At 35.3% G+C, this 57,561-nt stretch overlaps 4 protein-coding genes, 1 non-coding gene and 2 pseudogenes across 16 annotated transcripts; 4 read left to right on the forward strand and 3 right to left on the reverse strand.

Moving 5' to 3' along the window:
• Positions 1 to 7,949: 7,949 nt before the first annotated feature.
• RIK (RS2-interacting KH protein) lies at positions 7,950 to 13,325 on the forward strand. 7 transcript variants are annotated; one of them, XR_015211149.1, is made up of 12 exons: positions 7,950 to 8,255; positions 8,347 to 8,431; positions 8,501 to 8,599; positions 8,663 to 8,712; positions 8,807 to 8,882; positions 9,235 to 9,366; positions 9,451 to 9,546; positions 9,797 to 9,890; positions 9,988 to 10,105; positions 10,289 to 10,808; positions 11,738 to 12,605; positions 12,830 to 13,325. XR_015211149.1 is itself a non-coding variant. In XM_086589196.1 (12 exons), the coding sequence occupies exons 1-12, from the start codon at positions 8,188 to 8,190 to the stop codon at positions 12,940 to 12,942; spliced, it is 1,713 nt and encodes a 570-aa protein (XP_086445322.1). In that variant the 5' UTR covers positions 7,961 to 8,187; the 3' UTR covers positions 12,943 to 13,325. The 7 variants fall into 7 exon arrangements, 6 of the variants coding, with proteins under 6 accessions (XP_086445322.1, XP_086445314.1, XP_086445328.1 ...); XM_086589196.1 differs by having other exon boundaries at positions 7,961 to 8,255; positions 8,504 to 8,599; positions 12,341 to 12,605; XM_086589188.1 differs by having other exon boundaries at positions 7,962 to 8,255; positions 12,341 to 12,605.
• A 16,824-nt stretch (positions 13,326 to 30,149) lies between these two features.
• On the reverse strand, positions 30,150 to 31,972 carry LOC147521899 (uncharacterized; annotated as a pseudogene).
• A 1,547-nt stretch (positions 31,973 to 33,519) lies between these two features.
• LOC147521900 (malonyl-coenzyme A:anthocyanin 3-O-glucoside-6''-O-malonyltransferase pseudogene) lies at positions 33,520 to 35,307 on the forward strand (annotated as a pseudogene). The gene has a single exon (XR_015194655.1). The product of XR_015194655.1 is annotated as a malonyl-coenzyme A:anthocyanin 3-O-glucoside-6''-O-malonyltransferase pseudogene (transcript).
• A 995-nt stretch (positions 35,308 to 36,302) lies between these two features.
• Positions 36,303 to 38,970, reverse strand: GR-RBP3 (glycine-rich RNA-binding protein 3). 3 transcript variants are annotated; one of them, XM_086589277.1, is made up of 6 exons: positions 38,639 to 38,777; positions 38,238 to 38,384; positions 38,086 to 38,154; positions 37,641 to 37,747; positions 36,788 to 36,986; positions 36,303 to 36,709 (listed from the first exon to the last, which is right to left on the reverse strand). In XM_086589277.1, exons 2-6 carry the CDS (start codon positions 38,374 to 38,376, stop codon positions 36,489 to 36,491), a joined length of 735 nt encoding a protein of 244 aa, XP_086445403.1. In that variant the 5' UTR covers positions 38,377 to 38,384; positions 38,639 to 38,777; the 3' UTR covers positions 36,303 to 36,488. The 3 variants fall into 3 exon arrangements, with proteins under 3 accessions (XP_086445403.1, XP_086445397.1, XP_086445387.1); XM_086589271.1 differs by having other exon boundaries at positions 36,761 to 36,986; XM_086589261.1 differs by having other exon boundaries at positions 36,303 to 36,986; positions 38,639 to 38,970.
• Positions 38,971 to 39,646: 676 nt separating this feature from the next.
• Positions 39,647 to 39,720, forward strand: TRNAN-GUU (transfer RNA asparagine (anticodon GUU)). The gene has a single exon. It is a non-coding gene; the product is annotated as a tRNA-Asn (tRNA).
• Positions 39,721 to 39,766: 46 nt separating this feature from the next.
• Positions 39,767 to 41,138, forward strand: PS2 (Presenilin-2). The gene has a single exon (XM_086589245.1). The coding sequence runs from the start codon at positions 39,881 to 39,883 to the stop codon at positions 41,111 to 41,113; it is 1,233 nt and encodes a 410-aa protein (XP_086445371.1). The 5' UTR covers positions 39,767 to 39,880; the 3' UTR covers positions 41,114 to 41,138.
• A 176-nt stretch (positions 41,139 to 41,314) lies between these two features.
• On the reverse strand, positions 41,315 to 53,534 carry DCL2 (dicer-like 2). 3 transcript variants are annotated; one of them, XR_015211167.1, is made up of 22 exons: positions 53,294 to 53,534; positions 53,037 to 53,214; positions 52,577 to 52,690; positions 52,286 to 52,420; positions 52,005 to 52,089; positions 51,387 to 51,451; positions 51,042 to 51,182; positions 49,866 to 49,979; positions 49,610 to 49,742; positions 49,336 to 49,435; positions 48,648 to 48,840; positions 48,248 to 48,408; positions 47,717 to 47,935; positions 47,380 to 47,606; positions 46,536 to 46,804; positions 46,017 to 46,435; positions 45,418 to 45,521; positions 44,817 to 45,013; positions 44,483 to 44,692; positions 43,517 to 43,927; positions 42,196 to 42,493; positions 41,315 to 41,869 (listed from the first exon to the last, which is right to left on the reverse strand). XR_015211167.1 is itself a non-coding variant. In XM_086589227.1 (22 exons), exons 1-22 carry the CDS (start codon positions 53,410 to 53,412, stop codon positions 41,525 to 41,527), a joined length of 4,218 nt encoding a protein of 1,405 aa, XP_086445353.1. In that variant the 5' UTR covers positions 53,413 to 53,531; the 3' UTR covers positions 41,315 to 41,524. The 3 variants fall into 3 exon arrangements, 2 of the variants coding, with proteins under 2 accessions (XP_086445353.1, XP_086445362.1); XM_086589227.1 differs by having other exon boundaries at positions 42,196 to 42,474; positions 53,294 to 53,531; XM_086589236.1 differs by lacking the exons at positions 52,005 to 52,089; positions 53,037 to 53,214; positions 53,294 to 53,534 and having other exon boundaries at positions 42,196 to 42,474.
• Positions 53,535 to 57,561: the final 4,027 nt, after the last annotated feature.

Here is a 57,561-nt window from a genome sequence, read left to right on the forward strand (position 1 = left end):
TATAATTTTTAAATCTTAAATATTTTAAAAGAACAAAAAATGAAATATTTGCCATGACAAATTTGGACAATCAAACATCAGCAAATGGTTGCAAATCAAGGCAAATGATATTTACCATATTATCATAAATTTGCCACTAGTTATTTGCAATAGTCAGATAACAAATTTACCAGTGGCAAATGGTGACAAAATTTGCATTGTCTTTGCCACAACTCTTATCAAACATGGCCTTAATATTGGAAATGTGAAAATTTCAATTTTTTTGTTGTAAATTAATTGATTAATTGAAAAATGAATAAAGAGTAGATGAAATATATATTCTTCCTCTTCACAATTTTTTTCAGTTCTGAAAAAAAAAATATTTAACCCATCAAACTTCCACGGCACATGTACATTTCCATTGAAATAATCATTTCGTGTAGGGATGTCCAAACGAGTACTTGATCCGGCCCGAAAATGACTTTTCAGGTTTTGAATGGATATCGAGTTATCCAAACCGGTTCTCAGTAGAGTCGGGTTCGGAGTCGGGTATTTTGTTGAGAAGTGTGACCAAACCCTGTCCTAACATTATATTTCGAGTACCCATCCGGCTCGGATTTTGGGTAGGATAAAACTCGGTATAAATGAAGAAAAAAGACAATAAAAAACCATATTTAAAATATATATAACTATATTTTATTTCTTTTTCGGCTATCCACTAATCCTTCAAACAAAATAAAACTTCTAATGAACTTGGAAATAATTATTACTTATACTCAAACATAATTCTTTCACATGCTTTAAAAATAGATGGACTCGGAAAAAACTATAAACATATGAACACACATTAGATCAGATGGAATTGCCAAAAAATTTGGAAATCCCAACATAAATCTTTCCATAATCCAATATATTAAATAACTCATCATTGTAAACATGAATGAGATCATAACCCAAATATTTATCTAACTCATTCTTTTCTATGAGATTAGTAGTATACAATCTCTACACTATATGATAGCCGGGTATTTAGCAACCCTTCTCCACTGTTGAGTAGGCAATTTGTAATCTCCATAGTTGCTCAATTTCGAAACACCTCCTTCATAAAAATTAGAACAAACCCCCTATTTATTAATAATTTAGAAAAGCCTCCCTAATATCACTTAAATTATATAATTATCCCCAATTTCCCTCGCTAATATTAGAACAAGCTCTCTTTTATTAATAATTTAGAAAAACCTTTCTAATGTCACTTAAATAACATAATTATTCCCTATTAAAAAAAAAAAAGATGAGCCTTTCCTACATAATTACAATTACCAATTGCAATTAGAATCCAAAAAAATCATGTAATCTACTATTTATATACTAAAGCAGAGACTTCTAATGGAGGATTTTCTCTCTCCTATGTTGCACTCTAATATGAGAGTTAATTTTTTTTTTCTCATATGTGTCACTCTAATATGAAAGATAGTCTTTTTTAATAGCCTACAATCCCACGAACATGGAACATCTTTGAAGAATTTGAGTGTATTTATAATTCTTATATTGGAGAGTTTGAGTGCATTTTCAATTCTTATATATTTTATCAAATAAAAAAAATTACTAAAAAATAGGTGATTTGTAAAAGGTAATTTTCTATCTATTACGAATCAAACACTTTTAGTGTTCAAATTCTTATATATTTGATCAAATAAAAAAAAATACTAAAAAATAGGTGATTTGTAGGAACTAATTCCCTATTACAAATCATACAATTTTAGTGTCTATGATAAAACACTGACTTATTTCGAATATATTCTTAACACAACCTCAAAACATAGTTATAAACAATTATACAAAAAATAACATCACAAAATATATAATAGAAAATGAAAAAAAAATTGCAAAGCAATAATGACAAATTTTAATTTTATATATATATATATATATATATATATATATATATATATATATATATATATATATATATATATATAATACTACGGAATGAAACTAACGTCAAAAAACAATTAATGGAGAACCGAAAATTGGATGCAAATGCATCGAACTAACCTCAAATAATATTTAATGAGAAATTGGAAACTGGATGCAAATGCAAGAATTAAACTAATCTTAAAAATTAATTAATAAAAAATTAGAATATGGATACAATTGCATTAAACTAACCTCAAATAATAATTAATGAAAAATCAAAACTTGGATGCAAATACATCAAACTAACATAAAAAAAATAATTGTCGGAAAATCAGAAACTGGATGCAAATGCATTGAGCTAACCTTCAAAGATTAAATTAACGGAAAATAGAAAATTGGATGCAACTGCATTGAACTAACCTCAAAGAAAAATTAATTATAAATTAGAAACATGATGCAAATGCGTGGAACTAATCTTAAAAAATAATTAACGGGAAATTGAAAACCGGATGCAACTGCACTGAACTAATCTCAAAAAATAAATTGGATGCAAATACATTGAACTAACCTAAAGAAATAATTAACGAAAAATCGGAAATTGGATGCAAATTCATTGAACTAACCTCCCAACAATAATTAACGGGAAATCGGAAACTAGATGTAAATGCAACTTTATCAAATAATAAAAGATAAATCAGAAACTGGATGCAAATGCATTAAACTAATATCACAGAATAATTAATGATAAATCAAAAACTGGATGCAAATAATGTATTAAACTGACCTCAAAGAACAATAATTAGCAGAAAATTGGGAATTGGATGCAAATATATTGAACTAACCGAAAAGAATAATTAACGAGAAATCAGAAACTGAATGCAACTGCATTGAACTGATCTCAAAAAATAAATAACGGAAATTGGAAATTGGATGCAACTGCATTGAACTAATCTCAAAATATAAATAACGGAAAATCAGAAATTGGATGTAAATGCATTGTACTCACCTCAAAACATAGTTGGGTTATAAATTGTGAGAATGTCTCGATAAATATAATTTTGCATTTAAAATGGTGTTTATCTTATCTCTTTCCATATGATTGAGAACTCCTTGCTATTCAAGTAGTTTCAATATATATAAACTTCACCTTATTGGGCAATCTCACAAAACTTCAATCAAACTTCTTTTATTAAACAACAAAATGAAGTTGAAGGGTTTTATCAAAGACGAGTTATTTTTTTTTAATGAAGAGTGAGGTTTTCACGTTATAAGAAATTTGGTTGAGTGATCAATATAATATTAATATATAATAGTTATGCATATTTGCAAATATTTTTCAGAATAATTAATATAACAACACCCGTTTATAGATAATCTTTGAAGATTCCACATAGTGAGTCATGCATAATTTAAAGAATAATTAATGGAAAATCGGGAACTGGATAATCTTCGATGATCCCACATAGTAAATCAATCATAATTTACTTTTTATGTCATGTTTGCAAGAATACTACAAATGGATCAGTAGAAGTTGGTATTACACACCACATTGGATAATTAAAAGGAAATCGGAAACTGGATTCAAATATATAACTAAGCTCAAAGAGTAATTAACAGGAAATCGGAAACTTTATGCAAATACAATAAACTAAACTCAAAAAGTAATTAACTAGAAATCGGAAACTGGATGCAATTGAATTAAACTAACATCAGAATATAACTAACAGAAAATTAGAAATTGGATGCAAATCTTTGAAAAATATTTAACGGGAAATCGGAAATGGTATGCAAATACATCAAACAAACCTCATATAATAATTAATGGGAAACTGAAAACTGGATGCAAATGCATTTAACTAAACTCAAAAAATAATTAATAGAAAATCAAAAACCAAATGCAACTGCATTGAACTAACCTCATAGAATAATTGGTGGGAAATCGAAAACTAAATGCAAATGCATTGAAATAATATCAAAGAATAATTAACAGGAAATTAGAAACCATATATAATTGCATTGAACTTACCTCAAAGCATAAATAATCAGAAACTAGATGCAGATGTATTGAACTAACCTTAAAGAGATATTAAAAGAAAAATCGGAAACTGGATCCAAATGCACTGAACTAATCTCAAAGACTAATTAACGAAACATTGAAAAATGGATGAAACTGCATTGAACTAACCTAAATGAATAATTAATGGGAAATTATAAATTTGATGTAACTGCATTGAACTAACCTCAAAAAATAATTAACGGAAAATCGGAAACTTGATGCAAATGCATTGAACTAACCTTAAATAACAATTAACATAAAATCGGAAATTGGATGCAACTGCATTAAACTAACCTCAAATAATAATTAATGGGAAACCAAAAATTGGATGCAACTGCATTAAACTAAAATCAGAGATTAACTAACGGGAAATCAGAAATTGGATGCAAATGCATTGAAATAACATCAAAAAATAGTTAACTGAAAATCGAAAGTCGGATATAACTGCATCGCACTGACCTCAAAGCATAAATGTCCGTTTTTTTAGCTTTCTCATATGAGTAATTACGAGTAATTAGGAACCCGCCAAAACGAAAGCGAGTATAAAAATAGACTCTTACATGTATGCAAACTATATAGAAATTGTAAACTATCAAACTAACCTAGAAACACAATTAACAGGAAATCACAAACTGGATGCAGATGTATTGAACTAACCTCAAAGAGTAATTAATGGGAGATAGGAACTTTGATACAAATGCAATGAACTAATCTCAAATACTAATTAACGAAACATCAAAAACTGGATGCAAATGTACTGAATTAGCCTTAATGAATAACTAACGGGAAATTATAAAGTGGATGTAATTGCACTGAATTAACCTCAAATAATAATTAACGAAAAATTGAAAACTTGATGCAACTGCATTGAACTAACCTCAAAGAATAATTAATGAGAAATTGGAAACTAGATGCAACGTACTACATTAAACTAACCTCAAGTTTTGGACAACTCGAGTTTGACCTTGACCTTGCCACCAATACCAATTCGAGTTTGACCGGTACTCTCCGATGGTCAGTTGTCGTTGACTCCTACCCAAAAACATCATGGAAGATGGAGAGATTGTAGATTCACCTGACTTGCGGGATTCTCCTTTGATTGTAACAGATTTACCTTCTCATCATACTGATCAGAGTTTGAGCTCACCAAGCGCTGGAACTCGCTCATGGAGCTCATTATTCTCTTCCAGCAAGAACACGAAACTACAACCGAACCTGCATAAGGTATTTTCATCATTCTCAGATGGTATTGCTATTGTTCCACAAGAAATTAGTGATGAAGGAGTTGTTCTTTGGAGTGACTATGTGGTGGGTTACTTTGTTGGGAAGAGGCTTTCCTACCATTTTGTAAATGAATCTGTTACTAAACAGTGGAAGCTCAAAGGAAGTTTCACTCTTCTCGTTGATAGGAACTTATTCTACTTCAAGTTTTCCAATGTTGAGGATCGACAAATTGCCATAGAGCATGGTCCCCTCTTTCTTGCCGGCAAGATATTTGTAGTGCGACCTTGGTCGGAGTTGATTGAAACGCACAAAAACAAGATGAACTCGGTGCCTATTTGGGTTAAAGTTGACTTGCCCAAACAGCTATGGACAAAAAACGGTATCGACTTTATCTCTAGCATCCTAGGAGAGCCCATTTGTATAGATGAAGCTACTTCAAAGAGAGAGCGATTGAATTATGCATGCATCTGTGTGGTCATTGATTTGGAGTTCAAATTCCCATCTTTCATCCCGGTTGACATGGGTAAAGAGAACAAAGTGGATATTGGCTTAGAATATGATTGGATTCCTACAAAATGTAGCATATGCAAAACTTTCGGGCACTCGGATGATCGTTGCCAAATGAACAAGGATGCTCAACAACCCAACATACATCGCAACCAGTGAGACCCCAGAGACAGAATAAGAACAAATTAAACAAAAGCAACATTGGGCTCTTAAGCAAACTCCTCAACAGGGGCAAACCAGTGTTAGCTCTGTTCAACAAGCTGAGAATACTGGTACTGCTCCTGCAAACCATCCATCAGCTCCCATTAATCGTGAAGAGGTCTCTGTAGAAGCTTCACATGATCAGCAAGCAGGGAATCTTGGTACTGCTCCTACAAATCATCCATCAATTTGTACTTAGGAAATTAATCATGGAGATGGTCAGATGGGGATTGTGAGGTGACTCCAATTGTCGTAACAGATAGCCAACAACATGTGGAGGTACAAGTTGAGCAGCATGAAAATGAGCCACCTTATCAAGAAGTTGCTCTTGTACACATGAATTCTGAAATTTGTAGTGTAGACTTGGATGTTGTGGTTCAAGTGGATTCTGCTATAGTACAGGTGGATGTTGCTGTAGGTACAAATGATTCCCATAACCTCTTGATTAGTGAGCAGTCTTGTACTCCCATAGAACAGCAGACGAGATATAAAGCACAACCTATCTCTCAACATGGTACAAGGTCGAGAGTACAGAGGGAAACTCGAGCTGATGAGGAATGGACTACGGCAAAGTCAAAGAGAACTAGCAAGAAACCCTCTCTTTGTGCGGTAAGGGGGCGCTTAGCTGGTGAAATTAGTCCTACCTTAGCTATGATTAAGCAAGCTTCCAAGGTAAGATATAAAGGTAAAAACCTTAATGGATATATCAAGAAAATTTCGGATGATACTTTTGGTCTAACATACGCTTGTGGTGAATGTGGGACCTTTTTTTATGACTTCGAGCACGCACATAAACACATAAGGAATGATCATCCGGTCTTAAGGGATAAACTTTTGTTTGGCGGCAGACATTAGATGGTAGTATGTTGTTAATTAAGTTTTTGTGTATGTACCCGAGTGGGTTATTTTCATGAGTTTCTCATGATTGCAAGGCTTCGAGCCTATTATTGTTGTCGTCAGGATTCTCCCTCTAATGATCATACTCTTGGGGAGGTATGTAACTCTTTGAAGTTTAATCAACAGGTGGGCCTCAACTCCATAACCATTTCAAAAAAAAAAAAAAAACAAAACTAACTAACCTCAGAATAATTAATGGAAAATCAGAAATTTGATGCAAATGCATTGAACTAATAACCTTAAAACATATATTGTATTATATGTAGGGAGAATAAATGTCTCGACAAATATAGTTTTACATTTTAAGTAGTATTTATCATAATTCTTTTATTGTGATTGGGAATGCATTGTTATCCAAGTAGCTTCAATATTATCTTTGCCACATTGGACATTCTTACAAAATTTTAATCAAACTTCTATTGTTAAACCTAACAATAAAAAGAAGTCGATAAGTTTTATCAAGGTTTGACGCTTCCTTTTTATAAAGAGTGGTGCAAGAAATTTAAATGAGTAATTAATATAATTTTCATATCTCATAGCTATGCATAGTTACTAATATTTTTTAGAATAATTTAATATAATGACACCCGTTCGTAGGACACGTTCATGTGATAAATCTTTTCAAGTGGGAGTAGTATATTCTTTGAGGATATGTAAACAATCAATCTGTTTTAGTGATTTGTACACATTAGTACGTAAGTTGAGCGGTGATGATTTACCGCTAAATCACGATAAATCTAAGAAAAATAGTATACAAACTAGATCGAGTTTAAGATAATTTTATTTGAAAATTACGGATTAATATCTTAAACCACAAAGTGAGGAGGCTATCTCAATTTGATCTCTTAGTTTCCAATTACTTATGCACCATAATCGCTGCTCATTAATGTATTTCGTTTATTTTCAATAAAAATATATTCTGATTCGAAAATTTGTGTGAGATATTTTGTAAAGCCTTTTCAGCACACAAAATTTTAATTTCCTATTTGGGTCCAAAATCTAGTTATTCCCTATTAAAAAAATAGATGAGCTTTTACTACATAATTACAATTACCAATTACAATTAGAATCCAAAAAAATCATAATCATGTTAACTATCAAACTCGAGGTTCGGGTTTTAAGACTTTAAAGACTTTAGAAAAAAAAAACCTAATGCTCAGCATGGTTTGCATACTTGTTGAAACTAGATTTGGGGTTCGGTTTTGGGCAAGACGGACATCCCTAATTTCGGGCAACAAAAATTCCACCGTGCCTCGATATTTTGTTCTGTCACAGACACTGAAACGGCGCGAAGCAGATGATAAAATAATTGAGGGACTAAAATACCCTTAGAAAATTACACACGTATAAAAGTTGCTGAAGAAACTTTTCGTAACAGAACCCCCGAAAGAAGAAAAAAAAAAACAATGGCAGAAAACAGTCGCCCGAAAGTTTCTGAAGAGTTGACGGCAACAACAACATCTGCAAAACAAAGGTACTCTTGGATTTAGTTTTTATTTTTTATTTTTATTATACTACTTTAGTAGATCTAGGGTTTGAATTTGATTTCCCTTACACGTCAGCAGAAAAAGAAGAAAGTGGGACGAGCCTGCCGAATATTTTATATCAGCTGCTCCATTTACTGCAAATATCCCCCAAAAAATAAACCTGGTAATATATTTTTATTTTTTTACTTCAATTTTTATGGTTTACTTCAATTTTTACGGTTTGTTGTTGCAGCAGAAAATACAAGATGAGTTAATAGCTCGTGAGATTGTTATAAATGATGCGGAGTCTACAGTTCGATACAAGCTCACGAAACGCCAAACGCAAGACGAGGTTGTTTTAGTTTTTAATTAGAAAACTAATAGATAGTATTTTATATTGGTCTAATTATTTCAGAAAATGATTTTGCAGATTCAGAGATGTACTGGTGCTGTTGTTATAACGAGGTGAATAATGTCTTTCTAGATCAGTAGTTTTTAATTGTTTAATATTGTTCTTGTTCGGTCGTTTAATAATGTGTCGGTTTGGTTGCTTTTGTAGGGGTAAATACCGCCCTCCAAATGTGTTGCCTGATAGTGAGAAGCCACTTTATCTTCACATTTCTGCTGGGTCGCATGTAAGTCGTGATTTTCAGGGTTTTGAATTAAATGGATTAACTTCACGTTTTGAGGGGTTTTATTAGCTTCTAAGGGTGACACTAGAAAGTATGTGAGTTTGAAGCTTGGCATTGTATAAGATTGTTCAGGCAGTCTATTGATGCTATATGACTCAAATCACATATTGTTTTATCACATTAGAGCTATGCACTGCACAATGAAGCTCACACCCATCCCTTCCTCTGCATTCAGACTACTTGAGTCTCCCTATATTGTAACTAGCACAAAGCAAGAGAGACATTGGCATCCTGTCTGCATTTATATTATGGTTTTGGTTTAGTGTATCTTGAACCATTTGAATTGCTTGTGCAGTTAAAAGAGACAGCAGAACGGATCATTGCAGTGGATCATGCAGCGGCTATGGTTGAAGAAATGCTTAAACAAGGCCAGAATTCACATCCCACTTCTATCCCTTTTCATTCTACTACTAACGTTGGAGGACAGGTATTAGGTTACATATTGCACCAAATTTCACTAACATGTAAAAGAAGGGAATTATTATTGTAAATTGCTTGATGGGTTTATAAGTTTTTGCAGGTTTCTCATCCATTTAATGCTTGTGTGTTTTTGGGGTTCGATACTGATCCATCATTGAACATTGGCTCTCGCATTCGCGGACCAAATGTGAGATTTTCTACTGTTTGTTTTATTTTCTGCTCCTCATTCACTCTTCCAATTATCCCAGTTTTTAAGGAAACTTCTTTTGTTTGTTGGTCCTAGCTATATTAACTTCCAAATAACTCTTTGTGTAAGTAATTTCCATTGCATATGCTGAAGATAAGAGATTCTAATGTATTGAAGCTTTCTCTGACATCCCCATACAATTGGGAGAAATTGTTTTTGTGCTGGTGGTGGTTGGGATTTGTTCATGCAGGACCAGTATATAAATCACATTATGAATGAAACAGGAGCAACTGTCATACTGCGAGGACGTGGTTCAGGAAATTTAGAAAGTTTAGATTGCGAAGGTGAAATCACTTTTTTGGTCTAGGACTTCTGGAATATAAATTTCGACATTAAATTCCATTTATTAACCGCATGACATACTATATACCAACTTTGCAGACTTCCAGCAACCACTGCATTTGTTTTTATCGTGTAATAATCCAAAAAGTGTTGAAGATGCAAAGCTCCTCGCCGAAAATCTTTTGGATACAATAGCGGCTGAATGTGGTGCTTCCAGGTAACTACATGAAATTCATTGTCAGACCTATGAGTTAATTCTTTATTCTTTTTTTCTTTTTCCTTAGTATTTATGCAATTATTATTAAGTCCAATTACGTACAGTTGGTTTGTCCCCAATATGGAGTTTTCTGAGCAATATGAATATTAAAGATGATTTCTGTGCATACCTTCTCTGTTGTAGGGTATCATCCTCTAAGGTTTACAAAGCTGTTCCGCCCCCACCGCAATTGATGGCTGGGGTTCACAGCTCAGGAATTGATCAAAGAGTAAGTTCTGTCACGGTTCCTAGTATGGCATCACCAACCATAAGCTCTACATTAGTAACACCAGTTTCATCGGTTGTGCTCCCTGGGGTCAATGGTACTTTTCCTCAATCGGCAGTTTCACAATCTGGGGGGTTGCTCGGTTATGGACAGCCTCAACCAAACACGGTTAGCTATACCCAGCCTTCCGTAGGTGGTACAAGCTATAGTGGATATGGTGGGATATATCCCCAAGCTACACCACTACAACAAGTTGCATTTGTTCTGAAACAGTCTTCTCCTCCTGTCATGTCTGTCATTCCTCCAGCAACATCAGCAGGAAACACAACAACAAAGTTGAATTCGAGCTCTAGTTTTGGTTCAGAAAAACTGGCTCCTCAAAAGCGGAAGTTTCAGGAGCTACCCATCGCTTCAAAGATACCCGCAGAACGCCAACAGGTACTGCAAGCATCTTTCATGTTAGTGTGGGGTCATGAGAAGCTAATGGACGTAATTGTGTGTCATACAAATTATCCTAATGAGAATATGTAATGTGGCAAAATGAAGAGAAAAAATTTCCGAAGATTTTTTGGTGTTACGGTGTTAACTCATGCAATGATATTCTGTTTTGGTGGCCTTTGAAAATGAGGGGAAAAAAAATATTAAAATGAGGGAAAAAAAATATATTGATGATAATCAATATGTAGTAGTTGCAAGAAGATTTCAAAAGATAGAAAGCTGAATTAATTGCTAAAATGATGTAGAAACAAGATGTCTAAAGATAATTCATTTATTTGACTTTTTAATTATTTTTATATTGCTAAACTTGTTATATGGAGAAGTGTCACTTTTCGAAACTGAACTATCACAAGTAGTTGGGTTTTTCTTTTTCGTTTTTGTTTTTTTAATAGTATGAGCAGAAATGTGTGATTCACATTTTATTCATTTGATAATACACAAAAGTTTATTAAAATAAAATAGTAGCTACAAGTGGTGGGGAGAGCATTCTAAGTGCCAAATGAGAACTTGTGTTCTGAAATTGCACTGACTTGAGTTTGCCAGCACTAGTTGAGGTCTAGCAAGTTTTTTGTCCAAAGTCAACGTGACCATCTTTTAAAACAACAGCATTAGATTTTTTTTGGCTTTGTACTTCCAATATCCACGGTGTTCTAGTTTGCAAATACACGCTGAAACGGAGATAAAGCTGAACTCTCTCATGCAGTCACATGTTGATGCATGGGTTTGTGTGGTTACTTCTCTGTCGCTGTCTGTCTCTGTTTCTGTATAGAGATATAGAGATACTATATAAATACATATTTATTTGATTCCAGTATACCTATGATGTATTATGTTGTAGTCATACTGACTATCAGTACTCACTATTCCAGGTATTTTCTCTGACCTTCTCTGAAGCTGACAGGCATTTAAGGACCTGGATTAGTTTGTATGTTTGACAGGGTTTCTAAATTGGGAGCAATCTGAAGAGAGTATTTACTGCTCGAGAGACCTGTAAAAGATATATATTTCTCTTATATTAATCTATGGTCATTAGTTGTTGTACCCATTGGTATAGGGGCACATTTTCCATAAACCTGCCATGTCTTTTCAAATAAACTTCTGGCCGCTTGGTGCCTTGCTATGGTGATAATCAACCGCACCCCCCCCCCCCACCCAAAAAAAAATGAGAGAGAGAGAGAGAGACTGACTTTGAGCTGTGAAGAGTTATACCCAATTATCCCCTGACGCTTTGGTTGTATTCCTCAAATGTCCCATCACATTCTGTTAAGCCTCCAGCTGATTGACATCTGGTTTTCCAAATTGTATTGTTGTTTTCTCCAATTCTCCCACATCCAGATCAATGCACGAGGTGTTGCATTTATAGAGTTAGAATTGCCTCTGGTTCTGTACAGGGATGTTCTTATGTCATACGGCTCACCCCCTCTAACTGTAACTTATATTATTGTTTTTCAAATATTGGTTTTGTTTTTCAGAACTTACTGCAGAAATCAGAATTTGTTAAGCCAGGTCCACCTTTAGAGGATTCCAGCTTCAGAAACATTTCATACATACCGCCTCCAAAGAAATTGGTCCATACATCGTCAACTGTGATGCCTCCCCCGCCTCCAAGAACTATGCCTCCACCTCCTTCGAGGACAGTGCCTCCACCACCATTAAAGCTAATGTCATCGACTCCATTTTCGGAAGCCGGTCACAGTATTTCAAATCCTACCAAATCAACATCAGACCCTGTTCCAGGTGCGTAAAAAAATGATCCTTATTAAGACAATTATTTACTCTCAAAGGATATGGGTATAATCTTGTATTTTGCTGCCCCTCGTGCGTAAGTGGGGTAAAGTCATCGGCACTATGGGCAAGGATAGTATTTTTACTTCCGTGTGCAATTTGTGAACAAAAAATAGCATGTGTTCAAAATACTAGTGGCTTTCTTGTGTTACTCATTACTGTGTTAATTCTTTCAGATACTTTGATCAAACTCATGGAATATGGGGATGACGATGAAGACCTTGAAGAAGAATCACAGAAAAGCAATGTTAAGCCAATCTCAGTTCCAAAACCCTTCTGGGCCTTGTGAATATCAGTTGTGCTTCAGTTTTCTGTCGGAGTGCAACTTCTTGTCGCAGTCATTTAGGTGGAGCTAGTGGTAATTGCAGAGCCTCGTCTCATTTGGCCAAGTCAGGTGGTAATTTGTATCCTTTGGTTGGTCTGTGTTGCTGGAGATTTTGATATGTGGCTCATCTCTGTTTCTGATAGTCTACTGGAGGAGTGTTGTTTCTTAATTTGAAGGCGAGCAAATGTATGTACTTGAGCTTTTCTGTTCTTATGGCAGTAGTTGTTCAAAGTTCAGAAAGAAAGAATGTAGTGATCAGAAGGTTCAGAACAGCTATGTACATGAAGGTTCACTGAATATCTACATTTTGGCACCTTGGGTACAAAAAAAAATTATAAATTCTGGTCTACTATGTATTAATTTATTAAAGTATTAAACCCAGTAAGGCAACGCCAAGTCGCCAACTGTGTAAGTTGCGAATCTGCTGGTCACTGGGTCCTGTCCAAGCATACCCAATAACGTTGTTTACAGGCAATACCGTACGAATGGATGATGGACGGAATTGGATGGACTAGAAAACCGATATATTGATGGCATTTCTCCGTTTATAATGACAACATAGTTCAGAATCATGTGTACAGGTTCTCCTGTACTGTGTAGTGTGTACTGTACATATTCTCCTTGAGATTAGTTTCTTGAGTCGGGTCTCAGCCTCTCAGGGCATCTTCTGGGAGTTATTCTAAATTTGGTTCACGAGTGACCCTTTTGGCCTTGTCTGAAACTTCCCCAGTGGAGTTCCAGTGACAAAAGTTGAATCATGTCTGCAAAGAAGATCTCTACGATCTATTTAAAATCATGCTGATATCTTAATGCATATTGACAACAAAAAGGGGATGAACAATACCTACCCCCCACCCTAGGTTTCAAAAAAAAAAAAATCCCTCCTTTTTAGTACTTACATTCTAAATGATTAACCACATCTCCAGTCACTACTCCTTGTCCAAAACTCCAAATCATTGGTGAGAAGCTGGACTAACCAAGAAATATTTAGTACTAAAAGCGAATTGGACTTGGGGGTTTAAACTTTAGAATTATAACTAGTATGTTGGCACCACTTTTTTTAGCACACAAAAAGTGAGAAGTGGAGCCTACCATGTTGACATTTTAGGTCATTTCAAATAGGAGGGGCGTATGAAATTTTTGGTACCCAGAGCTAAAACCGAAAATCCGCACTATAAATCGGGCCATTCTCTTTATAGAAACTAGCATTTTGCGCACGCTCTATGAGCGTGAAGTTAACCATGAGTTGTTAATACGCACATAAATTATGTGTATACTTATACTTTTCTTACCGAACTAATCAAATTTAAAAAGAGGAGAATAATACAATCTAAGCAAAGACAATATATAGTGCGTCCAAAATAAAAATAAAAATAAATTTATCTATATAATGGTGGGAAACGATTTTTTATTGTTATTAGGCAAAGCCATTTGTATGACTAGAGATGAAAAAATAGGTGGTGGAAGAGTTTGGAATTGGTAGTTGGGTTTGTCAATCCAAATTTAAAATTTAATAATGGCAGTTTCCAATTCAATTAGCCAAGCCCATAAACCTCCTAAGCAAAATAAGTCCATAAAGCTTTCTATAAATTTTAGGCGGATGTAAAATAGAAAAGTAACCGCGCCCTAAACCCGTCAACCAATAAATGAGGTTATGAGATTGATAAATGGTGGTCTGGTGGAGTTGGTGTATTGAAAGTTTGGAATCCCAATAATAGTGCACGTGTGTCCCTATGAAGTGAAAAAGATAAGGCACATTTGGTAATTATGAATGTGAATTAAGAGTAGTTTGATAAAGATAAACAGCAATTCTCCAATATGTACAAAAATTGCTATTTGAGTTTTATTTTTTGGGCCCACTACAATAAATAATCATTCACGTATTGACTGACACACAATGTCTTTATTAGACATAACAATTTATGTATTATAATTTGTCTTGGTTGATGTAATTAGATAAAAGCAACAGGGACAAATTAGAAAACGAAAAAATCCAGTCGATGGAAATGGAACTGTTATGTGGGGAGTGTTTTTTTATAGGTGAAAAAGGAAAAATAAGAGCAACGGGGACAAATTAGGAAACGAAAAAATCCAGTCGATGGAAACGAACTATTACATGGAGAGTTTTCTTTATAGATGAAAGATATATATACTATCCTATTTGCACGTGATACTCACGTGTGAGCTAGCTTATGGGGTATTAGCCGTGTTCTAAAAGTCAGTCTAGGCAGTTGCCTAGGCACAAATCGGTTAAAAAAGCAGTCTAGGTGGACTAGGCGGTCGGTTAGTTAGGCTAGGCGGGCTAATTGGCTCAATTTTTATTTTTTTTTATTTTTGTTCAAAAAATCATTAAATGTCAAAAATAAAAGGGCCATAAAGGCTTGAGATTTAAATGAGTTTAAAATACTATAGCCCAATGTAAATTATATACCACTAAAAGAAAGAAAACTTGTTTTTGTATGAAATTGCTATTTGGTCTTCCTATTTAACTCGAGCAGATCACTTGTTATCTTTTTCCCTTTTGTAATAGGTATTTTTGTTTGAGTTTATTTTTTGAATTATAATAAATGCTTATTTTCTTTATTTTTTATAGTATGGTGTATGCATAACTAAAAACTAGCGCCTATATGGGCTATGTGCTAACCTACTGTTTGACTACCCCTAGCGTTTTTTTTTTATAACATTGGGTATTAGTAAGTAGACCTGCTCACATGCTAGTATGCTACTGCACAATTGAAAATTGAAGGCGACCGAAATCCAACACGTATAGAAAAAAAGCTTGCTACATCCATATACTTTAGAGAACTAGCCACGCAATGTGGTCGGGCCTGCTATTCTTAAACCCATTATGTGTAGGCCTATTAATTTTCAGGCTTTTCATTTTGGTTGATGTGCTTAAGCCCATTTGTATAATATATATATAGTTCCTAGTGTTAGCTTTTGCCGAAACAGTAACATTATAAAGTTACAAATATAATTAACTGAAGATTATAAGTTTGATTCTTTCAAATTAATCCTAAACTTGTTAACATAACAATGGAGAAAAATGAATGTTATTGAAGAACAATTTTAAGAGTAAGAAAGTTCTCACATGTTATTTAACAATGTTAGCAAATCATTATATTCAAAGTTTCTTAGTGAACGAAAATTACATGAGTTATAACTTTTAAGACGTGGACATCACTAAGAACTTAACATGGTCTTATATCGATCAATGATCTTTTATTTTTCTATTATTTATTCATAGCTAGCCAAAGAACCTCACCTAATGATTGTGTGGTGCAATCCTAGCCATGAAACAAAAGATAAGGTAAGGGCTGTGATGTTTGCAACTTGGTGAAAGAGAAGATATTTGATGTTGAAGAGTAGTTGCAAACTTCTAACTTGCCTTGAAAAGAACATAAAGTTAAAAGATGACTAAAAAGCTTGAAGAAGTAAAGAGAAGATGGATCATTGGAAACACAAAAATGAACTGCCATTGCCATTGAACATATCAGTAGATAAGTTAGATACACAAAAATATCAATAGACACAAAAATACGACAAAATTCCGCACGTTCAACTTTATATTTCTCTTTCACATTTCACATAGAAAGCAATACATTTACATAACTAAATGATCTCATTAGTAGTCCTAAAGGCAGGTGCAAATAAATACCTACAATAAGTCATGCTTATAGCTAATGCTTATTCAGATTAGCTATATCTCTATATAATAGCTAAGCCGATGCCAGATTTTTCACTAATGACAAAATAGTTACTATAGCAACTCCTTTTCTAGACACCTTTGCAACAATCTATGGTATGTATCATTGTCTGTTCCGGAAGAGCTTGAGAAGTTAAATCCTAAGAAATTTTGTCATCCACTCTGTTGTCTCCTATTCGATCCATCTCTTAATTATAATATTATATTGTTATAAACACCTTAATATGCATATGTTTAGCACTTTGAGAGCACCATTGCTCAGTAGCATTGCCCACTGAACTTCCACCTCATGTCTTGAATTCCCTCCAATGTCCCAATTTCTCCATCAAAATATAAAAATGACACACAGAACAAACGTTTTTAGAAAAAATATATTAGAAACAAAAGGAGAATTTAAACATACTTCATCATCAATTTAAAAAACAATTAAATGACAAAAAAAATAGGTCAAGAAGTATGCTCTTTCTAGCCCAAATTCAATACATCTCAATAAGTGTTTCTTCAAATAGAAAAATGACACCAAAATAGAGTCAGGTCATTACCAGAAGCAAAACAAAGAAGAACCTCACAATAACATGCATGTTTTTGAAATAGATACAAAAAATAAATAACTAAAAATCATAAATAACTAACCAAGAAAAGAGAAAGAAAAACAAAATGAGAACACAATAATTCAAATAACAAATATTGACCTTGCCTTTTTTCATCACATACCTTAATTCGATTGAGATGTTGAGCCTTTTTTCATCACATACCTTAATTTGATTTAGATCTTGAGCCTTTTTCCTGCGTTTGGTTGTGTATATGGTCCCCAAGACCCCAATAAATAATTCTCGTTGATCGCGTCTTAGGGATGAGATAGTCACTTATCATTGATCGATATAAAAAACGTTGAAGGGGCTTGAAGGATGTATTGAAAAGAAATGATAGAGTTAGATGGAACTTTCAACTTTTTGAGAAGAAGAAGTCTACAATAATAACGATGAAGTTGTTTCTTCGAACAATTTTGATTAAATAAATAACCAATTAAAGCTATAAACAAATGATATCAGTACAAAGGTGCTGAAAAGTGTACCTACATCCATTGCGTCATATTGTTCTATTTCTTTCATTGAAGCTTGAAGGTCGATTGGCTTTGCATTAGACCGGAGCCAATTTTGCATGCATATGAGGGCTTCAACCGTGTTAGGCCGCAAGGAACTGTGAAATGGATCAAGTATACGACCTATTGTGCTAAAAGCAGACTCTGATGCAACTGAAGTCACAGGAATGACCAGTACATCCCACACCAGGAGAGAGAGGAATGGATACTCGGTGGCATTATTCTTCCACCAACCCAAGATTTCAAAAGCTTTATGTCCACTTTCTTCTTCAAGAGGATATGTCAAATACTTCTCAACCTCTGACACACTCCCCAACCTTTGCTGCTTCTGGATATACCTTCTCCATTCAGTAGCAAAGTCGTTGACCTCATCGTCCAAGACAATTTCTTCACTCTCATTATGTGATGTCATACTTGGGCTATTCCCAGCATACCACTCATGCAAACGTTGTAATGTAGTATTCACTTTCCTTACAATCGAATCGATCTTCGAGGCTTTATATAAATCCATCAAACTAAACCTCACATATTCGAACTTGAACCTAGGATCGAGAACAACCGCAACTAACAATAACAACGGGTTGATATTATTTTCGAGGCTCCAATGCATACTGTAATGGATAGGTTGATGTAGAATGAGATTCACAAATAATGTCATCAATTTATGTGAGAAAAAAATGCTTTAGTTGAGGACGGTGATGATGAGATGATAACCGTGAATATATTTCTGATATTCGTATCCTTCTTAACAACAAAAAGTAACAATGACCAGTCAAAGTACTTCTTTCAATTCGCTCTTTGTATAATGTTGGTTCTTCCAAGTAATCCTTAGAAGATAAAAACATCTTAACATCTCATACATTATAATTTCATATTAATATATTTATTTATTTTTTTTTATTATTTTTTTTTCTTTTTTTTTGAACCCAAAAAAAAAAGAAAAAAGAAAAAAAAAATATATATATATATATACAAACATCAGTATTTAGTATTTAATTTTCAAGGTAGAATTATCCCTCTCAATCACTCTTTTCCGGAGGGCTACTATAAGACTTTTTGCTTGGATTACTTGTAATCATCATCAATTAGTGAGGATGAAGAGGGAAGATGTACTTTTGCATTCATCGTTTTTATTGTGTTTATTGGGTTTTGTATTTCTAACGGCAAATAGGAAAATCATGTGTGTGTTTACTTTTTCATTTTAGACACAATTGAAAAGACCAAAAGCTTCTTTTATAAATTACTATACACACCAATAATAAGGTTAATTTGGTAATCAACCAACTAATTATTTGTTAAGTGAAGACTTTTTTGAAAATTTTGCTGATGTGGCTCACTATGAGCATCCTGGGAGAATGGATATTAATGTAGGTAGGATAAAATATTTAAAGCTACCATTTTACCCTTGTTCATGTGATATTTAATGATGAGAAAATCTATTTAATGATAGTGTTTTATTGTGACGATGTAATTTGAAGTAGGGTGGAACTTGGGCGGGTTAGGTCGGGTTGAGGCATAACCCGAGTCTAACTCGAGTTTCAAATATTTTAACCCGAGCTCGTGACCAAGTCCTAGTTGGTTTTTAAATTTTCAACCCAAGTCCTAGCTCGACCAATTCGGGTTGGGTTGGGTTGGGTTATGTCGGATTGGTCAAACGTTTTGGATTTTTTTTTTTTAATTATGAGATAAAAAACACTAAAATTGAAATCTTCTAATGAAATAAAAAGATTTGATTGTTTGAAAGGAAAACTAACTTTGTTGATTACATTATTTTCTCTAAAATAGAGACTCTCGACCTTATTTTTTACAAAAATCGAAAGAATGAAATATATTGTACATATTATATGCACACAAGCTCGGGTTTTTCGGTTTTTTGATATTCTAACCCGAGTCTAATCCAAAACCGAGTCGGGGTTTTGATTTTACAAAACCAAGCTCGGACTATAGATCTAACATATTAGCTCAAGACCAATAAAAATCGGGTTTTAGTCCATCGGGCTTAGACTAACCCGACCCAAATTTGAGATTCAAAATGTCCCCAGACAAAAATGGAATGTAGGTGGAGCAATTTTTTTTTTATAGGTGTTAGATTAGATATATAAGGGTTATATATAATATAATATATCTATATAACAAAGAAGGATGGAATGGGTTGACAAATTCCACCTCATAAGAGCATTCCCAATGCAGGTGAAAAAGAGGGGGATGCGAAAATTTTTACCTCTTTTTGGTTCAAAACCAGTGCCCAATGCAGAGGCGAAAAAGATGGTGACTATTTTCCCAAGTCATTCCCAGGGTGAAACCTTCAACCAAGATAGTGGCTGACTCGTGAACTTCGGACGGGATATTGGATTCCGTCTCGTGTGTGTGTGTTTTTTTTTTTAAAAAATGGGTTTTTTTTTCGAACGGAATGTTTCATTCCATCTCGCATGATTTTTCGGTTTTTTTTTAAATTTCAGATGGGATGTTTCATTCCGTCCGGAGCATTTTTTCGATTTTTACGTCCAGACGGAATCTAACATTATGTATGAGAATTTTTTTCACCTTTGCATTGCGCAACTTCACCTTGCTTTTCACCAAAATGGTGATAAGAGGGGGGAAAATTGCCTACATGGAGGTGATAAGAGGGGGCAAAAATTGACTTGCATTGGGAATGCTCTAAGGTGATACGTGGTTGTGTCACCCCCCTAACTATAGTCACTAAAATGTTTTTCAGGGGTGAGTTAACAAATTTTTTTGGAGTGAGTTTAAAAGTTTTTCTCACCTCACCCACCCCACCCAAAAAAGGCTTGGACTGTTTTTGGGTTGAATTTTTATGGGTTGTTGGGCTCTGGAAACATGAGTATGAGCTAATTTTTAAAAAAAATAGGGGTGGGAGGGGGGACACGTTAGGGGCGCCGAAGGCGAGCATATCTGTGTTGTACGGTGTGCCGTACGGGGGCAGATGCGCGTGGTGGCGGGCGCCAAGTTTTGTCTTGATAGATGACATCGCGTCGGGCTGAGGCGAAAGACGCCAAGATATCGTGCCTAGGGCTGGCTCAAGCCAAAATGTGGCCTTAGGCAAGACCTTTATTTCTTATGCCATCTATAATCACCAAAAAAATTCACTATATATTCACAATTTTATTATAAATTAAGAGCGAAAATCTAATATCATGACTCAAATCAAACGAAAAAACAACAAGAACGTAACCAAATAAACATCAAAACTATATATAAATAAATAAAATAATAGATTTATATTGAAATAAAAAAAAAAATCACAAAAACTGTGAGTATTAGATGATGAATTGATGATTAACTGTTTAGAACTCAAAAGTGAAATTGACAAATGGGTAAACTTGAAATTGGTGAAATAGAACAAGTGAGAGAGAAAGATTTAAATTAGAAGTGTAATGACAAGTTCTTTAATTAAGACAGTTTAATTAAGAGAGAGAAGAAAATATATAGAATGTGGAGATTCTTTTACTAAACGTGAGATTTCCCATTTGTTTTTATTCTTCCAATGAAACAATTTGATTAAATGAGCACTCCTACAAAAACTTAAATTACTATGCGCTTGTAGCTATTGGATTCATATTAATACATCAAGATGTCATTTGTGCAGTGGACTATTCGATTGTATACACTCCACATTAATTCACTCCGAAATCTAGTGGAGTTGATAGAAAACCCATTTGTAAACAAATGGACATTGACTATCATATTCTTTTTTGGTGTTTTTTTCTTTATAAAATTAAGTAATAATAAACAAATATGTGGATAAATTAGAAAATATGAGGCCTTCTAAATTTGAGGCCTTAGAGCATCTTTAGCAGTGATATCAACCTAACATCAAAACACCAAACATCAACCTAGCATCAAGAATTTGGTGTTTTTTCAACTTCAGGAGAACTACATGTTGATGAAAATACCAAAAAAACACCAAACCAAACAGCAAATCTACCAAGATTTGGTTCCAGGTTTGATGTTGTATCAAATCACTTACGCGGTTTGAGAAACACCGCGCGGTTTTGGCAAAACGCGTGGCTTGGGCTTGCTGCTAAATGGGCTTCTATGGCGCGGTTTTGGCAAAACCGCGTGGGCTTGGGCTTCAATGGGTGCGGTTTTGCCAAAACCGCGTGTGTTTTTTCTGAAAATTAGAACTGTGGTGTATAGAACTTGAAAAATTATGAGTTGTGCATAGAAGTTAAGAAATTAACAATTGTGCAATTGAAGAAATTAAGAATTGTAATTCAAAATCGAAAAAATTAAAGAAATTAAAACCTATGATTATGATTATGCAGATCAAAATCTATGATTATGATATAATCATATAATATCCAAAATAATCCAAAACCTATCATATTACATCAAATTTATTTAGCTCTCTTCTTACTCCCCTTACCACTCGATCCCTCTCCTCTCTATTTGGGCGTTCAACCTCGCTCCTCTAAGTTCCTAATCGAGAATCATGATCTTCTCGTCAAGACGGAGGTTAACTACTTCACCAAGTTCCTCATATCCCCTCGATGTTGCTGCGTGTACACTTGCATATTCTCATACGCTTTTCCGAAGTCTCACATATACGACAATCGAGATTGCCGATATGTCCGAGAATATGCCTCCTCTCTTTCTTGGCTATAATGATACGAGGCAGTCCTCATCCCATCAAACATAAGAACTTGGTTCTCATATCTTTCTAGAACCTCAAAGATAAAAATCCAAGAAAATACAAAGCGTGAGTACATATTATATATATAATGAAGAAGATAAATAAAACAATTAAACTCACCATGGTATCTTGATCAATATGTGGCTCTAACTTCGAGAAACGAGCATGAGGCACCTCGGAATGGAAATATAAGTAGGCTCCCCATCGTCCACACACGGTAAACATCCGAGGATTACCGCGCACAACCACGAGCCGGATGATATGCATTCGAGAGATTGTGGGTTGTAAAAAGGTTGTGGCGGATGAGGAATACGTAGCTTCACGCCTCATCCCTTCCAGCCCACAAACTCGAAGTTCTTCCCCCGACCAACGAGGAGGCAACAACGGACCCACTGGCATTACACGGTTCCACCATCTATAATAATCGATCGCCATCGGCTTTCAACAACAAAAAGAAGATGATCCGCCAAGGACCACAACTAGCATGAACTTCATGAATATAATATGAGTTCTACCCCAAAACTTCGCATCCCACTAACATCCGGCATGGGGCACACATGGAACTCCATAACGCCCAAATCATCCGCCTCCAACATCCGTCGCCACGATCAAACCCGACAAATACATGTGGCAAAACAACTCGCGGACGTGACAACACACAAGCATGATTGCATAACCGGATCGTCAAAGGTAGTAGACAACCAGAATCTCGTGATTTTTAAATCACGTATTTTTATTTAATAAATTAATTAAATTATTTATTTTTAAAAATTAAATTAGTTAATTTCGGGATCAAAAAACGGTTTTGGGGGCAATCAAAGTTTGGACCCAAAGATATAAACACATCAATCTTTATTTCACCGAATTTATGGTTTTCTGTGTATTGATACTGTTCATTATCCGTGGTATTGGAATTCGGGTCATCTGTTTGATTAAACTTTATTGAATTTCGGATTTGAATTTAACTGTCGAAACTGTGTTAAATTGGGTAAACTGTTAAGCTTTGGAGAGCAAAGCTTCGAGGAGCGTCAATGGCGGCTCCTCTGTCCGTATGCGTGACTGTTAAACTGTGATGGGGATGGGTTGGTTGAAATCGGTGGTTAGAATGTCAGGATGGATATTGGGTGTGGCTGTAAAGCTCGCACTGTTCATCAATGGCGGCGCGAGCTCCGAAATCGTTTTTGTTTCCGAAATCGTTTTTGTTTGTTGTTTGTTTTGATGTTGGTTGTTGAGGTTTGTTGGGGGTTGGAGTACGGTGGTTGGGCTGTTGGGAGCCTTGAACAGGCGTCAATGGCGCCGAACGTCCATTACTGTGTTACTGAAGGATTGATTTTTGTTTTTATTTTTGTGTTGAACTGTTTTGTTGATGGTTGTGTTGATTGTTTTGTTAAAGTGTGAGTGTGGGGATGTATATGGGGCTGTCGAGTGGAGCTTCAAACAAGCCATTAATGGCGGTCCGAAATTGTAGATCCAGTTGGGGAAAGTGAGTGATGTGAGTAAATCGAGTTTTGGTTTTATGAGAGTTCTTTGATTTTTCATAAGGAGTCGAACCGACTTGATGGAGAGGTGAGATGGTGGCGGCGCGTGAGCTGCTGGTGGTGGAGCTGCTGGAGGAAGAAGATGACACTGTTCATCTTAGTTGGGCCTTTTTGTTGGGCCTTTGTTAGTTTAGATTGTTTTGGGCCGGTTTAGATTGTTTTGTTTGGGCCCGGATTCTATTTTAAGTTGTTGGGTCGAAATGTTTAAGTGTTTGTTTGGGCCAGTTTCTTTTGGTTTTGATTGGGCCGGTTTCATTTTAATTTTGGGCCGAACCCATTGGTATTTTTGGATCAGTTTAATTAAGTTTTGTTTGGGCCTTCTCCAATTATGTTTTGGGCCAGTTCAGTATAAGTTTTTGGGCCCGTTTAATATTCTTTGGGGAGGTCAATAGGACTTAAAATAGATCTATATGGGTTCTCCAATGTTTAGACTTTCGGGTTAAGGTTTGGGGGCATGACATGAGCCACGACTGCTTTGACCTTAGCCCACGAACCAAAACTTACGACCTGGGCCTATCAAACATGGAAACGAATATTTGAAACTTTGACATCCATGACTTGTTGACTTTGATTGTTGACCTTTGACCGCCGACTGTTGACTTTGACCATGACATGTTGACTTTGACCAGGACAGTTTGACTTTGACCATGACCTGTTGATCTTGATTGTTGACCTTTGACCGTTGACTGTTGACTTTGACCGTTAACCTTTGACTTTGGAATGTTGACTTTTTCCCGTTTTTCACATATTTAAGAATATGGACAAATATAATAATAAAATATTGTCGAACATTATATAACGTTGTTTGTCATTATCTAATTATGATTTGACGTGAAGTAGTGTAAAAATATATATATATATATATATATATATATTGAGCTTTGATTATGGACCGTAGATTTGTTTAATTGTGTTACATTTTATGTTGTAAATTATATGGACAAATCAAATGTTGAAATTGGAAAGTTCGATATAAATTTGGTTGTCATTATCCCATTAAGATTTGACGTTGATATTGTGATCACGTAATATGTTGGGATATATATATTGAATCTGCAATAGTTTTGGAGACATAGATGTATAAAAGCTTTATTATTTTATATGTGAGATGCTAAACAAGGTAAGTATAATATGTGTGGATATTTTCCCACCGGTTTGTGGCAAAAGCAATAATATATTGCGTGAAAATAATAAAAGTGGTTACGAGATATAATTGAGATATTTCTAAATAGTGTGGCTTAATTGATAAGGTAATTGACCAAGCGTGATATAGTTGAATTATTATGAGTCAGATGGATGATGACCTTTGAATAAATTAAGAACTAAAATCCTAAACCCGACTATCATAACTCATGTGATGCATACGTAAAGGTATTTAATATATAAGATGTTGATATATAAGATGTTGTATATATATGAGATGTTGATTGACATCGTTGGGCAATCGTTAAATAATAGTGGCTTGATATATAAGATGTTGATATATAAGATGTTGTATATATATGAGATGTTGATTGACCCATCGCGTTGGGCAATCGTAATCGAATAGTGGCTTGATATATAAGATGTTGATATATAAGATGTTGTATATATATGAGATGTTGATTGACCCATGTGTTGGCTAATCGTGAAATCAATAGTAGAAATATATAAGATGTTGATATATAAGATGTTGTATATATATGAGATGTTGATTGACCCATGTGTTGGGCAATCGTGAATAATAATTAGGCGATTATTCCGTTCGCAAATATTGGAGCGAGACCCGATATTTTATCAATAAGGGCATTCTTACTTATATAATGGCTTCCGTGTGAGGATTTACTCCGGTGTAAAATCCCGCCGGGGTGGTGGTTACACAACATTATATAAGGGGAGGCATGTAGATGTACATGTTCATGGCGTGGGTTCTATTTCTAGCCAGCAAACTAGGTAAGACATGATCTGACGTGATTTTAGGGACACTCCAAAGAAAGCCCGAAATAATATAATTATGGTAATAAGATTGGTTGGTTATTGGTTTAGTTCAAACCTAAAGAAGCCTCGATGGAGGAACTACATGCCTTATTTATGATGCATAGTTTGTTGTGTGGTTAATAAGTTAAAGGCCCGATTGGAGGAACTACACCGCCTTTGTATTATTGTATTTAAAGATGTTGTATTAGTCGTTGAAAGTTAAAACTATAACTCCAGTATGGATGGTGTATATATATGTATATTATATGTTGTATTTTAGGACTACTCAAAGATTGTTTATAATCTTGAATTTGCATGTTTGTTTATCCGGTGTGTTCATTCAATGAACATAGTTGATAAGTTTTGACCTGTTGAAGAAGGTTGGGTCACGTTGCATTTTCGATTTGTTTTGTTTTCCCTCGAGGTGATATAAATTCTCTGCAACAATGTTTTGTATTTTCATTTGTAAATTTTATTAAAGAGTTATTGAAAGGAGAGTTGTAACCTAATCTTATTTGTGAATCTTTGTCATGAAGAAGACTTTTGTTTAAGTTAAAATTTTTATTGGTTTTTATTATCCGCATATTTAAACTGTTTATGGGTTTTTTGGGAGTTGAGAGTGCGTCACACCTCGGAGATCGAAGAGTCAGGGACAAATAATGTTTTTCCTAATTCTATCGAAATTCGGGGTGTGACACAAACGCCAAGGTCTCCACTCAATAGATGACAATGATCTAATATCAATCTGAGCACGAGCCATACATATATTATTCCTAATCTGCCCTATGTTACGAGTCAAGTGAGGCCCCGACCAACTAGCAAATCTAGGGCTTAGTATCGAAGAATCATGTCTATGTTAGGACAAAGACATCGAAAGTACTCATAAAACCAAATCTCTAAAAGTCTCGTGAATCCCGCAATCGAGGGACTTCTACTTCGAATGTCAAAGAAGCTTTATCTAACGCCGATATCAATGTGGCATATCTTGAGCTACCCAGTCATAATCTCTCATAGTATGCAAATCGATACATAAGCATAATATCCCAATCGTCGCAGAGAATGACCATTGGGAAACAAAACATGCCCAATAAAAACATCAAAAAGCCTTAACATACCGATCAACACCACCACTTTGCCCTAGAGCGATCAAAGCTAACTTCGTTCGTGTATCAAGATGCAAGAGGGTTCCATATATGTAGTCTTAATATGAGATAGCTTAATCCCGGAAGAATCATAAAGCATCCGCACCCAAACGAGGAAAACTTCATAAGCATACTATCCATATTCTCATAATTTGTATGAAAATGTATCGGTTGGCCTATACCGATACTCGAACCCGAAATCATAATGAAGTCTAGTGGTGTGAACCTTAATTCCGCCGCAAAGGGAAATGAAATGTATGAGTTCTACTCCACCATCTTCTACTAAAGTTATGACCAGTTTAGGTATACAAAATACTATCTCTAATATGTACAAACTCATTCAAACTCCTAATAACCTTCCACCACTCTCTAACACTAAGTAAAGCCGATCTAACTTCGGTTTCAATAACATCTTTATATTATAAAAAAAAAAAAATGTGCGTATAAGATAAATAATTAATTGGTCCAACTCAACTAATTAATATTCAAAATATTTAATCAAAACTAATTAATTACCTTAGTATTAGTCACTGCGCAAGACACGTGTTTTGGGTCACGTGTAGAAGACACAACTTCCATATCAAGTGCTTCTCCAGGTGCAAATTGTCAATCAAAGTCGTTCATCTGATACTCTAGTACATAGAGATATCTATCAGTCAGCGCGACATCCTCGGGTTCTTCTCCCCCACCGTATTGTACTTCCTTGGATTCTTCTCCCTCATCGCTAATGTCATTTGTGTACTGCCAATCATCACCGTTGAAAGGTTCAAAAAGATCCATATAAAATTTCAAAAGTTTAGGTAGGTTTTTTTTTTTTTTTTTTTAACTAAGGAGAGGGTTTATAATTGAGAAAAGAGTTGAAAGTTATTGAACCGCGCGACTTTGGTCCTGATTATATAATAGTAGCACGCGGCTTTGAGAACACCGCGCGGTTTTGGCAAAACCGCGTCGTTGCTTGGTGTTTTTTTGATGTTGCTCCTAAAGTTGCTTGGTGTTTTTTTAGTTGCTCTCCTAAAGATGCTCTTAGGCGGTCGCCTAACTCAACTCTTCCAATGTTTGTGCCTTACTGGCAAATACTAGTATATAAAAAAAGACTAAATCTATGGTGCGTGAGATGTATGGTGCGCCATTATATCTCAGCTACTCAGACCAAGGGATGCGTGTGTATTTAATGGCAAAGTACTAATCCAAAGGCCCAATATTATCTGCGCACTGAAAACATGCTAAAAAAAAAATAAGACGTTTTTTTTTTTTTTTTTTTTTAAGAGTATTATAACGTTGATTTTCGTTCTCACGTTAAATTTAGGCTGTGTGGTCACATCGAAAATTTCAGTGGTAGCTATAAAGAGGCTTAAAATCATGTCAGAAACTATAATAAATATTTGATGCTGCAAATGGCCCATATTCTTTCTTGATGCTGCATTTGACAGGTGACAAGTCAAATTTACGAGCATCAGCTGGAGTTATCTTAAAGATGCTGAGGGAGATACTCTCGCATCCGCCTTCACAAAATTTGAAGTTTGTAATGTTCAGCAAGCAGAGTTTTTAGCTGCAGAGTTGGCCTGCAAACTGATAAATCAACCCTCACCTGCTGATGCACAGCTGATAGAGATAACAAAATTGCTGTAGAAGCAATTCCAGATGAAGCAGACTCTGCATACTGGAACTACCTACCAATTTTGAGAAACATTAGGAATTATTTGAACGCATTTTGTTTGTGTAATTGGATAAATTATAAGTGGAACATCTATAGTTTGTGATTCCGAATGAAATTTTAGAATTTTGCTTGGAATTTTAGTTTTTTGAAAAAATGAAATTTCAAATATAAAATCAAAATATTTGAAATTCTGAAATTATTTAAAATTTCAAATATAATAGGAGTCGAAATTTAATAAATTTCAAATTTTAGATTTGTCGGAATTTCAAAATTCCGAACTATAGGAACATCATAGAGGGGGAGGCTCCTTCTATAATCCAATAGCTCATGAAGTATAGTGGTGTAGACTGTAGAGCCTCCACCAACCTTTGTGAATTGTAACCCACTATTGAGAGTTAATATGAAATGAGACGGAATAATCGGGAACAAAAATCCAAATATTTAATAAATAGTCAAACCTCAAACCTTTAACTGTTGTTTATAATAGCACACACCATAATACAAAATATCAGGATATGATAACCACTGATTTATGGATATGTATCGTAGATATATCCCCCTCTGTATGGATATATTACATTGGGGCATCTGCAAATATCGTAGATATATTAAGATATATCGATAAATATCAACAAATATCGTAAAATATCCCTCAACTGTGTGTGGGTATTGCTAACTGCAAATATCATAGATATATCATGATATATATATCACTAAAATATCAACAAATATCACTAAAATATCCACAAATTATCTATATTTTTTTTGAATGTGGTCATACTTTTAATATTTTCTTTGTACATATTTAAGATGATTATATGTCGTTATAAAGTTATATTCAAAATTTCAAATATTTAAAAAGTCACACAAATTACTACACTCGTTTGTAGGATCTATGAGTTGGGTGACCCGGCTTTTGCTCAAAACCCAAAACTACAGTGGTAACTATTCACTCCAAAAAAAAAAAAAAAAAAAAGTGAGAATTAGTGTTAGTAGCCCCCTATTGTTGAATCCTCCGATCCCCGACTACTACACTGGTTGTAACAAAAAAGAAATATTACAAGGTGTTAATAGGACTACGTATTACAAATATTTAATCCAAATTATGCTGTAAATACAGGAAATACAGAAAATAATAATAAATAAATACATAAATGAAAGAAAAATAAAACATACATCCTTTCGTTGTCACTACACACTTTGGAACAAAGTGGAAAAGCATTCTAGTAGTGAATTTAAGAAAAGGCAAGAAAGACAACAAAATGTTACGCCCATCAAAGAAAACCTAAGATGCTATCATCAACTAAAATAATTCCAGCAAGTTTGTGTTTTTGACAAAATCCAATGAAAATCTACGAAAGAATGGTGAAGATTATTGAACTCAGTAGTCATACAACAATTTCATTCTTCTCCAAAGAAGGCCAAAGAGAAAATATGGTTTATTCAGTAGTCATACATGCAACTTTTTGAAGTATACAAAATTATAAATACAAAGCCAATCCATTTTTTTCACACAATGTGAAGTTTATTAAACTGTTTCCTTGTGCAATAAGCCAATAACTAACCACTAGCAACTGGTACCTTCTCATAATCTGTGGACTGTTTAAATTTCGACGGAAGAATGCAACAACCACTAAACCTCTGCTGCAAATAGATAAGAGTCGCAAACAGCAGACCACCACAGGGGATAATAACATCCCACTCAGTCGAGAAAAAATCCCCACCATTAGCATAGATATATGATGCATCAAGATGAGGTGCATATCTGTGAGACCTATAAAGATCGTATGCATGAGGCAACAAGTGGATGAAAGTTATTCCAACATAGAATGTAGGACGAAGAGCTTTGTATTTTATGTTCAAAAATACATTAAGCAGTATTTGAGGCAGTAGAAAACCGTCGCGAAGCAACCCCGCATATTATCTTAGATCCACCCAAATTGAATGCCCATGGTAAACAGAAATACTTCCATATTTCCAAGGAGCCTCGTTATGATTGATCCACCAGTGCAACCCCGAAGCTACAAAAGCACCAATTAGATACAATGGTAGCAAAACAAATAGAGCTTTCTTTTCAGCGAGCAACAAACCCTTTTGGTCTCCATCCCCCAATTTTGAGGACCATGTCAGCTGAAGAAAACGAAACTGCAACAGAAATGCAACCATTGTGACTACTCTCACCAACACCTCATTCACCTCGAGCCATCCACCACTACCCATCACGATATTTTGCCGGTTATGGTTTGTCTTGAACAAGGCCTCAAAGTTCAAAACCAAAGGGATCATCTGCCCTAGAGTAAGAATGGCAAGCATCACAAGAGAAATCGATGGAAACAGGATTCTTCTTCACATGAAAGACCTGTAACCCGACAAAGATGCAGATAAGTGTATTAGAGATCAGAACCATACTGATCTCCAGATCCACCCTCCAGACAGATTCCGCAGCTTGAATTGTGGACAAGGAAACTGCAAACAACTGCAGTTTCTCAAAGTAAAATGGGTCCAACCACCTTCTTGTGCTTTCTACAGTTCCCTTGATATACGATGAGCTCTTTGAATTTAACTGCCGGAACTATATGTTGATTTGAATCTCGCAATCCATCGAATGAAGATTTGATGTTTACACAAGCTTCCAGTTTCAGGATTATAGACGCCTTCTGCAGAAATATCAGTACATGTACTTATCAAGGAGGTTTTTTTTTAGAAAGGTGCACCACCGACATTGTAATCAGGTGCCAAGCTTAAGCTATAGCTGAATTCAGAAGGCCCTTCAGGTGTTAGTGAATCACTTGAACAGATGACTCGGGTGTCACTGCATCAAATTCGATGATAGGAACACCTTGCTTGTAAAACTGGTCACCCATGGACAGCGGTACTGAATAACCCCAAGACTGTGCACCTTTACTGTTTCTTACTCTCATATCAAACTTCATGTCATATGAATACCCAGAAGGGTATATCACTCCCTTTTTTGCTGCTGTCTTCTTTGCACAAGACTTCACTACCCCGCCAGTCTTGGTGTACTCATACTTCAGACCTGGAGACAGATAAATTCTATTCACAGGACTCTGGAACACAATTTTATCAAAATAACCTGATTCATTAGAGGTTTTGTTACTCCATATTTGCTCCACAACACTACTCCTGTTTGTAATAGTCATGATAGCAGGGAACCACACACTCAACCTGATCAAACAATCCCCAACGGAAGCGTTGGCCAAAGAGTCCCTATAATTTAAGAATCAACAAGCAACAATATGAAGTGGATTATAATCTCCATTCCAACGTCCTTCACCAACTAACATTGCGCTAGGAGCCAAGGCATCCCTATACACAGCATGGCTAGTGTTGGAAAATCAAATCAACAACCTCAACCTTTGCTCATCGGAACACTAAAGTTCACTAAAAGACATGAATTCAGGTAAATCCCCAATGCTACTAGCAACAGGACTACAATTCTTAGTAGCATCACAATTACTTCCATACTCCAATTCAAACACACGAGACCACCAGTACAGTTCCGAACATATACTTATCTGAGGTCCCAAACTAAGCATCGAATCTTTCACAACACCACCCCCTCCAGAAAACCCACTCTCACTATCATCCACAACAAGTGGATACTCATAATTTCTAGGCGAAAACGTCAACATGGATATCGGTTCAAAATAATTCACACTATCACATACTCTTCCCCATCAATAAAACCTGTTTAAAAAACCAAAAAAGTACACTAAAACACACAATGCACAATGCAAACAAGTCCAAAATGAGAAAATAAGCAGACCCTTTTTCTTAAAAACGGAAAAGATTGTACCTTGTTCATGTTTGAATCCAAACTGATGAGTTTGCTGAGAAACTCCATTACAAGAGGTGCAAACAAGTGAAAATATGAGTAGAAGAAGAAGACTTGGAAGTAAGAGAAGAGATATTGTTTTTGAACATAGCATAATTCCTTTCCATTAGAGTTTGTTCGTCGGTTTGTAATAACTCTCCACTTTCTTCCCTCGCCACCAGCACCACCAATTAATCCCAATTATATCCGAAAATATCATGATTAAAACAAAAACTTGTTATATCATCGAAATATCGCGATATATTCTCAAATATCGTCGATATTTACACTGGTATCTATCCTAATTAATATCTCGATATTTATATCACACAAGACTAGGCATTTCGGATTTTTTTTTTCTGTTTTTATTGATTGGGAAACATATTTTAAATGAGATTAATGACTCTTTGATGCTGGCCGGATCCCACTATTGAGACTTAATATGAAATGAGATGGAATTATCAGGAACCCAAATGCAAATATTTGTACCTTTCAATTTAGAAAGTAAATCGTCAAACCTTCAACTGTGTTTATAATAGCATACACAATCACAAAGTGTCGGCTGAGCACTGAAGCCCATTCTTTTGGTATCTTCACCCCAAAAGTTTTTTTACCAAATTTGGTTATTTGGCACCTAGCCCAAAAATTTCTTTTCACACTAGTCTAGTGCACGTGTAAAAACACGTGTTGTGTTGTGTTGTATTTTCTCAATAGAAAAGGTCTTACAAATTGACCAAAAATATTAATTTAAGAGTGAATTTATCCTTATAGCCATGTTTGTCTAACTTTCCCCTAACATAATGGCCCACCAGTTTTGAAAATCTGTTTTAAAAACAAATTTTAAAAAATGAAATTACTGTTATACCTTTCTAAAAAACAATTTTTTTTTTTAAAAGTGAAATTACAATTTTGCCCCTAAAACGTACACCATCACTGTTACTCGACCCCCCACATTTTTCTATAAAATAAAGATAATTACAGGAACCAATTCAATCAGAGGTTTCTGGGAAGTTTCTAGCATAGTACAAGAAGTCGTACAGTGGTATCACTGGTATGTCCACAACTTCACTTTTTTTCTAGGCCTTACAGTCTCTCTTTCTCATGGCTCCAGTCCACACAGTGAAGGTCCTTGAGCAGTGTAGAGTAGCACCTCCAGCAGGTACAACTACTCAAACCACACTTCCTCTCACATTTTTCGATCTACTTTGGATAACTACTCCATCTGTTGAACACCTTTTGTTCTATGACTTCCCACACTCAAAAAACCATTTCACTCGCAATGTGCTTCCCCTAATGAAACAGTCACTCTCCCTTACTCTTCAACAATTCTACCCTTTAGCTGGGAATCTCATATGGTCACAAGAACCAAACACCAAGCCCACCCTCAGGTACATGGACGGCGACTCGGTATCCTTAGCAGTCATAGAATGCCACGACGATTATGACCATCTAGTCTCAAATCATGCACGAGATGGACATACTTTTCATCCTCTTGTGCCTCGATTGGGAGCCTCAGATTCAATGACCCAAGTGTTGGCGCTGCAAGTAACACTGTTTCCACACTATGGTCTTTGTATAGGATTTACTGTACACCATGGCGTTGCCGATGGAAGCACTGCCTTGCAGTTTATGAGATCTTGGTCTTCACTATGCAAATTCACTGATGAGTCGGAGAAAATCACCGTGTTTGCACCATTCTACGATCGATCAGTAATTAAGGACAAGGATGGCCTGGAGAGTATTTACCTGAAAGATTTGAGACACTTCAAATGGCACCTCAAAACTTTCAAGGCTAGTGAAATTACTACAAATGGAGTTGACATGGTTCGAGTCACATTCATATTGAGTCGAACGCACATCAACAGGCTCAACCAATGGCTCGTACGTCTTGTATGCGAGAAAAAAATACCACAGTTTTATTCGTCGACTTATGTGTTAGTATGCGCATACGTAATGGTATGTTTAGTTAAAGCGCGGCGTATTGATGAGAGAAAAAAGACCATACAAATTGCATTCCCAACAGGATGTAGAACTCGCTTGAACTATCCGATCCCCACGGCATATTTTGGTAATTGCATTGGTATATGTTGTACACCAGCATTGAAATGTGACATGATCAAAGGGGAAGATGGATTTTTAGTTGCAGCTGAAGGGATTGGAAAAGCAATTGAGGACTTGGAAACTGGAGTCTTAAAAGGAGCTGAAAAATGGGTCAAGAATAACTTAATATGTGATATGTCAAATGAACGTGTCATGGTTGCTGGTACACTAAAGCTGAACTTCTATGAAACTGATTTTGGATGGGGAAGACCTAGAAAGAGTGAAGTGATATCTATGGAGAAAAAGGGTGCATTTTCACTTGGAGAAACTGGGGATGGAGACGGTGTGGAGGTGGGATTGGCTTTAAACAAGCACGAAATGGAAGCATTTTGTTATTTGTTTGATGCTGGTCTCAAATCTCAGTGAACCACATTAGGTGCTACCCACAAACCATTTTACCAATTCGTTGGTGCAGGACACAGTAGACACAACCTCTGATCCAAAAGGGGAAAAGGCACAAGCTATCCGAGGAGGACTAGACCTGGCTCGGGGTTTGCAGATCCGATATCTCACCATTTTGACGGACTGGAAAATTTTAGTTGAAATTTTGGAATAAGTTTATCTTGGAGAGCCACCTCAGTAGCACATGATATTTATGTTTGTACTTCATTGTTGGATGAATGTAATTTTCATTTTATTCCTAGAGATTCTAATTTTGTTGTTCGTGCACTAGCTAGTAGGGGTAGGCGAGCTCCTCTTTTTTTTAGTTTGAACCATGCTACTGCAGGGTCTCTGATTCAGTTATGTGTTGGTGTAAACTCTGTAGGAAGCTCTTCCTAAATTTTTGAAAGTGTTCACCTTAAAGAGGAAAAAAAAAAAAGTTGGGAATAATGGGAATCCACTACATTGGATAACTAAAATGTGTGATGCTATGGGTGACAATGTGCTGATTTCGAATTATTTCTTGTTACGAGTGAAGATCTATCAGTATTATTTTCTTTATATATTTTTCTTTCACGGCTTAGGCAATTTTAAAAGGATGCAGCCACACAATGACAACATTAAATGACTAAAATGCCTCTATAATAGAGCTACTGAATAACAGAGACTGAAGTGAACTAGAATAAGGGTCTCCGTCGCAGTTCTATTATCTAACAAAGTGAAATGCTTATTACCACTTGACAACGCAGTATGTACAACTAGCAAGCACCCTTCATACAGCTAACGGCTTCATACTAGCAACTAGCCGTAGCAATAAGAGTCGCACAGAATTATTTGCTAAAAGAAAATGAATGTCGATCTCATTTTTGTAAATTGTCCAAAAAATTCATACGGCTTTCCCACATTCCCAGGGGGAGGAAACCTGCAATACAGTGTAACCCACTTGGCAACCGTAAGAGTCTTTCTGAGCCCCTTCCATTAAGGTCTTCAAAGACAACCGAAGAAACGGACAAAAAGGACTTGAGAAATCTGAAACTTCCAAGTTACAATTTCCAACCATAACAAACTAACCTGGGGGTTGTGGTATTATTAACTATGAACAGAAATTCGAACAATTTACTTCAGACCGAACTTATTTTTACTGAAATTTGATAAATACAGTTCCCGTTAGCAGATCAAGCACATGAACTCCATGCATTGACATCTTCAGATATCAAATCTGGCACTAATGACATATCATAACATATGACCAATTAACCAAAACATTCTCATATTAAAACCGACAGAAAGATCAAAACATAATGAGTAACCATTAACTAATATCGAAAGGACGACAACCAACTAATATCCTCAACACACTTATGTTCACTCTACTTAGTGCAACATTCAAATCTTATGTGCGTCCGAGTCTTTTTTTGCACATTATATAAAAAGATTTTTCATCCTCTCTTGTCAGCGAAGTCCTCAGGCTCATCATCTAAAGCATCATTCTGACCATAACCTCCAGAGCCAGTGCTTCCAGCATAGCCACCGCCACTTGCACCGCCAGCAGCAACACCAAACTCTCCACCACTTCCACCATAACCAGAAGCACTGCCACTAGCATAACCACCACTGGTAGCACCGCCATCAAAACTGCTTCCACTATTATAGACACCACCTCCACTGGTAGCACCGCCATCAAAACTGCTTCCACTATTATAGCCACCACCTCCACCGCTGCCACCATAGCCACCACCTCCACTGCTGCCACCATAGCCACCACCACCTCCACTGCTGCCACCATAGCCACCACCACCATAGTTGCCACCACCACCATATCCACCACCACCACCATAGCCACCGCCACCACCATATCCACCATCGCCGCCGCCACTTCGAAATCCTCCTGACCGATCGGTTGCAAAATTTACCCTTATCCTTCTGCTATGAAGTTCCTATCAAGATATTAAAAAATTACAATCAGCAATAGTATTCACTGATTTAGAAAGTCATAAACATTTACAATCAGCAATGGGATTAAGTGAGAAGTTATAAAGTCATAACACTCTTTCCCTGATGGGCTTCGAATCTGTTAAAGTTCTCATCTCAATTTTCTTACCCATCAGTACATACCACACTAATATTATATTAGATATCAGAAATTTATAAATGGTATAAAAAAGTTGATTGATATTTATGTTTAGATGTGTTGAAATTCAGTTGGAGAGGCAGCAAGAGAAGAAGAAAGGCACGTACAGTGAAGACACTAGAAGGAGAATGTAAATAAAGAGGGAGATTGTAGAGACAAAATACCAGCCAAAGCAGTTCTATTACCTACTGCAAAAGAACATAGTTACTACAAGATTGCTACTAAAAGAAATATGCTTTCATTCAAACAGCATAGGCATAAGCTTGCAGAAGTTAACACATATACATCTCCTGTATTCAAAAACTGACATCTGCATTTCTTAGGGAAATCTTTCTCGCAAAGGAAGTTTGGTACGGAAAGTATATAAATGTGCGTTCCATGCAGCTTAAGGCATACATTGTCCTTTTTAAAAATGTTTTTAGCTCCAACAAATGTAACTGAACTATAAAACTAGCAGTACCTGTTGGTCCATGGCCTGTATAGCACTCTGTGCATTCTCCTGAGATGCGAACTCAATGAAACCAAAACCTCTGGACCTGCCAGTCTCACGATCCATAATAATTCTTGCTGCAAGAAATGTTGAGTTACTTGTACAACTTGCAGTCACATGTTGAAAAATAAGTGAAAGAAAGAGATTTAATAAACAGAGTATGGTTAAAATCAACAGAATTTTTCAGACCAAAACCACTTCGCCATACTCTTATCTAGGTTAGGCTTGGTATTTTAGGGTAAACAAAATAGCATCAATAAAGCAATCATTGAGATAAGTAGAAAACAATTCTTTATCAACTAGCACCATTATTTACCCCACACAGCATAAAGTCACCCAATGCCAATGGTTCAAACTTCTGTAATTTTTTTTTAAAAATACAAAGAAAAGCATGGTGAAGGCACATAAGACTTACAGTCCAATACTTCACCAAAGCTAGAAAATGCTTCTCTCAGACTTTGTTCATCTGTTTGGTATGATAAACCTGTAACAATCACGAAACAAATCAGAACAAAATAAGACGCGGTATCAACACATGTATGTCTAAGATCAAGACATAAAACTCACCCCCAATAAATAGTTTGGAAGACATGCATCGAACTGCCTGGAAAATAGATGGGCTTGACACAGAGAGGCCAGAACTGACATTTTTGCTAACACCCACACTCTGTTTAAGTATATTCCCAAGTTTACTAACAAACGCCATAACGGAACCTTCAAACACATCAGCAAACTGATTAATAACATTATCATAACAACATCCCAAAGTCTCAATTTTTTTACTAATAACATGTCATTCCTTATTATATAACTTATAAATTAACCATACAGACAAAAAAATCTAACCTTTTTAATGAAATCATAATATAAACACATGAAATGAAATCACTAAACACTTATAAACTAGTGCTTACTATAGATCAGAAACTGGAATATAGTAAATGAAAAGTTGGGTTTGAGATTTATACCTTGGTGGAGAAGTTCCTCAGAATGAATGAATGTATGGCTACTGCTTTTTCTCTCTCTTATAAACCCTAAGATCAGAGATTAAGTGAGGGTTTATGAAGAGATTCACGTGGGGTGGACTTATAGAAAATGATTTTTGGGACAATCTGGGCCGTTTATGTTTTGTTTGATAATTATTAGCCGTTGATTACTATTTACTACTAGCCACAATTTTTTTTTTTTTTTTTTTTTTTTTAAGCTATTTGCTACGTCACGTTGTTATCTATCAAATTTTTTCCTTTTTCTTTTTCGTGTTTTTTTTTTCTAATATCTAGGAGCAATGTCAATGATGAATAATATTATGGGAAACTTTTCGAGACGTATTACGCGAAATTTCGTATATAGAGTCAATGATCGTGTTGGGAACCCGAATGTTTGAGTGACGGTAATTGGTGTTTACTGTCTTCTAACCATAGTTTGGAATTTCGGAATTCTCAAAATTTCGATAAATTTAAAAATCGAAATTTATTAAATTTCAACTCCTATTATATTTGGAATTTCAGATGATTTTCGGAATTTTAGATATTTTGACTCTATATTCAGAATTCTAATTTTTTGAAAAATTGAAATTTCAAACAGAATTCCACAGTTTCGTTCGGAATCACGAACTATGCTTCTAACACTCAAACTATCATCAGCAGTGACTGACTTTCAGGGGTGTCAAATTGTCAATTTTTCAATAATAAACTTAAACAGGTCCAACAAATATGTAGGTGCAAAAAAAAATAGTTAAGTTTAAGTTTGGAGAGTTGGGGGTAAATAATCAGTAATACTACACCGATCCACTTATTTGACCTACTATTTGAACCCATTGATGTGTCAAAAGTTATAATTATTGATTTGCATAGAAATACGTGTCCCGTGTGTATTATAAATTTGTAAAGCAAACCAACCTCATCCAAATATTGAGTTGGGCAATAGTCGCAAAAGATGAGATAAAAATTCACGTCTGTTGAGCTACCAACAATGCAGCTGGAATAGCTCAGTTGGCTAGAGCGTGTGGCTGTTAACCACAAGGTCGGAGGTTCGACCCCTTCTTCTAGCGAAAAAATAATTTATTATTTTACTTTAACATTTTCGTTTGGCCCTTGCACCCATAATGCATTTTCCTAGCCACTCATTCTCTCTAACATCCAAACAGCCCCTTAAAACTTCCCCTCATAAATCCCACAAAATTCGTCAATCTCGAAACTTTGAAACACCCAATGTCTCCAAACCCAAAACCCACAAGCATTCTCGACTCAATTGGTGAAGAAATAGTGAGAATCATAACACCAGTTTCAATATGCATGTTTTTAGTAGTACTTCTTGTAACCATTTTAAACACTGACTCATCTTCATCATCAATCACATCAATAGCAACAATAGCATATAATGAAAACACTTCAGATACATTTTGGGATAAATTAACAGGTGCCCTTTTAAATTCACTAGTGTTTGTGGTTGTTATTACAGTTATAACATTCATACTAGTCTTTTTATTCTATATAGGATGTACTAAGTTTCTTAAATATTACATGGGCTTTTCTTCGTTTGTTGTATTGGGTTTTATGGGTGGTGAGATTGCTGTTATTTTGGTTCAAAAGTTTAGTGTACCTATTGATTGTGTTACATTTTTGGTTTTGTTGTTTAACTTTGCTGTTGTCGGGGTGATGTCCATATTTATGTCGAAAATGGCTATACTGATTACACAAAGTTATTTGGTGGTTATTGGGATGTTGGTTGCTTATTGGTTTACGCTTTTACCTGAATGGACTACTTGGGCACTTTTGGTTGCTATGGCATTGTATGATCTTGCTGCTGTTTTGTTACCTGGTGGACCTTTGAGGTTATTGGTTGAACTCGCAATATCGAGGGATGAAGAGATACCGGCTTTGGTTTATGAGGCTCGGCCTATAACAAATAACAATGTAGGTCCAATGCAGCGTGTAGTTGAGAGGAGATCGTGGAAGGGAAGGCGGAGTGCTGATCCTGATACTGCTGAGAGTTCAAATGCAAGTTCGAGTCTAGGAGTGTTGTTATCTTCTGAGGATCGGCAAAATGAGACAAGGGTTGTTATTGCTCAAGAGAGTCAAGTTTCTGGAGATTCTGAGTTGTCTGCGCCTTTGATTCCACAAGAAATGGTTCAGAGTGAAAGTTGGCCAATGGACGGTATTGGATTAGGTTCGTCGGGTGCAATCAAGCTTGGTTTGGGCGATTTTATCTTCTATAGCGTGTTGGTTGGTAGAGCAGCGATGTACGACTTTATGACTGTTTATGCTTGTTATCTAGCTATTATAGCTGGTCTTGGCATCACTCTGATGCTTCTTGCATTCTATCAGAAGGCGTTGCCAGCTCTTCCTGTATCTATATTATTAGGGGTGGTGTTCTATTTCTTGACTCGAATTTTGTTAGAAATTTTTGTTGTACAATGTTCAGTTAATCTGTTTATGTTCTAATAATACCTGCAGATTGGTTGTTTGACATGTAACAATTTTCTTTTTGTTTACTTGAAACAAAATCTTGATCTTGACTTTGCCTGCATACAATCTCAAAGCAATAGATTGCAAGTGATTTCTCCTGTTCTCATATGTTTACGGATAGATAGATATGTGACCAATTGTGTGCTTTCTTCTTTGCATTAAAACAACATAAGCATATACTTGTAAAGGCATGGATCATTGAAATGGAATACATCAGATTGGAAAGCATGTGTTTTGACAACATGGTAAAACACATAACTATACTTGGCCAGACGAAAAGTTGCAAATTAATGTAAATCTAACAGCAAACTAACTCTGTTACTTAGGGGTGCTGCTCAATTGAACAGCAAGTCCAAACTGCAGAGAATAGTTTGCTACTTGTTACAATTATTTTGTCGTGCTTGCATTCAATTTCTCCAACACAGTTTTGGCAGCTAATTTCTTCGCTGTCTTTTTATTCATCCCAGTGCGCGTGTCAGTGTATGAAACACCATTTGCTTCGACTGTTATTGTAATGGAAGCTTTCCCGTCCACATAAGATACACTCGTTTTATTCTCGTATGAATCCCGCTGGCATAATTCACCAAGCTCCTTTACTGGATGGAGCTTCATAGTATCTAGCGTAGCCAATGGTTCTAAAATAGGTCTTATGCAGTTCCAAACAGTCTCAATACTATATCCAGAATCAACCAAAATTGCCCCAGCCAAAGATTCAATGATATCTCCGAGCACCTGTTGAGCCATGAAAAAACTCCAAGTTAATAAAACTCAGAGTTTGCAAGTTATATAAATCAGATAAAAATTTGAAAAAGCATCTGCAAAATCTGACAATTTTTATGCAGAATAGAATAACATGCAAGATAGAGCATGTAATATACCAATAGCAGCACTTTACATGGTCAGACGTCCGTTCCATTTTAGTCAAGTAGATAGATAGCATGTCTTAAATAATATATTAGAAAACACTTTTGCAATGTTAATGAAGAAAGTTCCTAATATATTATCAGGTTCAATGGCAAATTATTATTAAGAAAAATAACTGAGTACAGATGGCATACCTTTGGTACAGTAGTCTCAGATTCCCAGCCATTGGTAGACTGCAGTGATAATTTTCCAAAACTCTCAACGAAATTTTTGATCTGCTCAAGAAGTAAAGGGGATGTATGGAGAATATGTTTGTGCAGCTCTGCCTTGATAGCAGCAAATGCGTAGCAATCATTGTTTACGGCAGAAGACCTAAGGTCAGTTAATTGTCCAGGCGACATTCCAGGATATAAATTGTACATATAGGAGGTTATAAGAAAATCCAAAACAGAGTCCCCGAGAAATTCCAAGCGCTGAGCAAAGGAAGAGAACCTTTTCAGATACAAATAAACCTTCAGGCAACCATTGCTATAATTCTATGCATATCCACAGATATAAAATCTCTCAATTATTTTTAAGATACGAATTGTAAAGTTAAAAAAAAACATTTAAAGACACATGGGCTTAGGAAGAAGTAGATTTTACATTTTTAAAACGTTCATGCCAAAAGAATGTAAAGAGCGGGAATAGTAATGGTCAATTACAATAATATAAATATTTTAAATTCATTTTACTGTATTTATTTATCGTCTCTGCCAAGATCAAACAGGTACATATAACACACTATCTGCAGTTTTATCCAATAGTTCTCACTTCTCAGAGAGTAATCCATATAATTTAGCCATTACATCCCAATCTGTTTTGTTCAGTCTCACAAAAGTACAAACCCTCAACTCGAACAAGAAAAAGCAATATAAAATTTCCTCAACTCTGTTACAATGATCATCAGAACCAATCATTTCCAAGCACTATCCATTAGGAAGGCCTGTCCTGTAGTAGAGATTTAAAGGTTTACCTGCTTCTTTAATAAAATTCTATTCCCAAACTCATGTAACAACGATTCTTCTCAACACTATTTGCATATTTCTAAGATAGTAAAGTAGACATGAAAAATACAAACAACATAATCAATCTTAAGCTGGTGACATACTAAGTGAAATTGATAAGTTTAGCTGTGACAGACAATTGGGTTCTAACTTGAGTGTATTTTAAAATGAACAAAATAAGAACCTGTTGCAAATAGATTTGACTTGGCTTGGTTTTCTAAAATTAGTGATAATTCACACTCTTTGAACATGACCAACTATTTTAATTTTTTGTCCAGGCTATAACTTTGGAAACCAAAGGTTTGACAATAATCAAAGAGATTTAAGTTTCACGAGGTAACTCAAGCCTCATGCATTGTCTAATGGCGTGAATCAAATAAAATTGAGCAGTACATTTTTCTTAAGAAATAGGTGATAGCAACCAATGTAATAAGTTCAAACAAAAACAAAACAAAACAAAAAAAAACACCTGATAGCATCTTGAGATCCCTGGGAGTTGGTAGGAACCATGAGTTAAAGCTTCAAGCAATAGAGATTGGTCACGAAATCTGTAATCCAGCAAGGATTCAAGTTCTACGACATTAATGTGCCTCTCTGGTTGCATTGCGAACTGCACTCCATTGGAAATCTCTTCGGAAAAATCAACTTTCAAACCAAGCCAGTCTAGAAAATGTAACGCTGCCGGTTCACCTCCTGCGGTGAGATAGGCACCTATCAGTCCTTCAACAACATCAGCAATTACTTTAGTCTTCATGTGCCTTGATCCCATGACATAGAGCTGTCCCGAAGTGCTGAATGAAGCTTCAACCAACCCAGAAAGTCCAAGGTCACCAGGAACAACCCAACACTTCGGATCAAAACACTCATAACGAACAAAACCCTGACATTGACAAATGAGTCACTACGCAGGCAGTATAATAATCACTATCTCATCGACATACAAGCTACTAATAAAACAATAGACAACTCCATTGGATCTCCTATTCGGTATTATGTAATTATATGTTGCACAGTACTGGTATAGTTGACGGAGTCGGATTTTGACTCCAGTACAACGTTGCATTTTTCACTAACCCAAAAAGGACAATTATCAACTCGACATTAAGTTCAGATTAGATGATATGTAATTCAATTGGAAGCTGGAGCATAGTATAAGATAATAGTGAACGAACAACTGGAAACTAAGAAAATAGATGACTAGATGTGTTGCACATGAGTCGTGGACAAGTCTGATACAAACCCTAACAATAAGTTGCATATTACATACAAAATAGATACACTCTACTTTGAAACGTACAGATAAACATTATCTCTCACAACAGTTACCAAGCAATTTTGTCTTACACAGAACTCTGTAATGGTACAGTCATTTTATCTATCAAGAAAAACAGCAAGAGTAAGATAACAGTGTTGAGGAAATGGGGAAACATAGTACCTGTAATTTCCGTTTGCATCCAAGCTTGCAAAGAGCACTGTTAGATACCATTCTTTCTCTGTGACCACTAAGTAGACCCTCATGATGATTTTTATTCCTTTTGAATAACTGCTGACCAACAGCATACTTTAGGAAAGAGTCTCCAAGTGTCTCTAGTGATTCCAGAGAAAATTCCTCCTGACATTTCTTTGTTGTAATAGCTTCAAGAATCTATCATCACCATATGAGTGGCATGAACAAAAAGTTAAGTTTTTACTCGTTATAAATGTTTGCCGCATTACATTCCACTAACAAGCACTACAGAATATTTCCGAGGAAGGAAAAACATGGGTACCTTCATGGTTGGAATCTGAATATTGCTAACAAGATGACCAGTTTGTAGTTTTTTCACATGTAGAGCAAGAACTATGGACTCGATACGATGCATGATTGATGGAACCAAAGAGTAAGACTTCAGAGTACCCAGGGAAATGCAAGACATAATTATCTTGCAGAGTTCCGGGGGCAATTCTACGTAAGCAGCGGTGGATTCTGCAGAAAGACACTGGATTAGGCAAGGAGTACCGAGTATAATAAGTGTAAATCTGTAAGAACAGTTGTTTCATGTGTAATATAAGCACAGGAAACCTTAAAAAGGTAGTTGTTTCAGTCTGAATTTTCAATACATTTGTTTAAGCTTCAACAATTGTTTCAACAATTTGTTTAACTAGCCATCTAATTTCAAGGATTTAATGTAGAAAAACTTAGAACTTATGGTTAATCGAGCTTATCATTTTATTACTTGGCATTTCTTCTATCCTAACGACTTCAATTCGCAAAGTGTTGGATCACCATCCATTTTCCTACATGAAATTACGTTTTACCAATCACAATTTAATTAAGTCAGTAATGCACAAGATCAGTAGTGATATAACAAACAAAATGATTAATATTACCTTTCTCTTTTGGATTACTCTGCCTCCTAAGACAATTTTGCACTGTAAAGACATGCCTCCCTCTAAGCAGAGTTTGACCTTCATGTCGCAGCTTGATACCATGCCTGCCATTCATACTAGAAGTTGGATTTCGTTTTCCTTCTCTTTTACTTTTAAAATACACAACAAAGAGCAGATTATATATATGATGTTTATAACACAAACAAAGTGACATTAGAAAACAAAGGATAATGATCATTACTATGCGACGGACAGATTGCTAACATGGTCTATATGACCATTCATACCCTCTATCATCTTAGTTGTCAACCCACCACGTACAAACAATCATGGCTCTGATTTATAATGTGTGTGTGTTCATGGGGCCAGATTAATGTAACACCTTGTAGTGACAACCTTCTTGAGATAAAAGCTTACTGTGTAAGAAGATGACCCACTACCATAACGATCATCTCTATGTGGATTACCTGAAGGCATGTGCTAAAGGGGGCACACATGCATAAGTCTTCCAAACATCAGTATCACACAGGTACATATCAAACAAGTGCAGTACGCATAGAGTGATTACAAACGATTTCCATACACTATTGAGTACTCACTTAGATTGATAATATTCCTTATATCTAAGAGCTTCTCCCTTCGACTTCATAACAGAATTTCCATCAAGCCCATCTAAGGATCCACTGATGCAGTAAACGTATCCATTATGAGGTGTGACGACTAATGAGTTCATAAGCATGCCCCTACAAATCTCCTTATCTTTGGTGTGTACATAATTCAAACAACTCTTTTCAGGGCAATGACTCCTGTGCCAGTTCAATGTAAGTAAAGAACTAATACAATCCCAATGTATAGTTGGAGATTTCCCATCTGCATTAGTAGATGGTAGTAGTAAATAGCTGATCCTTGGAACGGTGTCATTTTGCTGGTGCTTGTCCAATGCATCAGCAAACCTATTCCATTTCTGGTTAATAAGTAACCTTAAAAGAGCAACCTGGAACTTTGTAGCAACAGAAACCTGGAAGCAAATATGATAATAATAACAAAATAATGATCTGAAGTGGTTCATATTGTGATAACCTTAATTCACATCATGCATTGCGTCAAGAGTAGTTTACCCGTTCAGGACTAAGAAGAATGGTACCAGCATAAACTACGTTTACCCCTACTGAACCCTTTTTGGCAAATAACTCAAAATCCATATGCGTGAAATCATTTCCCAAATTACTCTTTACAGCAAGTATAATATTTTCAAAGGAAACATCATCGTCAAAATTTTGCTGCATTTCGATTGTATAGCAATGGTAGATCTCCTCAATGTGAGATGGCCAGTTGAAAACCAGTTCTCCTGGATAATAACTTTCTTGTTCCTCATAAGATATATCCCCTGTATGATAAACAAATGAAACGTATAAGTTAAACAGTATAAAATCTGACACTTGCAACTTTGAAGTATTCTGAATGGAATGAAACCTTTTTCCCCAGATAACTTAATGAAAACATCTAAAGTAAGGAAACACGGAAAAAATCGCAAGCAAGAAAATTAGAAAAATAATATTACGTTCAAAAGGATTGATCAAAAAGGTTCACTATTCAATCTTCTCGGTAATTTAGAAAAGTATAATCTGAGGCCACGACATTCTAAAAATTGGCAAAAATAAATATTTCAACACAGGCAATATGATAGGAGAGTCATCAAGGATTATGTTCCAACTTCTAAGAGATTCAAATTTACTCTAGGACATGTCAGCCCAACGACAACGCACTTTATTTGTCCCACAACAAATATATTCAACTAGATACCATCACAGCACACTAGAATTTCTCTTACCCCTCTACAATGGATAAGAACCTTTTCGAACAAAAGACATAAATTCAGGAAAAAGCCTTAAACCTTGAGAGTGATAACTAAAATTATAACATGAGAGCCATTAGCAGAAAATAATGAAACAGTATAGTTACCTAAATCATTTGCATAAGTATCGTCTTCCACGGACTCTGGTATCAGATTATCATTAAGAGCACCAATTTCATGAAGTTTTTTGCATGCCTCAAGGCACACAAGTTTCTTGAGTATGTCTTTTGGTCCTTGCACACAAACAGTCTCTAAAGGGCAGCTTTTTGGAAGATGTAACGTACAAACCTTAGACTCCTCATCAAAAATAAACCTTGGTGTAGGATTAAAATACCTATAAACAAGAAGATTCGGCTCAGTAAGCGATGTCAAACAGTTAGAGGAAATAACATATTCCTAACAACCAAATAGTAAAGCATGAAGAAGAAGAGTTTGAGAACAAACCCATCAGAAGGAAGTTGTGAACAATAATAGTAAATTGTAGCAACACTAGAACTAAGAGATACTAATGCACCAGTAGTTTCAACAAGATAAAACTCCTCATCATGCATTTCACTTTTACGAGGTGCGCATGGGAAAGAAGAATAGCGTAAAGATTCCTCCCGCATAATTTCTCCACTGGCAAGATAGCTATTTACCCTTGAGAACTCAGAGGCGTCCCCACTAGAACATGCAAATAACAAGAGATGGTTAGAAGAGTGTGAGAGCATAGATTAGTTTCTAGGTTTTAACATATCAATCCATCCATATCTTGTAGTGTTATAGTTTTTATTGGTAAATGTAGAATCATTTTGAAATTACTTCAAATTGTCAAAAAACAAACTTCGCACCTTCATTTCTTACCCACACTACACCAAAACAATATTTTAAAAAAAAAACAAATAACTGCATCTAAAATTTAAAATGGAAAAAGGATTCAGTCAACATATAGTAGGTCTACAGACAGGATATGAAGGTGAGTGAAGGAAACGTCACCTTGGGATAATCAATAAATAGTCTGACCCCTCCATTCTAGCTCGGCCCCTTGACTGTATAAAGCTGCAAACTGTTTTTGATGGATCAAATCTAATGACCAAGTTGCAACTCTGAACATCGAGACCCTCCTCAAGAATCTCTGTTGCGACAATAATGTTCACCTGTATGCGTCCTCCATATGTTATCCAGCTAAAAGTAAAAGTTAACTATAAAGAAGCAAATAAAAAGGTGACAGTGAAGCTCAAAACAGCAACGTATAATCAAATCATATTTGATTTGATATTGATAATAATCAACCACAACTAATATTGACAGCAAAATAACACAATCATCATTAATGCTACAAGCCTACAACTTTTACTATGATAACAAAGTCAGAAAAAAAAAATTAAATACATACAGCACCATTGCGAAATGCGTCAATTATATTGAACTGCTCGTTTCTTTTTTGAGTATTCAGTCCTGCACGATTTCCCGCCATATAGGTCACAGACCAACCATTTGGTAGCATAACTTCACTAAGCAAAGACTGGAGAACTATGGCAGTGATGACCCTTTCCACAAATATAATACATCTCAAATGCTTTGCCTCTCTGTTTACAGCAGATAGATAAACAAAAAAATTAAACTTAAACATAAAAAACAAAAAGGAAATGTACAGTCTCCAATGCGGTTGTTCATATCGAACAAACGACATGCAGTGAAGTTCTGATTTTTAGCAGGGATGATCTTGGCATCACGCAACTATGATGCAAATCATCATACCATAAAGATAATGATTCAAAATTCCTAAAGGTACCCAAATATGACTGAAGATGTTAATAATTTACACATAATCGACGGCCAAAAGATTCAGAACATTATTACTGGTTACATAATTTTACATTGTTAGAAATTTCTGAACAAACTGATCGTTTTGAATGATGATCTTTACGATTTCGAGGTCATCCCAACCAAAAATGTCAGCTTAAATGTGTAGCAATCCATCTTGCATACCCGACACATAAACATAACAATCCATATTGTTCTTAGATTGCCATTTGTAGCAATCATCACAGTATTAACACAAGCAGAAAATATTTTCCAACCTGTACTCCATAAGAGATTCAATCAGGCAGTTAACTCTTGAGGTTAGGAGGCCAGCATCCAAATTTGCATTGAGATCATTACCAATGCACCAATTTGAACCTACGTGATGAAAGAATCATGAAACAAAACAGATAACAGAAAATAAATTAACAAGCCAAACACCATGCAAATACAGCTTAAAGCTAAACCTTAACTTATATACTTATATATCGAGATTACTGCAACAAAACAAAGGACTAGGGGGACACAGGTCAAGGCAAGGATCTAAAGTACCAGATGGTATGTATCCTGATATAACATCAAGAAATGCTTCACTAAAACTTCTCACGTTCTTCCTACTAGCACCACCATCCTTTGGCCCCCAGAAATATACATCAGTTTCAGTACACGATAACGCCTTAGAAGCCTGTCCAGATTTTTTTTTTAAAAAAAAAACGGAGGGGGGGACAGCTTTAGACACCTGAGAATATAACTAACGACGAACATCAACAACAAAATATTTATTTGATTAAAACCATTGTTCATATACCTGGCAAGCCGACCAAACACCAAGATCCTTCATACAAAACAAAAAAGTTTCACATAATCTTAATATCTTCTTCACTGAAGAATCCTCTGAAGCATTTTTTAGCTTTTGAACATACTGAAACAAATTCATCAATAATAAGATTTTTTACACAGAAATATATTAGAAACCATTTCATGGAAATAGGAATCACATTCTTTTCTTTAGATAACATTGAGAAGAGAAACAAGACTTATGCAGCTTACTCCAGTGATCAATATCTCTGTCACTGTGTACATTATGCAGCACCACATTGATAACTAAGAAATTATCCTACAGCAGTATGTATTATAACATAGTATATTTTTGTCCATCACAATGTGGGGTACGGAGATATGAATGGATTCTTAATTGGTTACTAAATTTGTCAACAGAACTTTTAAGAGGGAAATATTAAAGCTGTAACAGCGATGACTAGTACGTTAACATGGCAAGCATCTACACGTAGGTGCAAATGTGGACACTTATGTACCATTAAGTTCACATGTGTTTACAGACATTCAGAATGATGATCTATTGGTTCTGATACATAGCTTTTTCAGAAGGCGAAGTCTGTTCTCCAGGCAGGACTTTAAGGTTAAACCTGTCTATTGCACATTTTAAATTGAATGTGATTGTACTTCTCAAAAAGGAAAAAACAATATGCGATTCAATTTACTTAGGTAAGTTGACTATAAAACACAAACTTAACAATAAATCAAAATTTCCGCATTCAAAATACATATACTACAACGAGAGTTGAAAATCACACTAAATGATATTTCCATAAATTCATATTCATAATGATTTAAAGATGACCAATAGATAAAGTTTCTTATTATTTAAAAAAAACCTATCAACAACTTCACTCAGAAGACAGTGTATGGTAAACTGAAGCCTTTCCAAAGGCCAAAAAGTAATAAGATAGTGATGGTAAAGATGGATATGAAAATACATGCCTTCTAAGATGGATATGAAAATCATTCCAAAAACATATTATAGAAAATGGTCATTCTTTGACCCCACTTCCTAGCACACTGGATGATGCTTAGAACAACAGTGATGCTACAATACCACAATTCATCCATTCATGCGAATTATAAAATAGGAGACAGCTAACTGATTCATTATTGGAAGTAACGTTGTAGATAAGTCTAATACCCTCGTTCTCAGTTTCACCAATTCATTTTCCAGCCTCAGAGCCAAAGCATTTGGTAAATCTATACGTTTGTACAGCTTCAACTTTGGAGTAGAAATTGGTATGAACTCAGCCAACACGGATTCATTCACAACTGTGAATACCTTCATACGAGAAATCAAGTCAATGTAGCATTACATATCAAATGCACAAGTGAATGAGCAAAAATGGACATAATATATTGATGCACACCAAACTGACAATATATACAAGACAACGACATCTGTGATACGGTTTTTACTAGTATTTAGTGCTCAAGGGATAAATATCCAAGAAGAGGTCAATACACTCCTCAATGTACAACTGACCTTTGAATTCAATAGATTCTCAAATTCAAGAATCTTTTTTGCATAAGCTTCGGGTGACTTTTCACCTATACCAAAAGAAAATATCAGTACACATGCTACAAAAGAAATAAAAAAGTATTCTCAAGTCAGAGAGACTGTTGTTTACGAGTAGACTCTACTTCTACCCTGACAAAAATAAGTTTCAGGTTATAGAAAATATCTGTAGGAAGGAAAAAATATTAAAAATGAATTACAGCAGTTTTCTATCTATTTATCATTACAACTGTAGTGAAAAAAAATCAAACCTCTTAGGGTCTACCACTCTGGTACAATGTCAAGTGTCGTGAAGATCAGTGCTCTAAAATCTCAACTTGTAGACAGGAGGAACAACAATGTATAATAAAGTAGATCATGATTCAAACACACTAACACATCTGACCACACAAACGAGAGTGGGCAACATCCACAAACATATGGCCACAGAATATGGAATTGCACTGACGATATATAAAAAGTTTACTCAATAATCCTAGGCTGGGATAAAATCATAACATGGCAGCATTTGAAGGAGCAGCATTAGACCATATGACGAGAAAACTACTAAAAAAATTGATAAAGTACACATAAAACAAGGACTACCTTTAGACTTGATGATGCATGCCGTCATGCCAAATATTCTAGGTAAATGTGTCGGAGTAGAATACAATTGCGGGTGATAGAACTCCTAATAACACAGAAAATTGCTTTTATAAAATCACTACTTCATATGAATGCACATATAAACGATCTCATGTTGATGTGGTTCGACACAACTAATGAATTACAGCCACATTATACTCCTGTCAGCTCAGATTGTTCCTTTAGTCAAATGGATGTGAGCAAAATGATGCATGCAGGACGAGACAATCAAAATTACCCACCTTTAAAATGCAAGCATAATCGCTGTTGCCTTTTGCATTGTGGCATTCATCAAATATTAACAGATTTATGATGTCTAGCTTGAAAAACCCATGCCTTAAGGCATCAAGCAAAATTCGAGGTGTCATAACCAAAACCTGCAGGGATACAAAACAGAGTTTGAATGTTAAATAAATAAATAAATAACATGTAAAGTGAAGTGTATCTATAGATTATAGTGCTCAGTATGCATGACAAGGTTGAACAGGAATAAATAATTTTCCTTTTTGTTTCGGTTCTAAACTAATTCTCACCTCATGACTGTCAATCTCATCTTTCCAAGTGTTGGCATCCCAGAAATCTACTCCCATTTCTCCCCAGTATTTTCCCACTTTCAAGTCAGTGTGCATGCTCACAACTTCAGCTTGCTAAACAACCAAGTAAATGAGAACATACATACATACTCAGATTGTGATTAAAACAAAAACATGCACTTTATGTTTACTTCATATGCTTGGGTTGCCACTTGAGCACTTCTGTAGTTCAGTTAAATGGATGGTGTCATGGTGACAAAGACGAGGAGTGACATGCAATAACAATTCAGTTATTTTCAACGAAACATTAACAGTTTTAGAGATTCTAGTCAAGGGCTCAAAGTTTACCCAGAGGTCCAGGCCCAACGTCTGGTGTATTGGGCTTGGCCTGCAAAACACATAAGCGGCGAGTATAGGAAAAGTTCGAGTGAACTCTAGAGTTAGAGAAAGAGATGTATACTTGTTTGACCAGATGAACAGTAGGAACCATGAAAACAGCAATAAAAGGAGAAGGCTTTCGAAGTTGATAAGCATAAGCTCGAATCAACATGATCGCAATCAACGTCTTTCCAGAACCTGTTTCCAAGTAAACGATCGTGTTCCGTTGCATAGCTTTCTCTAAGGCATCTAGTTGATAACTGTTGCACCAAACAAACAAATAAACAACACTTTTTCATCCATTAATACAAAGTGAACAAATATATGAAGCAAACCAACCTTCGAGCGAAACTTTGAGGATCGATAATCTCGTTTGGTGACATCAGTTTGTGTGGCTTCTTCCAAGACTCTTGGTTGTTGCTGTTGTTGTCAACAACGTTGATGATTCTTTTCTTCATGACTCAAACAAAGAGAATTTTATCAAGTTTTGGTTTTCGAGGGTGTGACTTGGAACGTCTCTTCACTCTGAACTAAAAGTACGTACTCGTTGGAAATAAGCGTCACTTATATATATTTATGGAAGATTGCGATGTACACTTCCACAAAAATGCAAAAGCCGCGTCACTTGGAAATGAATATTTGCTTTAAGTGGGCCTCTTCATTTTTAAGAAAAATGAATCTTTATTGAATCGGCTGATTATCCAACTCTTTACATTCTTGTGGAAGTATAAAAAAAAGAGTAAAAAAAACGTGTTCTCACATTTATCTTTACAGAATGAAAAGGACGTGAACAGATATAGATATTCAGTGGGACCTCATATATCTTGGTTACTAATAAGTCATCAACAGAGATTCTTTTCATCATAGAGAAGGCTGTCAAGTGTCAACAAACAATATATACTGTTAACGATTTGAGGACACCTGCCAAATATATCACTCAGCCTTCTACCCGAGCGAGTGCATGATGGGCAAGAGCAATCTGAATTTCTGAACAAATGGCCGAAAATATCACCGATATATATCGGTTTTTGGATATAGTAGTATACGCATAGTTTAAGATTTCAGAATTTTTGGAATTCCGATAAATTCAAAAACTGGAATTCCGGCTTTTATTCTGCTATATTCCGAATACATTTCAAAATTCATGTTTTTTTTATTCTTAATATAGAATTCCAAATTTATCAAAAACTGAAATATTGGGTGGAATTCTAAAATCACAAACTATGGGTATACGACATGGACATTTTTTATATGAGCACTTCTTCAGTGCGCGAGATGTATGGTGCGCAGAGGATATAGACCTTTGGATCAGTACTTCTGCCATACAAATATACAATACACACGCACCCCTTGGTATGAGTGGCCCAGATTTGACAGCACACCATACAACCTGCGCACCATAGATTTAGCCTTTTTATATATCTTTGCCGAATATAAAAAAAAAAAATCTGTCAAAATATATTGCCATTTTTTAATATAAACGATACATATCCATTGACTTGGTTTGACTATTTGACAAATTTTTTGACTTTTTTGTCGATACTTCCAATACTTATTGTTATATATCGGTGATATTTTTGAGTCACCAAAAAATTTATATGTCTGATATATCAATATATAATAGAATTGACAAGGGGGTTGTTCATAGGTTGTTCCGATTCGGTTCTTATATATCGGTTTCGGATTTGGTTCTTATCGGGTTCGGTTATTTCGGGTTTTTATTATATATAGAAAACCCGAAACCATATCCAATTAAATCAATCCTATTTCGGTTTCTTCTCAAGTTATACATTATTATTACTAAAATTATATTTTTAATTACGTAACCGATAAAAAAAAATTGGTTTTTAGTGCAACAATAACACTTGTAATAGTCCTAAATTCAATAATCTTTGAAAATTTTCTAAAAACTTTAAATACATCTCGTAAAATTGTATGTGCGTGTGTATTAACTTGCATTTCAAATCGAACATATATATACATTATACTATACGTACATACGTCAGGTATAAATATTTGTCACCCGCTAAATTTTAACATGTAGAATAAGTACATGTACTACAGTTGTTAACATTGCACGCATTCATTATCATATGTATACATGTATACACATGTAATATATCAAGCATATGCACTTATAAATATTATCATGTACGTACAGGTTTATTAGTTAATATATACATTGTATTAATTAATTCATAGTATACATACGTGTAGTCGTTGACATTATACTATATTAGAAAAATCTGGGGTTTGATGAACAGAATTTTCCACGTACGTCACAGGGGCAATTTCGTCTTTTCTCTTTCTATTGTGGGGGGGAGGGGGTATTTTGGCGTTTTTAGTATTATCTCTACATTTTCGAATATTCTTCTCACTGTGTGTAAGTTCTCCTTCTTCGTCTTCTGCTTTTGCTCTATCTTCAATCTTTAGTATTGTTCACATATAAACCGAAAATCCTAGGGTTTTATTTCCCCGTTCTCAATCTCGGCGAACTACAATCGGTTGTTATTGTGTTCTCTTCTGATTTTGGTTTTGGTGATAATTTAATAAACAAAAAACAATGATTTATAGGTAAATCTCTCTCTCTCTCTCTAATCTACTTCTTTAATTTAAAATTCCTAATTTATTTAGATTAGCAAAATTTTAAGCCTTTGACATAGAATTGTGATTGTCTATAATCACTTGGTTTATTTTTTGAATTAAATCAATTCCTTAAATATAATCTATATTTTTTCCACTTTGCATTATTTTCTATCTCTTTATTTTAGGAGAAAACACAATATTTATGCTAAGGTTCCTGCTTATTTTGATTATTTTCCGCCAAGTAGTGTTAATGTTTATTGTGCAATTTTTATCATTGAAAATAGCCGTCTTCCCTCAGATTCTAGACTCTTTGTTGTTTGGTGAAACTATTCTTGAAAACGGCTTACATATTTATCGACAGATTGTCGTCCTTTTTTTTTGTATTGTGGTCATTTTCTTTGTGCCGGGTAAGTGTGGTCATTTGCTTTAATTTGTGCCGGGTAAGTTAATTATATAGAGCATTTGGATATGAAAACAGGTAGATAGCTTTTAAAAATATTTGACAGTTGTTTGATGAACTACAATGCTTTGATCCTTGATTGTAGGTGATTGTGAAGCCATTTTTAAAAAAAAAAATATTCATTTTCTAATTTAGTGTGTTTGGGTCTTTTTAACTACAAAATTATATATTATTCCATGGAGTTTCTTTCAATTTTGTTCTTAGTAATTTGTTGGGGATTGGGACCTTTATAATTTTTATTCAATTGATTTTTAGTAGAATGTGTATGGTCTCATGCATATTTAGTTGCCTCAATTTATTGTCACAGTTTTGTTGATGGCCTTCAGTAACGCAGTAAGAGTCTAATGAATCAGTGGAGTTAATTCATAGAAATTTATTTAACGGTATAACATTGTTGACTGAATTTGGACATAGTTGTTCAATACGTCAGGATGAACAATGGTAAGATTAGCAATTTGAATTGCAAACAAAATTAAATATTTCCCAAGTATAAGTCCCAAAAAATTGGGTAGTAGTCGAGTCTTTGTCTATTAGTGTCTCATTTGGTTTTTTACATGGTTACCGAGGGGCAAGGGGATATTACGCAAGGGATGACAATAATGGATGTGGGTCTATGAAGGACTGGCATAGCCACGGATCTGGCTAATAATCCTTTTACACCCATCTCAACTAGCACATACAAGTACTGGTAATTATAACAACTAACTATTTTCATGACGTTCATGTTGGATTTTTTTTATTTTTTTATTTTTTTAAGAAAACACTATTTAGCAATTTTAAGTTGATTTACAACAGTTTGGACTCGAGCTTGAAAGTGAGACTTTTTTTTAAATCAATGTTCCAGCATTGTTCCTCTATTTATATTGTATTTATCTTTGATTTAGTTCGTTTCATAGTTATTTATTTACAGTTTATAAAGACGGAAAGAAGAAGAGGAGGATGTAATAAAAGCGATACTAGACTGTGAAATCAAAATGAATGTAGCTTTTCTCTTCCATATTTGTGTGTGATTCCTTGCATCTGATTGTCATGTCATTTTATGACATCTAGGGGGGGGGGGGGAAGGGGGTTCCTCAAAGGACTTCATGAAGAAGTGATATGAGTACGAAATCCCCACTGCTAAGGTAAGGTTGGTAAGGATTCATTTTTCGTAGTACATAGGTGGTGAAGTGTTAGTTCTTTGGTCCTTCCCAACTACATAAACCTTATCACTGCTTAGGAATAACCCAATACAACTCCCCATCATCACCATATAGAGCTTATCTCAAATGGTGAGAAGAGCTTTTGTAAACTATTTTTAGTTTTCTCACCTTTCAATGAAATGCCAATGTCTAGCTTAAGTAGTTACGTTTGTATTGATGTTTGTGAGTGTGCGTCATTGTCTTTCAATTGTTCTCGATTATTCCTCTCCCTTCTCTCTCTCTCTCTCTCTCTCTCTCTCTCCGCAATGATGGGTAACTCACTATGGATCACAACCCTCTTCTTCTTCTCACCCCTTCAACACATTCCTTCTACCTACCTGGTGTTACGCCTAGAGATTTCCAAAGGGTATATTCTCTTT

Source organism: Coptis chinensis, chromosome 1, assembly GCF_015680905.1.
Source record: "Coptis chinensis isolate HL-2020 chromosome 1, ASM1568090v1, whole genome shotgun sequence".
NCBI lineage: Eukaryota > Viridiplantae > Streptophyta > Magnoliopsida > Ranunculales > Ranunculaceae > Coptis > Coptis chinensis.

Excerpts from the sequence above, each read along its gene's own strand:
- GR-RBP3 (XM_086589261.1), bottom strand. The coding sequence starts at position 38,376 with ATGGCGTTTGTTAGTAAACTTGGGAATATACTTAAACAGAGTGTGGGT. Across the intron at positions 38,155-38,237 it reads TTCCAAACTATTTATTGGGG|GTTTATCATACCAAACAGAT; the intron begins GTGAGTTTTATG and ends TGATTGTTACAG. Across the intron at positions 36,987-37,640 it reads TACAGGCCATGGACCAACAG|GAACTTCATAGCAGAAGGAT; the intron begins GTACTGCTAGTT and ends ATATCTTGATAG.
- PS2 (XM_086589245.1), top strand. The coding sequence starts at position 39,881 with ATGTCTCCAAACCCAAAACCCACAAGCATTCTCGACTCAATTGGTGAA.
- DCL2 (XM_086589227.1), bottom strand. The coding sequence starts at position 53,412 with ATGAAGAAAAGAATCATCAACGTTGTTGACAACAACAGCAACAACCAA. Across the intron at positions 48,409-48,647 it reads ACGCATTTCGCAATGGTGCT|GTGAACATTATTGTCGCAAC; the intron begins GTATGTATTTAA and ends GGACGCATACAG. Across the intron at positions 44,693-44,816 it reads TTCAGATTCCAACCATGAAG|ATTCTTGAAGCTATTACAAC; the intron begins GTACCCATGTTT and ends TGGTGATGATAG.
- RIK (XM_086589188.1), top strand. The coding sequence starts at position 8,188 with ATGGCAGAAAACAGTCGCCCGAAAGTTTCTGAAGAGTTGACGGCAACA. Across the intron at positions 8,713-8,806 it reads GGTGCTGTTGTTATAACGAG|GGGTAAATACCGCCCTCCAA; the intron begins GTGAATAATGTC and ends TTGCTTTTGTAG. Across the intron at positions 9,891-9,987 it reads AGAAAGTTTAGATTGCGAAG|ACTTCCAGCAACCACTGCAT; the intron begins GTGAAATCACTT and ends CCAACTTTGCAG.